We start from the raw sequence: 72,089 nt of genomic DNA on the forward strand, positions 1-72,089 counted from the left end.
TATTTGTTACTATAACAACATATAATATTGTTGTTATTATTATTAGAATCATTTATATGGGTCGAAAGGGGCCATAAGATGACCTATGACCCCTTTTGACACATTCCATGATGACATGTCTCTAGGGGTCCTAGGATCCCTAGAGACATATTAGAATCATTTATATGGGTCGAAAGGGGCAACAGGATGACCTATGACCTCTTTCGACACATTTTATTATAACATATGTCTTTAGGGGTCCCCTAGGGACATATTAGAATCGTTTATATGGGTTGAAAGGGGCCATAGGATGACCTATGACCCCTTTCGACACATTTCATGACAAAATATGTCTCTAGGGGTCCTAGGACACCTAGGGACATATTAGAATCTTTTATATGGGTCGAAAGGGGCCATAGGATGACCTATGACCCCTTTGGACACATTTTATTACAACATATGTCGCTAGGGGTCCTAGAACCGCTAGGGACATATTAGAATTGTTTATATGGGTCGAAAGTAGCCATTAGATGACCTATGACCCCTTTCGACACATTCCATGATGACATATGTTTCTAGGGGTCCTAGGACCCCTAGGGACATATTATAATAATTTATATGGGTCAAAAGGGGCCATAGGATGACCTATGACCCCTTTCAACACATTCCATGATGACATATGTCTCTAGGGGTCCTAGGACCCCTAGGGATATATTAGAATCATTTATATGGGTCGAAAGGGGCCATAGGATGACTTATGACCCCTTTCGACACATTCCATGACGACATATGTCGCTAGGGGTCTTAAGACCCCTAAGGACATATTAGAATCATTTATATAGGTCGAAAGGGGCCCTAGGATGACCTATGACCTCTTTTGACACATTCCATGATGACATATGTTGCTAGGGGTCTTAAGACCCCTAAGGACATATTAGAATCGTTTATATGGGTCAAAAGGGGCCATAGGATGACCTATGACCCCATTCAACACATTCCATGACGAAATATGTCACTAGGGGTCTTAGGACCCCTAAGAACATATTAGAATTGTTTATATGGGTCGAAAAGGGCCATAGGATGACCTATGACCCCTTTCGACACATTTTATTACAACATATGTCCCTAGGGGTCCTACGACCCCTAGGGACATATTAGAATCGTTTATATGGGTCGAAAGGGGCCATAGGATGACCTATGACCCCTTTCGACACATTTTATTACAACATATGTCCCTAGGGGTCCTAGGACCCCTAGGGACATATTACAATCATTTATATGGGTTGAAAGGGGCCATAGAATGAACTATGACCCCTTTCGACACATTTTATTACAACATATGTCCCTAGGGGTCCTAGGACCCCTAGGGACATATTAGAATCGTTTATATGGGTTGAAAGGGGCCATAGGATGACCTATGACCCCTTTTGACACATTCCATGATGACATATGTCACTAGGGGTCCTAGGACCCCTAGGGACATATTATAATTGTTTATATGGGTCGAAAGGGGTCATAGGATGATCTATGACCCCTTTTGACACATTATGATGGTATATTTCTCTAGGGGTCCTAAGACCCTTAGGGACATATTAGAATCATTTATATGGGTCGAAAGGGGCCATAAGATGACCTATGACCCCTTTCGACACATTCCATGACGACATATGTCTCTAGGGGTCCTAGTGTTGCTTTGATATTTTGCATGATAAAATTTTTCTAACTTAGGTACAAAAAATCATATTGAATCCATTAATGGTGACTAGGGTTTCCAGTTTTTAGTCTTCCAGATTTGTTTGCCTTTGAAAAAACTTGTTAAACCTTATGTCTCATTCCTTTTAAAATTTTTGGGTGCGAATACCTTTTTAATTTTTTTGCAAATATTCTGTATTCATTTAAATTCTCTACGCCCCCAAAGTGATCTTTTTCTCTTTTGTTTCTCACCATCCAATTCTGACAAGATCTATGGCCATCGCTACTTCACTATGGTGAGTTGCATGAAAGTTATGTATAGCGAGGTAGCAAATACTGCAAAATTAAAGGAAAAGGCTGTAAAATGGAGGTGTGGTGATCGAAATTTGTGTTGTGGCCAAAATTTTCAGTCACCTGCACTTTGTCAAAGTTGTCAGAGCTGAAAAGGAACCCAGTAAAAAGTGGGCAAAAGAAGTCACCCTAATAAAGGTTTCTCTGATGATTCACTACTTTGCTATCAAAAAAACTAAGCATCTCGCCATTAGCGACATAGCGAGCTAGCTAGGAAATATATGACACAATGGCCTCCAAACTTCCCGGTGACCATAAAGATTTCCAAGTGGCATGGTGAGTAATGAATATTATGTCAGAAGCATTAATGAGGGTGATTGTGACTTGACTTGCCTTTATTCTTCTAGCACCGAGTCTTGAAGAGCCACCGGAGCTCGCTACTTTTCTATCTAAAAAATTGTGCATCTTGTCCTTAGCGACATAGCGAGCTACAATGAAATGAACACATGGTGGGACCTAAGCTATGTGGCAATGTGACTAAGATTAGAATATAGTTTTATATGCCATTTGTGCAGTATTTCTCATGTCATCAATATCTTGGGCCCATGCCCCATGTATAAAGCATATGAAAAATTATAATTATTCAATCAAAGTAGAATCAATGATTATCGCTACCTTGCTATGAAAAGATGTGCGAAGTTTATGTATAGTGAGGTAGTGAATAAGGGACCCACCACATCTTCAGAGATTCATTCAGTTTCCACACCCTTAGATCAACTTCAAATCTACGACTATCACTATCTCGCTATGAAGAGTTGCACACAGTTTATGTATAGTGAGATAGTGAATGAGGGACACACCATATTTCTCTTAAGAATTGTATCAAATGTCTTCCACATGATCAAAGTAGAATCAATGGTTGTCGCTATCTTGCTATAGCAAGATGCTCGAAAGTTATGTATAGCGAGGTAGCAACTTGATGACACGTGTCCCCAGTCATCAGTGGGCCTAGATTGAAATGCTAGCATCGAAGGAAAGGTACAAATGGAAGCATTTCATTGCCTTGATTGTCAATGTGTTAAGAAGAAACATGAGTCAACCCTATTTTTATCCCTAGATTGTAGAGTTTTCCTAAGATAAACGATGCAAATTTAAAATGAAAGATGATGTCACTCTATTTTTTTCTACTCTATGCATTTATGAGGAATGAAAGCTTCATGTGCAAAAGAAAAATAGAGTATAATACATAAGATTTTCTCAGTTCCATCCCACACGAACAAATATTTCAAGCTTTTCCTAAGCAGAAGCCATCTGTGAGAATTTTGTGTTGAGCTTGACAAGAGTGTGAAGAAAAATTCCATTATTCATGAATATACTGCAGAATTATAGACAGGAACAAGTGTAGATACAAGTAATTATATCATAATCTCTGTGTTGTCTTAGTTCTGCAATGTGTAATTCAAAATGCCTCCAAAGAAGGGATTTTCTGGTCAGGAGAATTACTTGGATAGGAATATCCACGATGATTTACTTGAGTTGCTTCCCAATTCCACTACTGAAACTATGCAAGTTAAAATGCTTACTACATTAAACCCTAGGTTGAAAATAGCAGATGGATTGTATGACAAGGGTAATTGGGTTCGGAATGCCAGTACCGCTCGAATTGGTCTAGATTTGTTTAAAAAATGGTTTTCAGAGAGGAACCTTTTTTCCCCACATGCCAATATCTAGAATTTTGATCTAGGGAAACTAGGGGTTCCTAGTGTTTTCATGGACTATGATCTTCTTGATGCTGTGGCAAAGAACTACGACCAAGCCATTAGGGTAGTAAGAAGAACTAATGGCTAGGTCCTAATTATAGTCAACCCATATGAGATTAGGGAAGTTTTTGGTTTAGAGCCTCTCATTGATTACCATGTGCCCATTGATTTGGAAGGATTAGAAAAAGAATACAAATCCAAGAAAGATACCATTAGGCAAGGTGTACTGAAGGCACATATAGGTAAAATTGGGACCCTACCAGCAATAACTACAGCCTCCAAGGTGTAGACACCTAAAAACCTTTAGAAAATAAAGTATTTTTATTTTTTGAAAAAGTCCTGATGACATCATCATTAATTAATTAATTAATTAATTATTTAATTAATTAATTTTTATGCCATTAAATCCCTTTATCTTAATTAAAAATATTTAATTAAGGAATCCCTCCCAAAAATGTTTAAATCTTATTTAAACATTATTTTCTTATTTATTAATTATTTAATTAATAAATTGACCAAAAAACTCAAAATAAATAATTTTTTTTTTTTTTGCCCAAAACTTGGCCAATTTCCTTAAGATCACTAACCTCTTCCAAAATCTTCTAATCCTTCTTTAATTTTGATTAAAGGCTAATCCCATCATTTCCTACCCCTAATCCCAACTCAAAATATTTAATTAAGATTAAATATTAATCCTCATGTTTATTAAAAAAGTTTTAATAAATATCTCCTCAACCCAAACCCTTGAAATAAATAAAACTTTATTTATTTCCTAAAAATCTAATTTATCCTCACCCTAAGAAGTTCTAGACTCTTCTAGAAAGTCTTCATCCTCATCCTAGGAAATTCTAGACTATTCTAGAAAGTCTTTATCCTCATCCAAAGTCTAGACTCTTCTAGAAGATGTCTTTAAAACTAATCTTAATCCCCTCCTAACCTTGTCACATTCCCTAAACATGGGTTAGGAATTACTAACCCAAGCCAAAGTTAACAAATATCTCCTCCTTCACCCACCCTCATTAAATGCCATCCACTTGCCTATCCCTAAGCTAATCCTAAACCATCCTAATCCATCCTCTAATCATTTGCACAAGCCTAAACAAGCTTAAAACCTTCTTAATCAAGTCCAAGTCGAAATTGCTCTCATCACCCTCAAAATATCTCAACCATAAAACTTTATGAAGTCCACTAGGTCATAAATGACTCTTACAAGTCCTTTTATTGCTCTTACAAGTCATTATGAGGGTCTTTATGAAGATTTTATCCCTTGAGCCTCCTTTGTTGACTCATCCTTCCCCTTTCCTCCATCCTCTCACCATGTGACATGTGTCACTCCTTGATTGGCTATAAGGAAGCACAATCCATGTGCTCTCCTCTCATGCAATCTGAGCCCTCCATGAGCTTTTCCCCATCCTTGCATCTTAGCCCTCAATCCCTCAAGCCTCTTGCCTATAAATTGGATCCTTCCCCTTTGCAAAATAACACAATCCATGAAGTAAAGTCATAATGCCATTTTGAGAAGCCATTTTATATCCAAACCATACACTCACATCCAAATTCCAACTCCATTTGAAGCCCTTTTTGAAGCATAAGCTTGAGCATACATCCTATCTATGTAGACAAAGCCACTCAACAAGAGAGCTTCTCATTGAGAGAGTCCATTAATGGCTCATATTCTCAATTGAGAGTTCATCTTAGTCTATCTTGAAGTTTATGAATTTTGTTTAGTTTGTAGAAGCTTTATTTAAATTTGGTTTCTATTAGCATACTAACATTGCTCATATACACAAGGAACCTTTCAAAAGGGCATACTTCAACATCAGGGCTATAGAGATATATAGGACCCTGTGCAGAATTTTTGGGAGAGATGAAGAGGAGTTTATGCCTGTGGATTTCATGTATATGGTTATTCAGATTTCATCTTTTGGTGTGGATATAATTTTTTATTTTACTTCTTATTTAGTTGAGGAAATTCACCATGGATTAATTGGGATTGCTAAGAGCAAGGTTGAAAAAACTTTTGGTCACTATTCTTTGTTAATGCACATGTTTTTGTTTAAGGGAGCTACATATTTTGGTAAAAAAATGAAATTAAATAGAGAAGAAAATAGGGAAGCACTACTAGTCCAATTATGGAGTACATATATGATTTGGGATGCAGAGAATGCTAGCTTTATCACATTTGACAAGTATTTTTCTTCCAAACTGAGATGCCTCTTATTGAGTGACAATCCCAGAATCCCCAAGACACTAATGGGTCTCATTAGGCCTATGGATAACCCCAGTGGTCTGAAAGTTTCACATAATTGGGGGGATATCATCCCATACTTTGTTTCTACTGTATTTAGAATTTATGGTTTTAATTGAAGTCCTCATGTACTACCTTACCAGGTGCCCTTGAAGGTAGGAGTAGCTGAGTTTTTGTGGCAGATGGGAGGAGTAGAGGAAACATTTTTGTTGATAAGATCAACAAGGGTCAATTTTCCCCACTTGCACAGTAGTCCATCATTTTGTAATCACAAAAGGAGGTTGGATTTCTTTGAACAAAATTTTGGATCCATACAAGATGGCTATTTCTCACCCTAATTTTTGTGATTTTGAGGGATTTTATAATTTGGCTCTGAGGCGTAGAATCAAGCTTGGAAAAATTGAGCATGAATTCTATTTTCTGGAATATATAATAAGGAATGAGTACTCCTTGCAAGAGCAAGAGACTAGAAAAGAAAAATGGAGAGTCTTTTCTAAAGTTTTGGATTTCATTCATTGTTTTGATGTAGATTATAGTCCTTTGGACAATGCAGTTACAAATGTAGATAAAATAAATAAGCTTATGAATACTTTTCCTGAAATAATGGAAACAATGAATGAAAAGAAGCAATTCTTCATTAGATTTTACCCAAACAAGGCCAGGGAAGTAATGAGAAGATTGCGTTTTACTCCCAATATAGGGGCAGGTTAGTTAATTGTCCAGAAAAGACCGATGTATACTGTTATTCAAAATAAAAGGACCACTATGGACAAAGGCAAGCAAATAGTTGAGTCCACCAGTAATGTCATGGAAGAGAGGCCTTCTGAGCCCTCCCTAAAAAGGAGAAAAATAATAAGGGAAGAGGATCCTCATGTTGAGGAATGCTCACCTGCATAGACCCCTTTGAGAATTGAAGAGGAATAGCTCACTGAAGAGCAAATTGAACAATTAGGATCACAAGGGGGAATTTTTGTGACATAATCAGAAATAAATGAAGGAGACCCCCAGGAGCCTCTAGTACCAAGTTTTGAATTGACAGTTGCAGACTACAGAGGAAGGGAATTGGACCTTGTGTTGGAACAGGCAAGTCATCAATTTTTGTCTGATGATAGTTTTGTAAAATCAAGGGCTTTCCATCAATTTGCATGGAGGGCAAATATGAGTAATTTTGAGGAAAGATGCAAAAACTTGACAACAAAGTATCCAAAAATGGATGAAGCCTCTATAGAAAACCAAATAAAGGAATAAATGATGCAAGAGTTCTAGAGCATAACCTCTGAAGAGGGGAGGAAAATGGTAAAGACCTCAAATATATTGTTGTTACCCAATTGGGATATTGCAGATGCATTGATTTTTAATTCTATTTCTAATAAATTGGAATTACAAGACCCCAATAAAAAGGAGTTAGTAGGGACTTCATTCAATGAAGATCAAGCTACTCTAGTTATATGGTCACTGAGAAGGGGATCTAGGGCTTTCTCATCACAACCAGATGGATTAGGATTAATAGGAAACATCATTGTGAGGAGAGCGGCTGATACCTCTCATGTGTAGGTTGCACATTGGAATGTGGATTCATCCCAGTATGTTTTGGCCATTGCTAAGAAGGAAGAATAGGCCATGTTTGAACTACAGAGTAAATATGAAACAATTATGGAGGCCTACAAAAAAGAGGTAAAAAAGAGAATTGAGCTTGAGAACAAGTTAATGGGGAGGTCCACAAGGCCAAGAATAACATACCCTCGCCCCCTAGTTGAACCTTTCAAATCCACCCCCCTCATAGAAATACCAGATACACCCCAAAGGCCAAAGTACTACACAATAGAAGATTTTGAAGAAGAAAAAGCAAGCTATGGGCATTAAATGTGGAGTTGAATTTAAAATATGAAGATAAATTAAGAAAGGCTCTCACATATTTGTGGAACAAAATTGAATGGCCACTAGTTTATGATCAGTTGGCTAGGGTAATGAGTATCTGGGAGGAACTAAAAGCAAGTGACAAGGCTTTGAAGCCTATTATGAATAAGTGGGTTAGAAGGAGGAAGGTAATAACATTTTTTTGTTATTCTATCATAAAAATCTCATATGATCAAATTGAAAAAACTTTTGATATTGTTTCTGATCTTTCAAATTTTGACAATAAGAGAATTCATTTGCAAAGAATAATAGTGGGCTACTTAAACAAGTATAAGAGCCAAAGGTTTAGTTTGTTTCCTCGTGCCTTAGATAGAAGAAATAATTTGAAAAATAAAAATGAATGGGCTAAAGAACTTGATGACTTATTTTGTTTAAGGATGAATAAAATTATCAATGAAACATGGCATGCATGGTGGGCTACCACAACTAAAGAAATAGTGCAAGCCCAGATATTCTTTGATTCTTTGAAACAACAATTTTCTAATATTGATAGGGAAGTAGAGTATGTTATCAAGAAACAACAACATATTCTGCATTTTGACTAGCCAGATGATGCACTTTTTGACAAATGGATGGATGATATTGCTTCTGGTGAGCAACTAGAAGAAGTTGAAAGAGACGATGATGAGATGAACAGAGATGAATTACAAATCATCGATCGACCTCCATCAATACCTGTAAAAGAAGAAGGGCAGTCATCTCATGCAAAGGATACAAGGGATTAGTTAGATGACTCAGCATACGCAGAATCAAGAGTAACTGTCACCTTGATAACGAACGATGATATTAGCGAAAATGCCAAAGTGGAGGTGAAGCTGCATGAATCAGAACCTAACACATCATTGGCAAGTTTGGCAGCCACATATGCTGAGGATTCAGAATAGCAACCAATCAGAAAATCAACAATACAAAAGGGTGTAACAGAAAGGGACCCATGAAAGGAATGTTTGATGTACAAATCTTTATGTTAATCAATTTTGTCTTTTTCATAGGTGTATGTAAATATCATTTAAGGACACATGTCCATTCTCTATGCTTGAAGCTTGTTGCATCTCACATTATATAAGTGAGATCCCAGGGCTAGAGAAGGGTCTGATTTCTAATGCATTTTAGTATTACACTTAGGATGTTTTCGGTCTAGTCTTTGAGCAAAACTTTATAATGTATTTTCTTTGCATATTTTCTGAGAATACATCAATATAGAATGATCTTCATGTCTCTTTTTAAGGTCATTCTGAGTTTACTACAATTATATACAAATTTTCAAGGAAAATTAATACAAATTTTGAGCTGTCCCCATATCAGTTCTCATTGAATTTGTCTCCTTTATTGTTACCTGGTTATTTTGAGATTGTGTGAGTAAAGCTTAATCAATTGAATACAATTCATTTAGGTTGTATGTCAATTCATTACAGCTATTAATTCAATGAATTAAATAAATGCTTTCGATAAATTTGATAGGGTTGTCATGGTAATAGAAAGGATGTCTGTAAGAATGAAATTCAGTGAGAATTACTGATAATTCTTGTTGTAAAGCAACATATTAGATCCACAAATTGAAGTAGACTCTGAATCCCAATGGAATAAGCACTGATCAAAATTTACTCAATATGCAGAATAGATACACTATGAAAAAGTATCAATTCTAAAATCATAATCAACTTTAATTTACATTTCTTGAAGATTTTAAATGATGGTCATCACTTGTTTGCATGGAATGTTTTAGCCTTAGTTAGCCACTATTGCTAGGAACACTTGCAAATCTATAGAAGAAATTTGACCAAATTTGTTATATGGGATGTGTTTTTTCAAAATGTCAGAATCATGCATGTATTTGAGGATTTGAGATGAGAATCAAAATGAAACTAAAATAATTCTTATATAGTATCTTCTAGTCTTGAATCATCCCTGGGTATATCCACCTTGGTTTTGTAGAGCCTAAAGAGTAGAAAACCACCCTTGGTTTTGTTGAAGTTGGGTCTGGATGGTTTACACATGTAATTGCTAATAGGAATTGGCTAATCCTTAGGTTATGTGAGTAATATCAATTTGGTATTGAACTTTTGTTGTTCAATAGTTTTAAAACACCAACACCCTAAGACCCCTAGGGACATATTAGAATCATTTATATGGGTCGAAGGGGCCATAGGATAACCTATGACCCCTTTCGACACATTTTATTACAACATATGTCCCTAGGGGTTCTAGGACCCCTAGGGACATATTACAATCATTTATATGGGTCGAAAGGGGCCATAGGATGATTTATGACCTCTTTCGACACATTCCATGATGACATAAGTCTCTAGGGGTCCTAGGACCCCTAGGGACATATTATAATCATTTATATGGGTCAAAAGGGGCCATAGGATGACCTATGATCCCTTTCAACACATTCCATGATGACCTATGTCTCTAGGGGTCCTAGGGACATATTAGAATCATTTATATGGGTTGAAAGGGGCCATAGGATGATCTATGACCCCTTTTGACACATTTCATGACGACGTATGTCTCTAGGGGTCCTAAGACCCCTAGGGACATATTAGAATCATTTATATGGGTCGAAAGTGGCCATAGGATGACCTATGACCCCTTTCAACATATTTTATTACAACATATGTCCCTAGGGGTCCTAGGACCCCTAGGGGCATATTACAATCACTTATATGGGTTGAAAAAGGTCATAGGATGATCTATGACCCCTTTCGACATATTTTATTACAACATATGTCACTAGGGGTCCTAGGACCCCTAGGGGCATATTATAATAATTTATATGGGTCAAAAGGGGCCATAGGATGACCTATGACCCCTTTCAACACATTTTATTACAACATATGTCGCTTGGGGTCTTAGGACCCTTAGGGACATATTAGAATCGTTTATATGGGTCGAAAGGGGCCATAGGATGACTTATGACCCCTTTCGACACATTCCATGACGACATATGTCTCTAGGGGTCCTAGGAACCCCTAGGGACATTAGAATAATTTTTATGGGTCAAAAGGGGCCATAAGATGACCTATGACCCTTTTCGACACATTTTATTAAAACATATGCCGGTAGGGGTCCTAGGACCCCTAGGGACATATTATAATTGTTTATATGGGTTGAAAGGGGCCATAGGATGACCTATGACCCCTTTCGACACATTCCATGATGACATATATCTCTAGGGGTCCTAAGACCCTTAGGGACATATTATAATTGTTTATATGGGTTGAAAGGGGCTACAGGATGACCTATGACCCCTTTCGACACATTCCATGATGACATATGTCTCTAGGGGTCCTAGGACCCCTAGAGACATATTATAATTGTTTATATGGGTTGAAAGGGTCCATAAGATGACATATGACCCCTTTCGACACATTCCATGATGACATATGTCTCTAGGGGTCCTAGGATCCCTAGGGGCATATTATAATCATTTATATGGGTCAAAAGGGGTCATAGGATGACCTATGACCCTTTTCGACACATTCCATGATGACATATGTCTCTAGGGGTCTTAGGACCCCTAAGGACATATTATAATTGTTTATATGGGTCGAAAGGGGGCCATAGGATGACTTTTGACCACTTTCAACACATTCCATGATGACATATGTCTCTAGAGGTCCTAGGACCCCTAGGGACATATTAGAATCATTTATATGGGTTGAAAGGGGCCATAGGATGACCTATGACCCCTTTCGACACATTTTATTACAAAATATGTGTTTAGGGGTCCTAGGACCCCTAAGGACATATTATAATTGTTTATATGGGTTGAAATGGGTCATAGGTCATTCGACACATTCCATGACGACATATGTCTCTAGGGGTCATAGGACTCCTAGGAACATATTATAATCATATATATGGGTCAAAAAGGGCCATAGGATGACCTATGACCCATCTCCATGCATTTCATCACAACCTATGTCCTTAGGGGTCCTATGACCCATAGGGACGCATTTGGTTGGTTCCAATGCATCTCTTGACACATTTCATGACAATTTATGTCCCTAGTACCCCTAGGACCCTTAGGGACCCATTAGGAATGTGTCGAAAGGGGTCATAGGTTAACCTATGGCCCCTTTCGACACATTTTATGACAATATTATATTTAATAATAATATAATATTATATATTTTAATATAATAATAATATATTATTAGATTATATAACAATAATAATCATATATGTTACTAGATTATAGATTTAATAATAATAATAACCATATATATTATTATATATGATAATAGTCATATAATATTACTATATATATTTAATAATAATATTTATCATATATATTATTATATTGTATTTAGTTATAATAATAATTATTATATTCATAACTATATTATATTTAATAATAATAATCATACATATTACTATAATATAATAATAACTATAATCATATATAATAATAATATCAATGTCCACACTTCCCCAAAATAAATTACCCTGTAAAATACTCTAAAGTTTCCCTCTCAAATTTGCCTCCCTCCAAAATTTCAATTGGAATATCTTTCCTCTCAAATTTCCCTTCAAAATTTCAATTGAAAAATCATGAGCCTAATCGGATACTTGATTTTATTTTGGGTATCCGATTAGGCTCAGTATTTATCCAGCCTATTTGGTCAACCCAAAAAATGTGTTTAAGAAGGGTTTCACTGACACTCAGACTTCGGGTAGCCATTTGATAATGTTATTTTTATCAAAATTGAATGAAACGAAAAGGGTTTTTTTATAACACTCTCGAGATTCCATAAGGATAATATCTGTCAAATTCTAAGTTTGATAAGTATTTATTAGTTATTTTTCAATGAAGATAATTGTAAAGTGTTGATTGACATACTGATTGAAAAATAGCTATAACTTTCAAACGGTATAACATTTTTTAAATCCAAAAGTTGCATCACATTTTACGCTTCGCCTAGTATAATAAAAATACAATAAAAATAAAATTTGGTAAATTTTTCTATTAGTTAAGGTGGTCAAACACGAGAATTTTTTTCTGAAAAAGTTTTAGTAGAAAATTCATATTTAATTATTTATTTGGAATAAAAATATGCAAAAATATGTGCCACATCTGGGCACGAGTCTACTTTTTATATCTATAATTATATTAAAAAAATATTATCATTTGATTTTGATTAAGGTGGTTAGAAATACACCTACCTTTTATTTTCGCCTTGAAATTTTTGTAGTACTGCATTAAAATCCAAACTTTTGACCAATCAATTATTTTTTCTCTAGATAAGGCCTAGTAGTTTACAAACTACATTCAATTTACTACAGATTATTTTTTTACAACTTTTTGATATAAAGTCCATAACCACTTTAAAATTATGTGTCAAGTTGACATAATGCTGATTTGCTTGTTTTTCACTGCTACTTAAGGCCATAGTTTGGTTGCCCATGATCCTGCACATACCAATAATTTAGATAATAAGGATACTAACAAATATAACATCTTCATAACTTTTAGATATCTATGTATATGTATGTATGTGTGTGTGTGTGTGTGTGTGAGAATGTCAACATGTATAAACTATGGAGCATTTGCCCCTCATAGCAAACAAAGGGACAGATGGAGAAGAATTTATAGTTATTAATCAAGACTTTGAAAGATTCAAATATGTAATTTTCAAAATAATATTAATAAAGGGTTTCAATTTAAAAATAAAACCAATTAAGACAATAGTACTTTTAATAGATCAGTATCTATGTTACTATTATCACTATTTTCTATCTTGTTTTCGGTATCCTTTTGGTAGATCTCTGATAAAATATAATGAATGTTGTAGAATTTTATCTCTACTGGAAGTATTTCAAAACAAAGTAAGAATGAAAAGCAATGTTATATTTTGCACCTAAAAAGGGATTAAAATAGGATTCTATTAATTCTATTATGCATGCAAAAGTTAAATCCAAACTTATAAATTAAACATCTGATACTCAAAATGTCTTAAAATTTTAAGAATGAAGACTAGTTTTTAATAAATGCAAGGTAGAATATTTTACCATCAAATAGAAACATCAGTCAAGAAGTAGCTAAATTAATTTCAGAGTCAGTAAACAAAAAGGTTAGGAATCAGAATTGTTAGTTTCGGCATCAAGAGGTGTTAATAATATTGGCAAATGATTTCTTGCAAATCAAGGAAGAAAGGAACTTATGTTTCATCCTTCCCCACCTAATTTTGATCAATTCTTGTCATCGCAAACTGATCTGCATCATCTCAAAATGGGCAGAAGCATCTAAAGTAAGGGAGTAAATTCTTAGACCTTCAAACGATAGGAAACATTTAAATTATAATTGAGAATGTTCCCTTAAAAGACATGTTAGATCAATTAACAATTAGAATTATAGATTAATTTTAATCATCAAAAGTATGGATATTTTAGACTTGGTTATTTATATGATCTTATAAGTTGACATCTAACTTATTTGGAAGTGAGTAGTGTTTTTGATGCAATTTCTAGCCAAATATCACAATCTAGAAAGGAAATTCATAGCTGTGGGCTAGATTCACTTATTTCTCATCGTCTCAAGAAAAATATTTTGACTAAAACACTTTTATGTAAAATAAAACAAGGTGATGTAAACTGGTGTATGCCTCTTTTATTTTGTATATTATAGGACTTCGGTCTTGGGAAAGATTGAAGGTTTTCTTACTTTGTTCTTTCCTACCAGTGCCCATTTGAATGAAGAATCCATGTAATTTTTCCATTTATTAAATTATAATACAAGGCTTCAATCGTTTACTGATAAAAAAAAAAATTCTAATGGAGCTATGAACTAGTGAGGTCACAAACGGGGGACCTCATCCCCATTAGATTCGAACCTTGATGGCAAGGATAAAAACACAACAACTTAACCATCACAACATGCCACTATTGGCAAAAATAGAATAAAATAAAATAAAATAAAAAATAAAAAATAAAAAAATTCTAATAATTTAAAATAATAAATTAGAATAATTTTAATGAATTTAATTATTCTTTATATTTTGATAAAAAGATGTGATTGAATTAAAATTTTAAAAGTGTATAATACTAAACATAATTTATTCTATTCAATTTAACATATTTTATTTAAAAATATTAAACATATATTATTTAAAAATATTATACATTATTTTTAGTAATGATAGCCCTTATTTTCACTGTGCCAATTTTTTTTAAAGTTTATTGTGAAAATACTTTGAACTATGTTGCATTGTTAGGGTTTGTCCTTTACTTCTTATGAGTTTCCAGAATGAACCCTAACTTGGTTATGTTTGCCCTGGCCCAATGTTGAAAATCTTGCCCTAGTGGAATAATGTGATATCCTAAGGTTGTGTCTTCACCCTTGCATTGAAAAAATTCATTAAAATCTGCAATCATTTTACCCTTACCCTAGGTTTTATTTCAAGCAGGGGATTGTATGCCATTCAAATCATATGTTACGATCTTACGATCAGGGTTTAGGCATCTAGTCGTAAGCTTAAAATCTCCCTCTTCCAATATTATGATGTAATGGTTAGTAGAGGATTGTAGGGGTAATGTGTTGAGCCTCTCGATCTTAAGATATGTTAAATGGTCATAGCATCACAGGTGTTCAAAATGAGGTCTTTGATCTTACAACTCCCATTGTGTCGTGTCATCTTAAGTGTTTGATAGAAGGGTTTAAAGTCAAGGTGTATGATGTTATGAAAAATAGGTGATTGTGGGATTGTAAAGGCACAAATGGAGGCTCTTGACCATGCAATAAAATGGTGCTTGTAAGATCACAAGGACATAAAAGTACAAAGGGTTGTGGAGAGTTCTGATCTTATGACAAAAGGGAGATTGAGACATTGTAAAGGTTTTCAAGGAGACCTTCGAAGATGCAAAAGGCTTATGATCGTAAGATCATGAGAGAAAAATATGAGGTGTCTGATGGCATGATAGAAAAGTGATTGTAAGATCATAAGGTAAAAATGATAAAGCAAGGTGCAGCCAGGTGCATTTTCATAAGGTTGTGAGACACGTGGCTATTCATATCTTCAAATGCTATGAGAAGTAGTAGATTGTAAGATCTCAAGGGCAATTCAATAGATTTATGAAGCTATGAAGCAATGTTAGATCATGAGATCGTAAAGATGGAAATTGATGCTTTCAAGGCTATGATAAAGAAAGGACAACTATCGTCATGTGGTCGTAGGTCAGTGATAGTAGTTAAAGGAAACCTCTGATGTTACGAAGATAGTTTAGTGACAGTGATCGAGAGGTCATAAGGAATTAAAAATGGAGATATGGTATTACGCCAAAGTCATGCTCATAACATCATAAGGGTGTGAAAGGTAATTGCCAAAGTTATGAAGTGGTCCAGTAAGCTATGATCATAAGATCGTAAGGAAAGTGAAGGAAAGATAAGATGCTATGAAGTGGTTTGTTGATTTCTCAATGTAACTCTGCGGCTCTTAAAGGTGTTAACTATTTTCGGTGTTACAATCTTAAGATACACTATGTCTCATGAGGTTGTAAGAGATTTAAGGGTAAGTTTCAAAGACACAATAAATGGTATATCATAGGATCGTGAAATCTATTTTCAAGGCATATTCTAATGCGATAAAGGTTTGAATTCAAAGGATCATAATATTGTAGAGCCGAATTTCCCCACCTAAGATGATACAAAAGGCTCCTCTTTCATAGTGTATCATAAGATCATAAACCCTAGCTTGACATGAAAAAGTGAACTTTACTTTTATGAGCTAGAATAATGACAAAACACCCATGGCCAATGAAATTTGAGCAAAGTACAAAAGTTCTCGAGTTGGATAGTTATGTGGACATTCCATATGAGGTGATAGACAACACTCAATCTAAAGCTCAAGCATGCATAATATCAATGCACAGAGAAGGTTGATGAAAGTACGCACAACATAAAACATTCCATAATCTAGTAATCTATTACCATTTGTAGAGAGAACAAATTTATAGCAATTGCAGTTGCAGAGTTTTTAGTGTGAGCATTGTTGCCATTTTTTGTCTACTGCCAAAAAATTCAAATTTGTATGCCTAGCCTATCCAACGGCTAGTTCCCAGAGTTATATTATTTTAAATGGCATGGAAATATCAAAAATTAAATGATAAAACCTTATGTTTTATTTCTGTTGGTGTATAGCTTTCCACGCCATTAGATCTTCCATGATCTACGGCTGGCGTTATGTCGCTATGGAAAGTTGCATGATGTTTTACGTTAGCGACATAACACCTTTTTGCCGCGTGTCAGGTGGGTCCTCTTTTCCTTGATTCTTCAGCACCGGGTTTTGTTCCATCCAAGATGGGTTCTATGGCGCTATCAGGAAATCTGTATTCCTTGCCATTAGCAACATAGTGCCCAAACGAAAAGTGATCCTGCGGTGAACTTTGGAAATGCGGTGGGTCCCAAGTATGCCCTGTTAGGGATCATGATGAATTTTGTCAGATAGGTTGACGTGTGGCCAATTTCTATTGGTTTGTATGCTGGTGGTCAGACCCATCTTGCTCGCCGTCAGATTAGTCTAAATCGATGACGGGTGCTATCTCGCTATGGAAAGCTGTGAGAATTTTAACCATAGCGACATAACGCCTTAGCGACGAGTGGTGTAGGTGATGTAATGGGCTCGCCTTTCTCCAAAGTGGTGTTATGACTCATCCTTGTTGGCAGTTGTCAGGTGGGTCATAGTACAATGGTGGCGATATTTCATTAGTCCATTCAGGCAGCTCGATGCATAGTTGTACAATTTTGTGGATCATTGTAGATCTGAGGGAAATCCACAGTAGGTGTTATCTCGCTATGGAAAACTGCGAGAACTTTAACCATAGAAACATAGCGCCCTTTTTCCACGTGGATCAGTGGGGCTGAGTGTTATAAAGCTGCGAGGATGGTACCAGTTTGGGCTAAGTCAGATGGCAGGTTGTGCTAGGTGTGCTGACAATAGTTCGTGGGCCCAAAAGTCTTAAAGGAAAGCGCAGGAAATGACGAGTCTTCATGATCGTCAGATTAAAGAAGATCTACGGCAGGCGCTATCTCGCTATGAGAAAGCGCTCGAAAGATATTCATAGTGACATAGCACCTTGGTGACATGTGTCTTGTAGGCCTGACCAAGGTTGACAGTTAAGGGCTAGCGGTTATGTTGCAAGCCGTCACGGTCAAATTTTAAAAGGTTGGCACTGTTAGTAAAGAAAGATAGTGGTCAGCACGGGAAGACCTTGCGAGGTGGTAGAAAGATAAAAGGTTGTTGGTCCACGTGGCTCATCCTAGTGCCAAGGATAGGTTGACTAGGCTGACCTTGCTGATTCATGAAACAAGAACGGGGAAAATCAAGAGTTTTTATGTGAATCTGATCTTCATGATCGATTCCAACTACTAGAAGTGAATGTTGAATGAAGAGGAACACTCCACCGTCTTAGTCAATCCATCTACCTGATCAAGACAATTAATGGTGCCATTTCTGTCTTCTGAAGGCATTATTTGATACAGAGGATCAGATATCATTTGCATCTGGATCTGTACCCAGATCAAATTTTCTCCATGATTGTTCCTTATAAGACTTAACGACGGTGGTTGCAGGACAATTTCAGAGGGAAAAACTCAGTTATGCCTGCACTATAAAGGCAAATTTTGTAGATTTTGAAAAGGTTGACCTTTCTCTGACTTTTCTCTGCTGTTGCTCTACAATTCCAGTGTAAAAATTCCCCTGTGCCTCTGAATTGTATGATTCTCTACTTTATCTCCTTCAACCATTGTTATGAAAGTGCAAGAACTCTTTTCCTTCGCCATTGTTTTGTGGAAGTCTGTAATCTACATGATTGTATCTCTTCTGGCCTATGAATGATATATAAGTGAATCTTCTCTTTCCTTGTGTCATTCATTCTGGTTTTTTGATCTGCATGTGATTATTAGATTAAAGAAAGTTTGAATGCGTATATCCTTAGTCTCATTCTGGTTCAATAGTGCATATATGGGCAGAGATTGGTCTGAACACTCTATTTTGGTGCATCACCTCTTTAGATTAGATTAGGTAGATTTTCTTTTCATGCTCTCCTTCTCCCTTTTCCTCTCCAAGAGTAGTTAGGTACACCCTGATAGTAAGAGGAAGCCGGCCTTCTCCAAAGACTCAACCTCATAGTTCAAGTCCCACAGCTTGGAGGTTGTTTCCACGTTTCACTAGGTTGTCCTCACACATAGGCTCTGGACAAGGGTGCAAACCTAAGTGACAACAAGCATATTATTATTTTCAGAACTAGTTGCAGAAGATTTCTAGTTTTTTAGTTTATTCTCAATATGTCTGACAAAGAAGTAGAAGAGAAACAAGCTTCAAACATGGAAGTTGCAGAAACTTCAACTTCTAAGCGAGGGGAAACTAGGCAAAAGAAACCTAATAGGTTTGTTGAAGAATGGATCAGGTTGTTCCCAGAATCCTCTAATGCCATTGGTGTAAATGATCATAATTTTAGAGACCCTTATATATTTTGCAGAGATGCTACATGACCTAGAGTCACTGGTTCTGAATTGTTCACATATTTCTATCGTAATCAAGCCAAGAAGATCCTTGTTTGCAATCCCTAGAAGAAGAATCTAGCGAAACTTATCTTTCTAGAGGTTTTGTGGATATTGATTTAGTAAAGGCCCTAATAAAATCATACAACTTGACTACTAAATCTTTCCACAAGAGGGATGGAACCATTTTATTATGCACATTAGACCAAGCTTCTTTCATTGAAGCATTTGGATTGGATGGTGCTATGAGTGAACTAGTAGACCTGGTTGACCTGCAAGATAAATTTGAAACAAACACCAAAGCTTACACAGGGAAGTCTATGCTACATCATATTCCCATGGACCTAAAGAAAGTGGGTTATTACCCTAAAAAGGTGGAAAAGAAGATGCCTTTGGACAAGTTGAAGAACTACTTTGTGAAAATAGTGTATGGTGTCCATAAGGTGGTTGGCATAGATGGAACTGACATGGTTTATGGAGCCCAATTTATCATTGCCAGAGATGTGCAAGACCCCTACCATGGTGGAGAATATGACTATGTTGAGTATATTTTGGAGGTAATGAAGGATAATGTTGGACTGGCACAGAGTGGAGATATGAGAAACTTCAAATTCTATCATTACTCATTGCTAATGCACTTGATCCTATATAAGAATGTGGGGTATATAAGCCCATATTTCATTGATCACATATTTGATGCTAATGGAGAGCTAACATTTCAACTATGGACACAGGTATGGGATAGTTCCTATCACTATTCTGATTCTGTTTCATTTTTCAATAATTTTAGTACAACTATCATGAAAATGTAAGACCTAGGCTATTTTAGGGCCTTGAGATTTTGAAGAGTCTTTTAGGACCAACCCTACTCCCTGAGAATAAAAGATTAGATCATAATTGGGGAAATATCTTCCTATTTCCTATTTTTTCCCTTAGGAGAGTTTATGGTTGTCCACAATCACCCCATATATTGTCAAAATTCATTCCCCCTAGACTGACCATTATTGAATTCATGTGGTAGCTATTCATGGCAAACAAGGAATATCTAGGACCAAAGGTGCATAGGAGCACATTATTATGTAGGTGCTTTAGGGTAGGGGACTTTTCAATTGGAAAAGAATCCCTAGATTAGATTCATTCTTTCCTCCACCACTATAATCTGTCAACTAGCCCATATAGGACGTATGACCTTGATAACTGGATGAGGAACACCCTCAAGGAAATCATAAACCATGTACTATAAAGTACAAAGGAGTTGCACCATGAGGACCTCATTCCAAATATTTTTACTGAGGGGGAGGCAACTAAAAAATTGTCCAAGTTTGACAATGTGTTGAGGGCAGAGAGGGAGCTAAAGAGAATGGATCCCAGCTTCAAAGGCTTTTACCTAGATGTCCCTTACCCACACAGGATAAGGAAGATGGTTACCAACCACGTTGAAATTATGACACAAATGCCAGAGGAATCACATGGAGAAGAAGAGAGGGCGAACCATGATAGCCTTGAACCTAATGTGACTTTAGGAATAGAAGAGGATGAGCTTGTTGAGGCATCATGGGTCACCAAAGGAAATAAGAGGTAGAAGGTTGTGCACATCCCTGAAAAAGTAAAATAGAGATCTTTGCAAATCTTGCTTGGTAAAAGTCAATATTCTGCTGACTTAAGACAAAGTTACGTCCAAGATAAAGTGACTACAACAGAGAATACATTGATTGACTTAAAGCTAGCAGTAACAAGGTTGGATGACAGGATCATCCTAGCCCAACAATTCATGAAAGATGATGAATTCATCAAATCCATTGAATTCAAGAGCTTCTTGTCTAAAATCAAACATAGTGAATTGGTGTTAAAGATGAAACTACGGGAATTAGATGAAAAGAAGTAGGATTTAATTGAGAAACTACATGCTTATGATCCTGAAAGTGAAGTCATGACTCTTGAGGCGGCGAGGGATCTAGTGCAAAGGAGTGGAATGTTATTGGTGCTTGGTTGGGATTTGGAACAAGCATTTATGCTTGACCAAATTAGAAGACAAGAGAGTGCCATATCATATGAGGAATATGGTGATGGTGGACTAAAAAGAGGATTTGGATTTAACATTGACACCAAAGCCCTAGCAGTGTGGAGCATGGCTTTTGCATCAAACAAGCCCAAGTTGATGGATGTGTAAAGCACAAAAAGCGCAACATGATTGTATGGACCCTACAAGGTACCTCTGGGACATAAATCTCCAAGGCCTTAAAACACTTCTCATTTATGAATGAGGCCAAGGTAGAGGAGATAGAGACAAGGTTAGCTAAATCCTTCCATGACTACATTGATGTTAGGAAGCTCTATGAGCATGAGCTCAGGAAGAGCCATGTTTTCAAGGAGACAATTGAAGAGCTTGAGGCTAAGGTTCAAGGATTGGAAACTAAAGTTGCATCTCTCAAAGAGAAACTGTTAAATGTAGAACAAATGACCATTGTAGAATAGATCAAGGAATGGGATATTTAGGAACAACCATCCAAGATTTTAGCAGAGACAATTACATAGACAAATCCACTGGAGGTAGAGGATATAGAGCTTAGAAGAATGAGCATTGATGCTCCACCAACATAACAAGGTATTGAGGTAAGGACAATTGTCCTTAGATGTATGATAGGCCACATTGTTGAAACTCTAAAGAATATATCTCAATAGGCCCATACATTATATGTTTCTTTACAAGATGTTGAGCAGGTTTGCAATGAAGCTCATGCATGGTTGTCACCCACATTCAATCTTTAGGGGCCATATATTCAATTCTTCGAAAGGCTTATTATGTTGATGGCTAAAAAGTTAAATTTGCTTGATAAGATTATTATAGTGAAGGAGGGCCTAAAGATGGTAAAGGAATTAATTGGCTTCTTTACTAGAAAAATGCAAATAATACAAGGAAAATTGAAAGTTTTATCTCAGGGAATTGAGCCCTATATTTGACTCATTTTGGATACAAACGAAAAGTTGAGGGATTGGCAGGAGTGGTCTAATTCCTTCAATACAATATTAACTCAAGAGGCCACAACATCAATTTTTGAAGACAACAGTAATGTCCCATTCAATAATTTGATTGACTCCTTGTTAAGAGCTAAAATAGATTTAAATAAGTTTTCAATGGTGTCAAAAGCTATAATAGATTCCATGTAGATTAAGGCCACAAAGGAATTAGAAGAAGTTATATAAACCGAGACGCCCACCAAAAGGGAGATCTATGTTTGGGAAGTGGTGGTAGAGATTAAGGCTCTGGTGGTGGGAGGAACTTGAATATTTACTTGCTAAAGATAGTAGAAGACAAAGAATTAAAGTTAAAGCTCCAACAATAAATAATCACCTGCTGACTTTACAACTACTTCCTATTTTTGGTTCAAGCACAAAGGAAGGTCTTAATTATAACTTTTTGTACATGTCTCTTCACTTTTCTCTTCCATTAAGGTTTTGACATGTATCCTCCTCCCATCTGAAGCTTGTGCAATCCCTTATAAGGATTTCCAAGATGTGGAATAGAGGTTGGAAGTTTGTAGAAATTTCATTTTTTATGTCATTTATAGCCCATCCAATTTTGTTTATTATATGAATGCATTCAGTCTTGTAAACTTGAAGATACTGTGAATATGAATGATCAAGATGTCAAATTCTAAGTTATATTTTGAGTCTATATCAGCATTATATTCATTTTTCAAAGGAAATTAATACAAACAATTTTTTTTCATATTTGTGTATCTGAGTTTTGTCTCCTTTCTTGTATATTTGTGATCTTGGGATTGAAGTGAACAATGTTCTTTTAGTTTAATGCAATTTAGATGAATTGTATGTCTCTTATTGTTTTCTTTTAGTTTGAATAATTAAGTAATTACTTTTAGTAAGTGATAGGGTTTTGGGTATATGAGAGGGATATGATAAGAATGAGATTCAGAGTTCACTAGTGACAAATTTAATTGCAACTCAATTAAAAATAAGTCTAAAGTTGTTGGTCTTGACTCTATATAACCATGGATAAGGCACTGATCAATTAATTTCAGTTGCAAGTTGATGATTCATATGGTTGCAGAATACATATATCAATCAAAAGTCAATTTTCCATTTATGTAATGAAGAACTAGAGTTGCTAGTCAACCCTTATTTGTAATAACTCTCCTTTTGGTTATAACTAGCTATTGTAATCAAAGAGTTTACTACAAATCTAAGAAGAAATTGTGACCAATATCTGCTATAAGGGATAGGTTTGAAAGAAAAAGTATTAATGAGTAAGCGTCTGAAGAGAAAATCAAAGTAACCCATCACATTCATTTTCTTGAGGCATACCCACCTTGGCCTTGCAATGCCTAAAGTGTAGAGAGTCTAGTGTACTCTATTGAAGTTGGTTCAAAGCTAAGATTAATCTTGCTAAATATGGGACCTAGCTAATCCTTAGGCTTTATTTCATCTTCTGCATCATGATATTGGGTTTAGAGCAACCTGGTCGTCCAAAAAAACACCAATAAGTAATACTATACCTTATTAATATTAATAAACTATATCATAAATAGAATACACAAGTTTTAATATAATGAAAATATTAACCTTTAAAATTGATGTATTGTTCAAGATAAATAACATTTACATAAGAAATAAAATTACATTATATATGTTATATAAACTAGTTTCTTGATTATTTGTTAGTTTTAAATAAAACAAAAGCTATCATTGGTCCAAAAATCATCATAAAAATATTGGTGCTCCTCTCAAATATTTGATTGTTGGATAGTGTTTTAATTGTTGCAAACAATAGTAAGGAAAATGTAAGGAGAGAATTCTATTTCAAAATATTCCTATTTTCCTCAAGAATTGTTAAGTGTAAAAGAAAATTTCAAAATTATACCAAAGCACCCTTTAGTTTTTAAGTCCTTGCTTTAGGTGATATATCATATGATCTACCTAGTTACACATCATAAAAATGTAGGAAGGTGTGGAACCTATAGTATAGAAAGTGGGATACGATAGATAGTAAATTCTAAGGTGGATGTCTTGTGGGGTAAGTGGTTGTAAAAGAAAACTAAAACATATCATCGCAAAACATAGCAACCATAATGTGGGTGCACATTGAAAAGAGAGAAAAGAAATGTGTCGAATGAGGTCTCCCTATCAGAAAAGCACAAGTATTATGCTTACTATAGGTGTGGTGGCATGTAGAAGAGTGAGAGGCATAACTAGTAACATGTAATTTGGACATAACTGCAATGCAAGTGAGTAAAAAGAAAATAACAACATGTCATACTATGTCACTCTTGAAAATAGATAAGCATTGAAACAATGAAAGTGGAATAAGAAATGGTGACAATGAAAAATATTTTAAAAATGATGGACATACACAATGTGTTTATTTGTCTTGCATGGGATTTAAAATAAAGTTTTCCAATTTCAATAAAGGTATGCCTTCAGCATAATTAAATCTTCATTCTACTTTTGTGTGATTTTTTTAATAATTTTTATTTTTAAAAACCATAATAAAGTTGAAAGCAAAGATAAAAAAAGATTAATTTCAATGAGGTTATATATATATATATATATATATATATATATATATATATATATATATTTGCTTTAATGTCTTCTCTTCTTTTAAGTGACAACGAGTTCTATTTTTTCAAGAGTCTAAGCAAGGTTTTAATGCATTCAAATGTTAAGATTGTTTTGTTCTAAAGTATACTAGATAGCGAGAAAAATGTGGGCAAAGTTTGAGGTTATAACATAGTTTGTGTGTCTTTTTCTATCAAATCATAGCTTAAATTTCAAAATGTGCAAGAACGTAAATTTTTTTTGTGAAGATTATATAATTTTTGTTAACAAGAATGTAATAAGTTTGACATTTGAAAATGGTTTGATCTATGAGAAAATAACATTGTAGTCCTATGCATTAACTTAACAGTTGTAGTGGGTAATTACTGAGAGATTTGTGAAGAATATATAATATGTTTAAGATGGTAAGATGATTCAATATCTATTATGGTAGACCAATTTCAAATTTTATTAAAAATTAATTAGAGGGAGAGGGGGAGAAAGAGTAGGTGAAGGAGAGAGTAAAACATGTTGACAAAGAGGTAGAGAGAGAAGGGGGGAGATAGAGAAAGTGTGAGATAATGATAGAGAGGAATAAATAGATAAGGAAAGAGAAAGTAAGAGTGGGGGAGGGTTCCTAAGGGCTCCTTGCACACATTAATGTATATATTATGACCCCTTAGGAAGCCTAAGAATACATCGTATGCATTGTAAAGGGTGTTATGGGGTCTTAAGACACATTAATGTGTCATGTGACCCCTTAAGGCACCTTAGGACTACTTAGGAACCCTAAGAAAACATCTTAGGGGTTGTAGTACATATTAAGGTGTCTTAATGGGGTCCTATGATATGTTACAGGGTCATAGTACACATCTTAGGGGATGTAGGACCTATTACAACCCCTTTAGAAGCATAAGAATCCATCTTAGAGGTTGTAAGGTGGCTTAAGGAATCTTGGGACACATTAATGTGTCATAGGACCCCTTAAGACACATTAATGTGTGTTATGCCACCTATAATATATTCTTAGAATTCTTAAGGGGTCCTAAGGCATCTTAAGGTGTTGTATGATTTATTAATGAGTCTTATGACCCCTAATGACTCATTACAACCCTATAAGAAGCCTAAGACTATAACTAAACGATCAAAAAAGGTCTTAAGGGGTCTTCAGACACATTAATGTGTTCTTAGACCCATCAAGACACCTTAATGTATACCCTAAAATGTTTTAATTAGGGTTCATAAGGGTCCTAAGGTGGCTTAAGGAGTCATAGGACCCATTTGTGCATCTTATGACCCCTTATGACCCCTTCAGAAGCCTAATAACACATCTTAGGGATTATAAGGGGTTTTAAGGAGTTCAAGGGCATTAATGTGTCTTACGGTGTCTTAAGGGGTTTTAATATACATTAATGCATCGTACAACACTCATGAAGCCTAAAAGTACATCTTACATGATGTGAAGGGTTATAATAGATCCTAACACACATTAATGTGTCCTACAACTCGTTAAAGCACCTTAGGATCTCTTGGGAATACTAAGAAAATATCTTAGAGGTTGTAGTTTATATTAAAGTGTCTTAGGAGCCCTTAAGACACCTTAATGTGTATTATGATGCCTAAGATGTTTTCCTAGGGGTTCTAAGGGGTTGTAGGACCATTGATGCATCCTACAACACCTTATGACTCCTTAGGGAGCCCAAGAATACATTTTAGTAATCGTTAGGGCTCCTAGAATACATTAAGTGTTTTAGGACCCCTTAAGATCTACTTTCATGTGTACTACAACCCCTATGATGTTATCTTAGGGTTCTTAAGGGGGTCCTAAGATGTCCCAAGTGATCATACAACCCATTTTTGTGTCATATGACCCCTTATGACAACTTAAGAAGCTTAAGATCATATCTAATGGTATGTAAGGTGTATTAAGACCCCTTAAGACACCTTAATGTGTACTACAACCCCTATGATATCCTTTTAGGGTTTCTAAGGTGTCTTAACGGGTTGTAGGGCCCATTAATATGTCCAAGGACCCCTTAAGACACTTTAACGTGTACTATGACCCCTACTATATTTTCCCCCTTATGACTAATTACAACTCTTAGGAACGCTACGAATACATCTTAGATGTTGTAAGGTCTCTTAAGGGGTCATACAACACATTAATGTGTCTTATGAACCATTAAGACATGATAATATGGACTATGACCCCTAATATGTTTTCCCACGGTTCCTAAGGGGTCCTGAGACGTCTTAAGAGGTAATAAGAAAACTTAATGCAATTTACAACCTTGTATGACACATTGTGACCCCTTATGAGTCCTATTAATATATTTTATGTCACATAAGGGGTCTTAAGGTGTTCTAGGATATATTAATGTGTTTTAGGGCATATGAAGAGGTCCTATAACACATTAATACATCCTACAACCCCTTATGACCCATTACAACCCCTTAGGATGCATAAGAATATATTGTATAGGTTGTAAAAGGTTTAAAGTGGTCTTAAGGTACATTAATGTGTTCTATGACCCCTTAAGACACCTTAAGATCGATTAGAAATCCTAAGAAATCATCTTAAGGGTTTTAGTACACATTAAGGTGTCTAAGTGTGTCCTAGGGCCTCTTAAGACACCTTAATTGCTACTAAAACTTGAAGTTGTTTTCTTAGGGTTCCTAAGGGGTATTAATGCATGTTAAGGAGTTGTAGGATCCTTTAATGCATCTTAAGACCCATTACCACCCCTTTGGAAGCCTAAGGATACATCTTAGGGATTATATGGGGTCTTAAGGGGTCCTGAGAGACATCAAATTCTCCTATGAAACCCATGATCTTTTATCTCTCATCCTACTCTATCTCTCCCCTTCTCTCTTTCTATCTCCCTCTCTCCCCCTATGATATCAACAAAATATTGATAGACTGGAAATTGTAATTTTGAAAATTATGTTAATAAAAAAGATATCTAAGTGAGCTCCTCTATTGATGTTGTCGCAACTTCACACATAGAAGAAACTCAAAATTCATATAAAACATTATGTTTAAGTTGTACTTCTAAAATTTATAAAATAGGTTTAAGCCATTTTCTAAATTAAAAGTATTTAGTATAAATTAAATTATAATATATAATATATATCAAATACTATATTTGATAATATAGATAATATAATATATAATATATTCAATATAAATATATATTATATATTATAAATAATATAACACATATAGGTGAGAGCCTACAATGCAATGGTAAATTGTGAGCCTTTCATCAAAGACAAGAATCTACTCATGATCAACACATAATAATAATTAATCTTAACAATACTAATAAATGAATAATAAATAATCTAGGCTTCAGCCAATTACCAATCAAACATATACACATACACACATATAAAGAATAAAATTATAACTTTATACTAGCATGTCAAGTATCCCATTTTCATTAGATACCCAAAAATATTGTATACTTGATTACTATTGAATGCCCGATAACTTGACACAGTTTGAGATTTTCTTTTGGGTTTGCTTTGGGATTCAAAACCTACATGGTCAGCTCCAAAAATGAGTTTTCCCTAGTTCCTTTGATTTCTACTCTTTGAGCATGTAGTTGATCACTCTTTTTCATCCAAATTTGATGAAATGAAAACGGTTTTTAAAGAAGATTCTCATGTTTCTATAAATATAATTGTTGTCAAACTTTGATCAAACTTTGAGTTCACTTAGCAATTATTATTTATTTTTCTAATTGTGTTACCTCTAAAGTCCTCATTAACGCACTGATTGAAAAAAAACTATGACTTTCAAATGATATAACCTTTCTAAAATTTGAAATATGTGTCACATTCTATGCCATGCCTACTACAAGGAATTTTTTAAATTTTTAAATTTTTTTTAAAGAATTAGTTAAAGTGGTCAGAGACATGAGTTTTTTTTATCTTGAAAAATTTGGAGCAAAAAATCCATAATTGATTATTTACATTAAAAAAGTTACAAAAAAGATATGCATCACATCTGAGCATGAGTCCACTACTTAAATATAGAATCTTATAAAAAATATCATCATTTGATTGTGATTAAGGTGGTTAGAAATACACTTGTACTTCTTATATTTTTCCTAAATTTTTTGTACTGCTACATTGAAATTTGAAAATTTCACCAATTAGATTAAAATTCCTTAAAAAATGGCTAGTAGTTTAGAAACTACATGAACAATATCCGATAAATTCTATTCTTGCAACTTTTTTATTCAACCTTTTACATCAATTATACTAGTTCTTTGATTTTTTGATTTTTCATTTGCCACTCAAGGCCTTAGCTTGACATACTATAATCTTGCACACACCCAATTGTATTAAATAAGATATGAAGAATTTGTTGGAAATGTAATGACAAACAAGTGACTGATAGGAAGGGGGGTGTGAATGAGGAACCACTTAAACTTTCCACACTTAAAATACTTCTGCTTAACTTCTTTAGATTATCTAATATACTGTCATGCATGAACATAAAGTAATAAAGAAATCAATACCATTAACACTTTGACACAATATTCGGTAATCCAGAAACCCTCCAAGGAGAAGGTAAAACTAGGGTGGGGATGACACCCATAATGTTTCACTACTATAGTAGTAAAGTTCACCTATTAGGGCTTACAATCGATCACTTTTGGTGATCTACTCTATTATGAGTATGAAGGACTAATTTTCCTTCCTTATATATCCTTCAAACTATATCTTCATGCCAAGTCGGCTCACACAAGAGACAACTTTACAATAACCAAATTATACCTTCAAGTCAGCCAAATGCTGATGCTCGGGCAACACTGTGCATTTTGGTGTTATGCTTATGCTCGGGCAACACAATGAGCTCGAGTGATACTCTGGCACTCAGGTAACACTAGATGCTTAGGTAACACTTTAGCACTCTGGTGACACTGGAGCATACTGATTTGAAATTATACCTTCAAGTAGGCCAAATGCTGATGCTCAGGCAACACTATGCATTTTGGTGTTACGCTTATGCTCGGGCAACACAATGAGCTCAAGTGATACTCTGGCACTCAAGTAACACTAGATGCTCAGGTAACACTTTAGCGCTCTAGTGACACTAGAGCATACTGACTTGAACCGATAGCTTGGTTCATACTGAGAACTTGGTTCACACTGCGAACTTGGTTTCCACTAATAAAATTGATACCTCAATTTATACTATGAGCTTAGTTAACACAGTATATCCTTGAACTACTCGGGCTACACTGAAACATGTTGTTTGATGGAAAGCTCGGTTGCACTATTAATCAACCTTCTTGGACAACTTAAGTGTTTTGCCACTAATTAACAATATGTCTTGCCATAAGGTCAACATAATTGTGCTTGTTTCAAGACTTTGTGAGTAGACTTATGAAATTTGCCCTTTGTATGGAGTTGATACACTATATTTCATAAATTTAAAGTCTAAATGTTAGAAATAGGAATAGATGCATGACAATATTTGACTATGTACCCTAAATTTAAAGTCTAGATGTTAGAAAGAGGAATATATGCATGACAATATTTGACTATGTATCATAGATAGATTTTGATTTGGGGTTTATTTTGTCCAACAGTTAAAAATAAATCACACAACAGATAAATTATTTGATTGTTTTCTTGAGTTATCTTATGGATGTTCTCAAAGTGACTAATGGAAATGTATTCATGAACTTATCCAATTCTAAACAAATCTTATCTATTTTTGGTGAAAATTCTTTTCTAATATGAACTCAATCTTTATGGATTTTCTATTGGTTTAACAATATTCATTTATGTTATGTTCTTTTTGTGTCACTTCATTCTCTTTGCATTGTTGTGTTACTAAGAGACTTGTTTTCTTCCCCTGCAAACACGTGTCTTGAAGATGTTTTAAGCCTTCTAATCTTAAAAAATTGTTGAAGTCTCCCAAATAAATAGAGTTGTTGATTCTAAAAATGGCTCCAACAGATTTCAAGATTAAAAAAAAGTTTAAAATACAACATTGAGTCATTTTATGTATTTAAACTTTCAATGTTCAATGTTTATACTTGTAACTTTCCATTGTTCTTGTTTTCAAAGCACTATGTTACAAATCCATGGTATTTTATATTAAAAAATTGTCTTCTCGAAGTACCCCATTAGTGCCAGAGACTTCTAAATTTCCCTCTCTCAAGGTAACCTTGTTATATTGCATTTGATTTTCATCAGTAGAGTTAATAGCTTGCATAATTGAGAAAAGAGTAGTGTTTGCATATGCACAAAAGAAAACAATTTGATTCATCAATCAAAATAAAAAACATAAGTTTGTCAATGGGCCTTTGCTCTATAGTGAAGTTGAAAGGTTCTTAAGAAACCCATTAAAAATGGAGTCTTGCAAAATGTAAAGCTCCGATATCAAAAAAAGAGGGGACCATTGGTGAAAGACCTCCATGAATAAATATAAGTTTACACTATCCTTCCACTTTCCTGTATTGTTCCTTACATGCAGGTTTCTTCGTAAAAAAAAAAAAAGGGTTAAAAAGCTTTGACTGAAATTCTGATTTTCATGTAGATCAAAGGGACTTATAGTAAACTGTCTTCATTCACTTGAATTTTGAGAAGAACTTCTGAAGAGTCTCATAGCTTATATATGGCCATTAACCTTGTTATACATAGCTTTCGACAATTGGATTAAAGATGGCAATCAGATGAACTGAATTTTCCGAATGCTTTCCAAGGTCACATCTCTACATGAGATTGGTGCCATGAATATCTAGACTGTCGTAGGATTATAAACACCAAATTTCCACAATGGCATGCCATACATTCATTGATTTGATGAGCAACCTCAAGAATGTCTAGATGAAGATTTATGTCATCTGCCAACGTGAAGGAGGCTGCTGCTACAATCACCTGTACTATATTCCTCTGAAGACAAGGTACCCACAGTTATTTCGGCATTTATGTCTATAGGCTCGATGCAAAGCATAGCCGCTCTCAACCTTGACACAATCTCATTCATGGTGGGTCTCCTGGATCCGTCTCTATCAACACATTGCAATGCAAGATTAACGACACAGTTAATACATTGCATCTCACTTTCACTCAACGACAACCTCCTATCTATGATGTTGGTGAAGCCACAACGAGTGTATTCGTTTGCCTCTGCATGGAGCATTGCCTATCATTATAAAATATTGTAAGTCAATCTATCCAGATACAAAATTCCATAATACAAAACGATCAAGTAAATGGAGATGGTTATTGCAATTAAATCTCACCCATCTCACAAGGTTAATCTCTTCTTCGCAAACTGCATCTTCGATTGGTTTTCTCCCACATATAATCTCTAACATGACCACTCCAAAGCTATAAACATCACTTCTCTCTGTCAACTTGTTGGTACTAAAATACCTTCAATCAATCATGCAATTTACAATAATATGTGTGTAAGCATCGGTTGTATCAATTCAAAGTTTCAAATTGCTGTGTTAATTGCATGTGTAAGTGAAAGAAGAAAATAATTTTTGAGGGAATAAGAATCTCTACTCTGGATCTAGGTATCCCATCGTTCCTTTGATTGTGGTAGTCACATGAGAGATCCCATCATCTTGAAATTTTTTTGAAAGCCCAAAATCTGCTACTTTTGCCCTTGTGTTCAAGTCGAGGAGAATGTTTGAGCTCTTCACGTCTCTATGAATGATTTTCGGTCTGGACCTCGAATGCAGATATTCCAAACCTTCATTTCAAACACATTCAAATGACATCCCCCACTCAACCATAATTCAGCCAGAAAACCGTATTTATTTTAAATAATAGTACCAAACAGAGAAGTGAAGTACCTTCTGCTGCATCTAGTGCTATTTGAATCCTAGCTTTCCAGTTTAGGGTAGTGGTGTTTTCTAGAGACCCTGCCGAGGACATTGTATTGAGATCCAAACAAATTAGTTTGTGTCCTTTTCATTAGTTGAATACTTTATGCTGAAAAATTAACCCACCATGGAGGTGATCTCTGAGCGATCTTCCACCCACATATTCGTAAACAAGCATAAGCTCCTTGGAGGAGATGCAGTAGCCAAGCAACCACACCAAGTTCTTGTGATTGACTCTTGAGAGAAGATCAATCTGCTTGGTGAAAAGTTAGCATAATATTTAAGCATAACATTATTTACACCTTCAATTTTATTCAGAAAACTAAATTGAGGCAGATATGTGGAGTACCTCATTTAAGAACTCTAATTCTCCTTGCTTCGATGAAGTGGACAGTACTTTTACAGCAATTTCTTTTCCATCGGGGAACTTACCATAGAAGACAGTCCCAAAACCTCCTTTTCCTATCTCTTGGCTGAAATTATGTGTCGCTGTCCTCAGCTCTGCGATGCTAAATGAATGAGACTTTATATGGCTTGGTACCTTAACCGATAAATCTGCACTTGGATTTAAGTGTTCAAATCCCATTCAGAAAAATCCAGAGAAGAACACAATATAAGAGGCAGCTTTAGGCAGTATCATTGTAAATTGACATTTGTGGAGCAAGAACGTAAAATTAATCACCTCACCTGGCTTTCGAGAGTATCTTTTATAATACATAAGCATCAATATCAAGATCAATAGAACGCCAAGGATGCCGCCAGTGATTGATCCAATCTTTACCACTTCTTTCATACTATGGTTACTAAATCTGGGTAGAACTGATTCAAATCCAATCAGAATTAGTTTTTAGACTTGCCAGATTATTTAATCAAGACCTAGCAAATTCCTGTATAAATTTCCTTTTTCAAATGCAAATTGTTGAAAAACAATTGACCTCTCAAACAAATCCGGTGTTTGAAATTTTAGTAACTAAGTTTACCTCATGAAAGACACCATCCAACAATTAGATCTGAACTTATTAAGTGGGACAAATCAATAAAATCAAGACATTCATCCTTTTTCATTGCACACAGTTATATTCAAGGTAGGAAGATCATATATTCTTCTTGTTAATGGCATTCAGCAATACAAATTGAACATTAGTTCTAAATAAAAAGTCAAAATGAGATCTGCCGATTCTTAAACATTTTCGATTTCTGCCATGTAGGACATTCTCGCGACACAGTTGTCGAGTCTGGTTAGGCTGGTGTCAATACAGAATGTAATGATGCTACTAATACTTGTTAGGAGGATAAATGTATATATCAGTTCAACAATAGAAAAATAAGGAAAACCCCTTTTTAAGAAAGGCGAAATGCTATTGTTTGCCGTTGTTTTCCAAGGGGCAAGGAATAGAGCTTTTTATGAAAATATATGAATTTAGATTTGAATTGCAGAGCAGCATATATTTGCTTAAAAATATAGCATAAAATAAATTGAGAGTTTAGTCTATGAATTGTGGAACATGGATTTGTACAATGCACACAGTTTCATAAGGCAAAAATACTAATTAGAAGTAAAACAATTTTCAAATTATAAAACACAACCTACTTTGCAAAAATTTGATGCAAAACAATTTTCAACATCTAAAATTCAATCTACTTTGTAAAAAAATAAAGTGCACACTGCAAACTGAATACAAAATTCTAAAAAATCCAAAATAATCAACTACTCTCTACTTTTATGTAGAGAGCTACACTAAAAGTTGGTCGCCTTGATAATGAAGCCCTTGGACTAGAGCCTCTCTTCAATCAGTCAATCTCAATATCATCATAGTCGCACTTTTAAGGAGATCATCAACCTTCATCAATCTGGTTGGAGACATCGCCACTGTGAAATGAGCAGCTGTAGCTGCACATATTTCGCTTAAAGAAAAAGAAAACAGAATTTGCAGAGAAAAAACAGAACAAGAACAGAGGAACAGTGCATTAACCACTGATTGATCGTGAATTTATCTGAATTAACAACTTCAATTTGGGCAAAACGGAAAAGGATCTTAATAGCCTTAGTTTGGGGTAGGAAGAACTGATCAAACTGAAATGTCCCCTTTTCTGATTTGATATGGTATTTCACGCCTCTAATCAGATTTTCAAAATCAAACAACTGATATCACAAAGATCCTCCAAATTTCTCAAGAAACCCCTAATCGGGTATGCTGAAAATAGTGCTAAAAGCTTCACAACTTCACAAATTATTAATAAATCTGAAAATGGAAATTTTTACAGAACTTTCAGCAGCATACCAGCCTACAAATTGACATTTCCAGATCCGTATAGCCTTTACACAACAGCTCGAAAATGTAGGACCAAAACTATGCTCATCAGGCTCTCGAAATAGCACAAAATATGCCCGAAAACACCACAAAAACACTAATAATCTATCTCAGAAGTTTAATCACATCCCAATATATATATTCAGCTCTATTTTAACATTTAAAAGTCTGATATATACAGCAGCAACCCACACTGATATGAAATACTCAACTGTAAACACCAAACTCATACAAAAACATACCCGAAAACTTACAAATCTGCACTGTTCAGCACAAAGGCAAACTCTGTATGAGCATGCACATGGAATGGCTTCAAACTCCCATCCTTAGCCTTCCTGGAAACCTGAAAACTCCCGTTCTTGGGTCTCCCTGGAAACCTGCAAACTCCCGTTCTTGGGTCTCCTTCTCCACAGGTTTGGCAGCCTCTGAAGAATAACAAAGAATGAGCAAAAATCAAGTTCTGGAATGAGCCCAAAATGCCTCCAAACCCCTTAAAAGAAGGCATAACTGTAACTCACGTCCAAGAGAGGTTAATGAAACTTATTTTAATAATAATTTTCATTTATTAGTCCAACGGTTTCCAAAGATTAACCCCCTTTTTTCGAAACTTCACTTTCTTGGGCCTGCCTGCCTTAGCAAAGATTTTCTTTTTTAATTATTTGAAAAGGGGACATGACAAGTCCTCCCCTCCCAATCATTTCTTGTCCTCAAGCAATGGCTGAACAATAAACCAATCAATCCACCTGGATCCCAAATGTAGTCATGAACTATACTACTACCAATTAACACAGGCTCTTGCAATATCCTCTGCAATATGACCAAGAGGAATCCATAATCAAATTGACAATTATAGCTCAACCAAACTCCGAAATCACCACTACCACAATCAAAAACCCATGAGGCACAAACTCTTAGAACATCAGAACCCAAGTAAAGTGGACAAATCAAACTACCAACATAGTAAATACCATCAACGCATCCCACTGGCCTATATGGAATGTACAATCCAACTCTGCAACAATGGTGAACCCTCTCGAATGAAACTGTACCAAGTATGGAGAATCCACACACTGTACAACTCCTGCAGTCAACACAACTCTGCAAATCATCGGCCACTATCTCATAACCATAACTCCCATACACTGCTGATGGTGAAAAGACATTACAAGATAAAGAGTAAGAAATGGAATCCAAACCAAATTTGTCTGCCATCAACTCCTCAGCACAAGGATCAAATGCTAACTGATGTACATACCCTGCAATATAATGTTGATAAAAAAAACCAACCTCAATCAACAGCTCACCATGAAGAAGTGATACAACCCACTGTGACTGATCACCAGCTAAGTCAAGAGATGTCATAGCCAAAGGAGTAGAATCAATAACAACACCTGCTAAAGCATCACTCCAAAACTCCTGCTCTAAGTCATGTATTATCAACCTGTCAATTGCAGGACCTATCACCATGTCATGCCCATCACAACTCTCATCCCGAGGCATCAAACTATCCCATAACTGATGATAAGCACTAGGAACCAAAGTACATCTCTGTATCATCATCTCATCAACATGGTCATCAAAGGTAGATAGATGAGCATACCTCACAGTGTAATGCCGATAGAATGCACCAATCTCAGTCAGTGGCTCAGACTGCAATCCAAATGTAACTAACTGCAATCGATCATTAACCAAGTTGGAACTGACTACTACCTCTGAAGACATTGCGAAGGGAGTAGTATTACTAGTAGGAACCATGCCAACTATCAGCTCACCAACGTCACACATGGTCTTTGATACAACATCTCTAGTCTTCGTGCCATTAGTACTAGAGGTCACCACCATGTCAGGCACACCACAAAAATATGCTACAGCACCCAACTCAATTGAACCTGACTCTAGTGGGAATGAACTTGATATGCCAATGTTAGTATCAAGGATGGATGCATCCCCATCTCCACTGTCTCTAACAATCTCGGCCATGGACATCCTCGGATCACCAAACACCATAGCTTGTGACTGTATAGAATTAGGTAAAGACTGTAGTCGCTCTAACTCCATGGTCACCTTAGCCAAATGAAATTGTGACTCCTTGAGAGCCAACTGTGTACTCTCAAGAATCTCAAAAGTCACCTCAAGCTGCTTAGTAAGCTCACTCACCTCATCTTCCTTGGCCAACAATGCATCATATGCTGTACTGCCCCACTCCATAAGATAATCTCTGTCGGCTACCAACTGCATATAATTTTGTCTCAAAATCCAAATAGCGTTCCCATAAAGAGTGGATCTCTTTCAAGGAAAGATAACTTCCTCCCTGCTCATCACTAGTAGGAGAACCCCATCCATAAACTGCTAACAACTGACGAGCAGCATCGAAATGTTGGCAAGTGATAGCAATGTCTTGGTCACTAACTCTCAACTGATTAGACACATGATGGCACTGGCTTGACTGTCTCCTACAAACCTCCTCTGATGCACTATCTGAAGGAGTGTCCTCAAAGTTACTAGTCTCTAGAGTATTACCATCCATATCCTGTGAATCAAATCTAAAGCTCATATCAACATACAGAGTATCAAAAACATTAGCATTGCTGTCCAACTCCTCTGTACCCAAGGAAACTAAGTCTTCAAAACTGCCCACTGCATCCTCCTGGATGTCATCAATGCCAATATGATCTTGGGACTCATCTATACACACTGCCAAATATGAAATATCATCAACACATTCCAGCAAGTATGGTCGACTGGATATATGAACAAAGCCCAACATTGGTGTATAAAAACTAATACCAACATCAAACAAGATACTGGCACAAGAAAAGACAACACCGTGTAATCTACTAATCAAATCCATGATAGCACCCAAACAAACACTGCTACCAAAAAGTGTTAAAGATCTCCAGTCAACTGAATCCCAAATGCCAATATAACAATTTCGAGTCCATATCCGTAAACTAGAATCAACTGGTAACTCAAGAAAACTCCTCACCTGAGTAATATGACCAATACCAACTAACTCCACATACCTGTCATGATGAGATAATGAAGTCACAATACTATCTTGGTTCACCTTCAGCTGGCTGGACAAATCATGTGAAGTACTACCAGCCTCAACCTCATGTGATGAAGCATCTAACTGTGCCTGGTACTCTTTCTCAGCAAAGTCATGAATGCTCAATGTCTGCTCATCTCTACCAGGTATCTCACCATCCTGCACAACAACATCCTCATAATCATCATCTGAACCCACTACACTGTAGTCACTGCCTGTTGTAACTATACCATCTTGAATACCTGTGGCATCACCCTTTGACGACCTGTAAACAATTGTCTCAATTTGAGTATCAAGTTGACTGTTACTATCAATCTGTGTGATATCCTTTCCCACCACCTCCTGTGGCAGAGTAGAATCTGAGACCTCTACCTGGCTATCAGCTAGTTTCTCAAACTCCTCATGCAAGTTCTTGGGAATTGTGTCATCTGTCCTGTGAGAAAATCTGCCAAATAGAAATCCAGTCAACTTATCCACCTTAGCTGGGTCAGATAACATGTCATTTATACGGTGGTGCTCAACCAACTGTTTAGACATGTCATGGCTTATTTTCATAAGTTTATCTCGAATGTCTAAATAACCATCCTTTCTACTATTTTGACTTTGGCTATCAATTGTCCAAGATCGTTCCCTCTGAGACTCTGTACTATACCTGTCCATTCTGGATAAAGTAGAGTGTAACCCCAATAGGATATAACTTCTTCAAGCACCAAGAACAAACATGAAAATGATTAGAAGTAGCATGCAACCATAAATTTGGACATGCAACTGATTAGAAGCAACATGCAACCACCAAATTATGACATGCAAGATCTGGGTAGTTGTCAAAACTGACATGCAAGATCTGGGTAGTTGTCAAAATTGACATGCAAACTTCTACAACCACCAAATTCACCAAGAACTAACATGAAAATGATTAGAAGTAGAATGTAACCATAAATTTTAACATGCATCTGATTAGAAGAAACATGCAACCATAAATTATGACATGCAAAATCTGGGTAGTTGTCAAAACTGACATGCAAGATCTGGGTAGTTGTCAAAACTGACCTGCAACTTCTACAAACCCTCAGGCTGGCAAGATCATGGCTCTGATACCACTGGAATGTCCCCTTTTCTGATTTGATATGGTATTTCACGCCTCTAATTAGATTTTCAAAATTAAACAACTGATATCACAAAGATCCTCCAAATTTCTCAAGAAACCCCAAATCGAGTATGCTGAAAATAGTGCTAAAAGCTTCACAACTTCACAAATTATTAATAAATCTGAAAATGAAAATTTTTACAGAAATTTCAGCAGCATACCAGCCTAAAAATTGACATTTCCAGATCCGTATAGCCTTTACACAACAGCTCGAAAATGTAGGACCAAAACTATGCTCATCCGGCTCCCGAAATAGCACAAAATATGCCCGAAAACACCCCAAAAACACTAATAATCTATCTCAGAAGTTTAATCACGTCCCAATATATATATTCAGCTCTATTTTAACATTTAAAAGTCTGATATACAGCAGCAACCCACACTGATATGAAATACTCAACTGTAAACACCAAACTCATACAAAAACATACCCGAAAACTCACAAATCTGCACTGTTTAGCACAAAGGCAAACTCTGTATGAGCATGCACATGGAATGGCTTCAAACTCCCGTCCTTAGCCTTCCTGGAAACCTGCAAACTCCCATTCTTGGGTCTCCCTGGAAACCTGCAAACTCCCGTTCTTGGGTCTCCTTCTCCACAGGTTTGGCAGCCTCTGAAGAATAACAAAGAATGAGCAAAAATCAAGTTCTGGAATGAGCCCAAAATGCCTCCAAACCCCTTAAAAGAGGGCATAACTGTAACTCATGTCCAAGAGAGGTTAATGAAACTTATTTTAATAATAATTTTCATTTATTAGTCCAACGGTTTCCAAAGATTAACCCCCTTTTTCCGAAACTTCACTTTCTTGGGCCTGCCTGCCTTAGCAAAGATTTTCTTTTTTAATTTTTTGAAAAGGGGACATGACACAAACAAAATAGAAAGTAGTGATAAAAAATCCACGTGCGGTGAACTGAAAGTTGGAATTAACTACTAACACCCATGTCCAGATAATAACCAGGGTATGTCGGAGTATAAACTGTAAGCTCCTATTGGGAAATAAAACTGATCTACAATTTTGAAAGAGGCATTTTCAGTGTTAATAAGTCTTTAATTTAAAAAAATAGGTGATTTGTTTTTCTGGGAAGAATTTTCATTCAAAGTTGTTTTATGGTTAGATATGAGAACATAAGTCTTAGGTTGAGCCCTTTTTAGCTAAATGTTCATCAGGTGTGAGGGTTATTCATTCTATTAAATTTTTCAGGTATATTCTGGATCTCATCTCTTATGACAAGCGGCACTTTCAACAAGATTCGTTCCTTAAAAATCATTTAACTTCACAAATAGACTAAAAATCTATTTGAGAATTTAATCTAATATTACTTAAAAGCCATTTCATTGAAAGAGAGGTCACAAGTTCAAATCCCACTGGGGGGTAGGGTATGTACACCTCGTTTGTAGCGCCAAGCGCCTCTCGAAAAAGAGTACGAGGTAGTCCCATATCACTGTCACCATATGTAAACCCAAAAACTATGGCATAGTGTTGTGGACTATAAAACCTACTTACTTTTTTTTTTTTTTTTTTGATAAAAAAACAGATTCTCTCAATCCCAGAATGATCAGTTTAAGATCCGTTCGTTTGGTTCTCCAAACTTCAAAACGTCAAAACAAAGTTGCAATCCTTTAAATGTGCCTTTTATATTTTATGACATGTAGAACAAGGCTATGAGGTGTGAATATGGGCCATCGAATGAAATGATGTTCAAGGAAAGCTAAACATTAGAACCTGGAATGCGAGAATTCCAATGTTCACCTCTTACCTCATTATTTCATCGATTGTCCAACATAGTGGGCAAAAAAAAAAGGAAAGGAAAGGTGGTTTTATAGTCCACGACACTATGCCATAGTTTTTGGGTTTACGTATGGTGACAGTGATATGGGACTACCTCGTACTCTTTTTCGAGAGGTGCTTGGCGCTACAAATGAGGCGTACATACCCTACCCCCCAGTGGGATTTGAACTTGTGACCTCTATTTCAAGAGTACAAGTTCTCCACCACTAGGCCAACTCAGGCAGAAAGATATAAGCGAAAGCCTTGGATTTATTGTGTAGTTTAGAGGAAGAACATCATCATTCATTTGTAGGGATGAGAAGGTTGCAGCACTATACACAGGGAAGAGGAGCTACAGATAGATTGGCCATTCTATTGTTGAGTCATATAGGATTGCTTCATTATATAGTTAAACAAGTTTCAGCAATGTATGTGACTAATTTGAACCTTAGCTGCATGTTCTTTGATCTGTGAATGTTTTCAACAAATGACAGAATTTATGCATATCCAAGATTCAGAGCGTAGACATGTATTTGGGTCATGAAAGTGTAATCGACAGTAGGGAGGTAGATGATGACACAGAAATCTTATATTTAAAAGTTTCATAAGACCTAAGCAGAAATAGTTCATAAGAAACCGCATCAGGACATGAGGTTACTCATTGAATAAGCACCATAGTTCATGGATTTAACACTTTTATTAACTTTTCATTTTCTTAAACTCAGATAGAGACCAGAACATGGATTACAAGAAACGGATAAGGAAATCTCATTAAAATAAGAATATTCTATTCCATGCAAGATCCATCATATATGGTGCCGCAAAAGTAAATGTCAGTGTAGAAAAGAAAGTTACCTCCACGACAACCAGTGCCTTGAGCATATCCATCTCCTATATAACTATCATTACAAGAGCACCTCACACCACCTCTGACTTCTCTGGCCTTAACACATCCTTGAAATGTCCCTTTTCTAATTTTTCATGATATTTCACGCCTCTAATCAGATCTTTAAAATCAAACAACTAATATCACAAAGATCCACCAAATTCCTCAAGAAACCCCAAATCGGGTATGCTGAAAATAGTGCTAAAAGCTTCACAACTTCAAAATTTTTTTCAGAACTTTCAGTAGCATAACAGCCTACAAATTGACATTTCCAGATCTGTATAGCCTTTACACAACAGCTCGAAAATGTAGGACCAAAACTATGCTCATCGGGCTCTCGAAATAACACAAAATATGCCCGAAAACACCACAAAAACACTAATAATCTATCTCAGAAGTTTAATCACGTCCCAATATATATATTCAGCTCTATTTTAACATTTAAAAGTCTGGTATACAACAGCAACCCACACTGATATGAAATACTCAACTGTAAACACCAAACTCATACAAAAACACACCCGAAAACTCACAAATCTGCACTGTTCAGCACAAAGGCAAACTCTGTATGAGCATGCACATGGAATGGCTTCAAACTCCCATCCTTAGCCTTCTTGAAAACCTACAAACTCTCGTTCTTGGGTCTCCCTGGAAACCTGCAAACTCCTGTTCTTGGGTCTCCTTCTCCACAGGTTTGGCAGCCTCTGAAGAATAACAAAGAATGAGCAAAAATCAAGTTCTGGAATGAGCCCAAAATGCCTCCAAACCCCTTAAAAGAGGGCATAACTGTAACTCACGTCCAAGAGAGGTTAATGAAACTTATTTTAATAATAATTTTCATTTATTAGTCCAACGGTTTCCAAAGATTAACCTCATTTTTTCGAAACTTCACTTTCTTGGGCCTGCCTGCCTTAGCAAAGATTTTCTTTTTTAATTATTTGAAAAGGGGACATGACAAGTCCTCCCCTCCCAATCATTGCTTGTCCTCAAGCAATGGCTGAACAATAAACCAATCAATCCACCTGGATCCCAAATGTAGTCATGAACTATACTACTACCAATTAACACAGGCTCCTGCAATATCCTCTGCAATATGACCAAGAGGAATCCATAATCAAATTGACAATTATAGCTCAACCAAACTCCGAAATCACCACTACCACAATAAAAAACCCATGAGGCACAAACTCTTAGAACATCAGAACCCAAGTAAAGTGGACAAATCAAACTACCAACACAGTAAATACCATCAACGCATCCCACTGGCCTATATGGAATGTACAATCCAACTCTGCAACAATGGTGAACCCTCTCGAATGAAACTGTACCAAGTATGGAGAATCCACACAATGTACAACTCCTGCAGTCAACACAACTCTGCAAATCATCGGCCACTATCTCATAACCATAACTCCCATACACTGCTGATGGTGAAAAGACATTACAAGATAAAGAGTAAGAAATGGAATCCAAACCAAATTTGTCTGCCATCAACTCCTTAGCACAAGGATCAAATGCTAACTGATGTACATACCCTGCAATATAATGTTGATAAAAAAAACCAACCTCAGTCAACAGCTCACCATGAAGAAGTGATACAACCCACTGTGACTGATCACCAGCTAAGTCAAGAGATGTCATAGCCAAAGGAGTAGAATCAATAACAACACCTGCTAAAGCATCAATCCAAAACTCCTGCTCTAAGTCATGTATTATCAACCTGTCAATTGCAGGACCTATCACCATGTCATGCCCATCACAACTCTCATCCTGAGGCATCAAACTATCCCATAACTGATGAAAAGCACTAGGAACCAAAGTACATCTCTGTATCATCATCTCATCAACATGGTCATCAAAGGTAGATAGATGAGCATACCTCACAGTGTAATGCTGATAGAATGCACCAATCTCAGTCAGTGGCTCAGACTGCAATCCAGATGTAACTAACTGCAATCGATCATTAACCAAGTTGGAACTGACTACTACCTCTGAAGACATTGCGAAGGGAGTAGTATTACTAGTAGGAACCATGCCAACTATCAGCTCACCAACGTCACACATGGTCTTTGATACAACATCTCTAGTCTTCGTGCCATTAGTACTAGAGGTCACCACCATGTCAGGCACACCACAAAAATCTTCTACAGCACCCAACTCAATTGAACCTGACTCTAGTGGGAATGAACCTGATATGCCAATGTTAGTATCAAGGATGGATGCATCCCCATCTCCACTGTCTCTAACAATCTCGGCCATGGACATCCTCGGATCACCAAACACCACAGCTTATGACTGTATAGAATTAGGTAAAGACTGTAGTCGCTCTAACTCCATGGTCACCTTAGCCAAATGAAATTGTGACTCCTTGAGAGCCAACTGTGTACTCTCAAGAATCTCAGAAGTCACCTCAAGCTGCTTAGTAAGCTCACTCACCTCATCTTCCTTGGCCAACAATGCATCATATGCTATACTGCCCCACTCCATAAGATAATCTCTGTCGGCTACCAACTGCATATAATTCTGTCTCAAAATCCGAATAGCCTCCCATAAAGAGTGGATCTCTTTCAAGGAAAGATAACTTCCTCCCTGCTCATCACTAGTAGGAGAACCCCACCCATAAACTGCTAACAACTGACGAGCAACATTGAAATGTTGGCAAGTGATAGCAATGTCTTGGTCACTAACTCTCAACTGATTAGACACATGATGGCACTGGTTTGACTGTCTCCTACAAACCTCCTCTGATGCACTGTCTGAAGGAGTGTCCTCAAAGTTACTAGTCTCTAGAGTATTACCATCCATATCCTGTGAATCAAATCTAAAGCTCATATCAACATACAGAGTATCAAAAACATTAGCATTGCTGTCCAACTCCTCTATACCCAAGGAAACTAAGTCTTCAAAACTGCCCACTGCATCCTTCTGGATGTCATCAATGCCAATATGATCCTGGGACTCATTTATACACACTGCCAAATATGAAATATCATCAACACATTCCAGCAAGTATGGCCGATTGGATATATGAACAAAGCCCAACATTGGTGTATAAAAACTAATACCAACATCAGACAAGATACTGGCACAAGAAAAGACAACACCGTGTAATCTGCTAATCAAATCCATGATAGCACCCAAACAAACACTGCTACCAAAAAGTGTTAAAGATCTCCAGTCAACTGAATCCCAAATGCCAATATAACAATCTCGAGTCCATATCCGTAAACTAGAATCAACTGGTAACTCAAGCAAACTCCTCACCTGAGTAATATGACCAATACCAACTAACTCCACATACCTGTCATGATGAGATAATGAAGTCACACTACTATCTTTGTTCACCTTTAGCTGGCTGGACAAATCATGTGAAGTACTACCAGCCTCAACCTCATGTGATGAAGCATCTAACTGTGTCTGGTACTCTTTCTCAGCAAAGTCATGAATGCTCAATGTCTGCTCATCTCTACCAGGTATCTCACCATCCTGTACAACAACATCCTCATAATCATCATCTGAACCCACTACACTGTAGTCACTGCCTGTTGTAACTATACCATCCTGAATACCTGTGGCATCACCCTTTGACGACCTGTAAACAATTGTCTCAATTTGAGTATCAAGTTGACTGTTACTATCAATCTGTGTAATATCCTTTCCCACCACCTCCTATGGCAGAGTAGAATCTGAGACCTCTACCTGGCTATCAGCTAGTTTCTCAAACTCCTCATGCAAATTCTTGGGAATTGTGTCATCTGTCTTGTGAGAAAATCTGCCAAATAGAAATCCAGTCAACTTATCCACCTTAGCTGGGTCAGATAACATGTCATTTATACGGTGGTGCTCAACCAATTATTTAGACATGTCATGGCTTATTTTCATAAGTTTATCTCGAATGTCTAAATAACCATCCTTTCTACTATTTTGACTCTGGCTATCAATTGTCCAAGATCGTTCCCTCTGAGACTCTGTACTATACCTGTCCATTCTGGATAAAATAGAGTGTAACCCCAATAGGATATAACTTCTTCAAGTACCAAGAACTAACATGCAAATGATTAGAAGTAGCATGCAACCATAGATTTGGACATGCAACTGATTAGAAGCAACATGCAACCACCAAATTATGACATGCAAGATCTGGGTAGTTGTCAAAACTGACATGCAAGATCTGGGTAGTTGTCAAAACTGACATGCAAACTTCTACAACCACCAAATTCACCAAGAACTAACATGCAAATGATTAGAAGTAGCATGAAACCATAGATTTGGACATGCAACTGATTAGAAGCAACATGCAACCACCAAATTATGACATGCAAGATCTGGGTAGTTGTCAAAACTGACATGCAAGATCTGGGTACTTGTCAAAACTGAAATGCAAACTTCTACAACCACCAAATTCACCAAGAACTAACATGAAAATGATTAGAAGTAGAATGTAACCATAAATTTTAACATGCATCTGATTAGAAGAAACATGCAACCATAAATTATGACATGCAAAATCTGGGTAGTTGTCAAAACTGACATGCAAGATCTGGGTAGTTGTCAAAACTGACCTGCAACTTCTACAAACCCTCAGGCTGGCAAGATCATGGCTCTGATACCACTGAAATGTCCCTTTTCTATTTTTTCATGATATTTCACGCCTCTAATCAGATCTTTAAAATCAAACAACTAATATCACAAAGATTCACCAAATTCCTCAAGAAACCCCAAATCGGGTATGCTGAAAATAGTGCTAAAAGCTTCACAACTTCACAAATTATTAATAAATCTGAAAATGGAAATTTTTACAGAACTTTCAGCAGCATAACAGCCTACAAATTGACATTTCCAGATCCGTATAGCCTTTACACAACAGCTCGAAAATGTAAGACCAAAATTATGCTCATCGGGCTCCCGAAATAGCACAAAATATGCCCGGAAACACCACAAAAACACTAATAATCTATCTCAGAAGTTTAATCACGTCCCAATATATATATTCAGCTCTATTTTAACATTTAAAAGTCTGGTATATAGCAACAACCCACACTGATATGAAATACTCAACTGTAAACACCAAACTCATACAAAAACACACCCGAAAACTCACAAATCTGCACTGTTCAGCACAAAGGCAAACTCTGTATGAGCATGCACATGGAATGGCTTCAAACTCCCGTCTTTAGCCTTCCTGGAAACCTGCAAACTCCCGTTCTTGGGTCTCCCTGGAAACCTGCAAACTCCCGTTCTTGAGTCTCCTTCTCCACAGGTTTGGCACCCTCTGAAGAATAACAAAGAATGAGCAAAAATCAAGTTCTGGAATGAGCCCAAAATGCCTCCAAACCCCTTAAAAGAGGGCATAACTGTAACTCACGTCCAAGAGAGGTTAATGAAACTTATTTTAATAATAATTTTCATTTATTAATCCAACGGTTTCCAAAGATTAACCTCATTTTTCCGAAACTTCACTTTCTTGGGCCTGCCTGCCTTAACAAAGATTTTCTTTTTTAATTATTTGCAAAAGGGACATGACAATCCTGCATAGGCATCGCATACGCTTGTGCAGTTTCCTGGAATAGCCCACTCCAGTTTCAGTCCATTATTTGGATGGTAAGTAGGAATGATATTTGTCGTCGTCCAGCTAGTGAAGGCAGTGCACCGCATTTGGGAAAATTGGGCGAAGTCTGAATGTCCAGGTCGCCAACGAGTATCATTATCAAGATAGATACAGCATGTATCATAAAATTGGCATTGGTTCCTTGAAGGAATGTTGCACTCCAAAGGACAATTTAACAGCCTAGTACAATTAGACAACTCGATAATGTTATTGGTGGAAATTGCAAAGCTTCTTATACCATCAATACTGAATTTCTTTAAGTCAATAGCACAAGAAGAGGGATCGGGGTCAATGAGGATAGCATCTGGATCAATGCGGGTGACAGTGTAGCTGACCTTGTTCAATATGATCATCAAAGTAGAATTGTTGTAGCATTCAAGTTCAAATTCGCTAACAGTATTACCGCAGGGCTTAAGATAAAAGGGGTACATAATTGGTGTATTCCCACAATGATTATTGGAAACCAGTTTGCTTTGAGGTACATCAGAGACTGCAATAATTGAGACAACCAGAGACAGGTGTGAACCAGATAAGGCTGAAATAATGAAAAAAATACAAGTAAAGGTGCTTTTCCTAGAATGTTTCACCATGATAATATGAAGGTCTTGTTGAGTTTTTTAAGGTCCGTGGTATTTTCCTCTGCTCAACCCTGCTCTGACACAAAAAGGTTCATTCGCACAAAGAAAACTCAAACGCCGAAATATTCACAGTTCAAGGCTTAATATGGCGGCACATTAAAATAATGAAACAAGAAATCGCCATCTACAAAGAGTATGAGGCCTAGTAGATTAATATTCTCCAAATGGCCAGAAAAGTACTCAATACATGGGGGTTAACAATTCTCCTGCTTAATATCTGCATTAAATTCCACAAACTTTTACCATTTCGGGCAGATTGCAGAGTCGAAAGTTAATTCAAATCTGTTCAGTGCCACATTATAATGATAGGATCTATTTTCCTTGTTTCCCTGTTGAAAGTTCACCTTAATTACAATAAAAGAAATGTGATTTAAGTTCCTTCAACAACAATCTTTTCAGCTTCGCCGCATTAAGGTCAAACAATCAATAAACTAAGATTTTGCTAAAATCTTTAAGAATTTGCATCCTCAGAAAACTTCAGAGAACTTGCATTACATCGCCCTTATTCAATTTAAGTCCAAAGTCATGCAAAAAGTAGATGCGTTCATGTCTGTCCAAATATTAAAAATAAAAATGGATGTTCATTCGGGCACTTCTTTCTCCCATCCGAGCTGTCATTGAAAGTATTTTAAATTAGCTCAGACACGCTATTTCGACGACTTACAAAATGTAGATACATCGCAATTTCCACAAATTTGATTGTTTAATTTCATCAAAAATATAAAATCGATGGCAACATTCATCCCAAACCCCCCAAAACTGAATTTTTTTTCGAGTCAATAAGAAAAAACCAAAAAATGAGTTTCAAGCCCGTTGACTAGTCTCTTTCATCTTTGCCGCTTCAAAGACGTTGAGGAATCTATTATCATTGAATTCGCAGCACGACTTCAATCTTGTCCTTTTCCACGAAGGAACAGCAATTAGTATTAAACTAGCATATAAATATAAAATAAATCGTGAGATATCCTTTGAATATATATAAGCTAGTAGCATTTTCGATGTAATGTGTTTAGCACAATAGATTCATTTGACGTTAAAGCAATTTGTATCTTGTATATAGGATAAATAATTTAGAAATATCGTGCAATGGAAAAATTTAGAAATATCGTGCAATGGAAAAATTTAGAAATATCTTATTTTCTTATAACCTTTTTTAGATCTTCTCTAAACTTTTTAAAAATAAGATATTGAAAAATAATAAATTTTTATTTATTATTTATTTATTTATTTACTACTAAAATCTTCAATTTTAGTTTAAAAAGTAAGAAGTTTCTTTATCTGTTTATCTTTCTTTATTAGTTCTAACAAGTGGCTCTTCAATATTTGTAGTTACACAATTAAATGCAAGCAAAAGTCCTTCTTTATAGCTGTATGGACAGATGGAAGACTATAAACTATTATAATTCTTAAAATATAAATAAGTGTGACCTGTCAACTCATCATTCTACCAGCTCACCATTTTACAAAACATTCAAGTAAATGTCAAATATTATTAAAACAATCAAATGTTTACATTGATGAATGCTTCCAGTGTAGAAAGCCTCTCAGCTTAATAATTGGTTGCATTACCATTGCAGAAGACTCACGTCTGACCTTTTTGTTGCAATGTTGACAACTACCCTATATGGACAAGTCAAATTGGTAGTGGAAAATTTAAGTTAATATTGAAGAGCTAGATTGAATCATGAAAATAAAGATACAATTTCTCCACTTTTATTACTGTTAGTTAGATTTAGCCATGAAGAAATAATATATTTTGAAAAGAGGTCATAAGTTCAAATTTTGCAAATGTCTTCTCCATAAAATACAAGATGGCCTTATATTAAAATAGAAGGTTTACAAGAGCATATGACATCAATTATTTATTTGTAATTGATACATATTGTTGTAAATTAGTCAATGATTATTGTTAGACCAATATAAATATTAAGTATGATGTACATTGTTAAATTAAAATGAACATTATACATTAGTAGATCTTTGTTAGACTAATGGAAATATAACGCTAATTTTATACTATCAATTTAAGATGTTTACTAATAGAACAATTAGCAAATCTAATAAACAACTAGTTGATTTTATAGTAGGCTATGATTAAAACATTCAAAATTAAATTTGGTGAAAGTTTATACAACTCCTTTAGTAGACACGTAAAATTGTCTATTCACAATCTAATATTAATTTAATTAATATTTTCCTTAATTTTATAGTTGACTTTATTAATTGATTATATATTGTTATATTGTTCTATTTATTAAATTAAATCAAATTTAATTAAATAAGTCCATTACTCTTTTTCTATTTTTAAATACTATAATCTAAATATGGGTAAGTGCACCAAGATTGTGGATATAAAAGTGAACACATAAAAATAAAAAAGCTTAGATTTTCAATAACCTAACTGGGTTACAAATGAATTCAAAACAGGGCGAACCTTGGTTGGCTTGGTAACCAAGCCTAGCCCAAAATAATAGAAATACAAAACTTGATTGGGTTCCAAAGAACTAAAAGCTCTTCAAAATCTGTTTGGGTTTTGAAGAACTTATATATTTTTTGAATGACTATAGTTTTGGCCATTTCGAATGCCCAAAATCACATACCAATAGAAAAGGGAAGTGAAAAACATTGAAAACCCGATCGTGTTTCCAAAGAATAAGATTTTTTTCATAATTTTCAACCTATTAGAACAATAGCACCTTGTAAAAAAGGAAAGTTTTTAATATCTTTTTTGTTTGCATTTTTTATATTAAAGCATGATTTTTAATTAACCTATGAATTTTTAAATTTTTTAAAGATTAGATCTTTCAAAGAATCCTAGAAAATGAAAATGAGATGAAAGACCACCTCCCCCATAAACAACATAATTAAACTGTAATTTTTGTTTGCATGAACACACGCAAAACCCTCAAGTTGTTGTGAGACAACCACAAAACTCTCAAGCCAGTGATGCACAATCACAAAATTCCTAAAAAATTTCCCCTCAACAACCACTATCACCCAAAAACCCTTTGTATATCTCATTAAACCATGTTAAGTCTATAGAAGAGGAACTCATCAACCACCTTAAACAAAATAGTTTACAAATTTCACAATTGGTTAATATGTTAAAATCCTCTAGTCTTGATCACCACCTAACCCTTGCCAATACACTAGAGAAAATCACTAATAGTGCAATTGAGGTGTCTAGAGAGAGGTTACAAAATTAGGTTCATGGAGAGATAGGTGTTGCACATTTTATGTGAATGGGTGTTCTTATGATCAAGTGAAAGAAAAGGACATAATTAAAAGTGATATAAGTCCTCTCTTTACTAATCTTGCTACTAGAAACTCTCTAAAAGAAACTAAAAAAACCTTTCCTATACATTGGCGTATTCATAATAGGATAAAATTAAATTTTTGGGATAGGTGGTATATGGCAACCTACCATCATGCAATAATTATGAGGTTCCTTTATACATCTTGAGAAAGCTATTCTCTGAGTTCATCCTTGATGAGAAACCAAATTACTTTAACATCCACTATTTCCATGATAGAGAGAGGATTCTGCATAAGATAGACACATAGTAAGGTACAACCACAACATAGAAGGATTACATCAAGAAAAAACATGGCTCATGTTGTTGTCCTAATAATCATAGAAGAGTCTATAGATTTATAGGCTCTTCATGAAACTGTATCATTGACAAATGTGATTATTCGTCATAACACATAGTTAGTCAGATTAGAGGATGGATCCTTAGTTGTAACACCTCCTTCATCATCATATGTACCATTAGGTTCAACATAGCCCATTCCATCTATATCATCATCACATGCACCACTAGGGTTATCCCTTACCGTACCACCTCCACCATCATCACATGAACCATTAGACTCATCCCAATCCCACTGAACATATTTATCCCAATTTTCAAGGCATATGTGATGGGGTAGATTCGAAGGTGAATGAGGATGGATTGAAATTTGATGCAGGAGCATCTAGTGGTGTAAGGGCAATCCTGCATCACCCAAAAATATGTTTAGAGATAGTTTTTGTTTAATGTGTTTTCATTTCTAGATACCCATTTGGGTCAAATAAAGATTCCAACTCTCACAATTCCACTATTAGTTTTTTGGGTTAGAGTTTTTAAGCACCTTGGGATACGTGTAAATGTAGAAAATGAGTTATTTTGTAACTAAACCAAAATTATTATGATTTAGAGGGTGCAATTTGGAGGTATGATTATAATTGTAATTTAAAATGATCCTAAAAAAGAATCAGGTCAAAAGGGTTTACGGTTAGAAAGTTATCGCAATAATAAATTTCTTAGAGACCTCTTAAGAGCACTTCAAAGTTAGATTTGAGACACTAAATGGCCTTGTATGGGGCCAAAAAATGGAGGACGAGTAGAGCATTACAGAGCACTTTGAGAGCTTTCCAGAAATGTAAGCAGTTCATCAATTAGAGTCTCGGTTCAAAAGTTATGTCTCCTAGAAGTTGGACTACCGTTTCTAGATTCTTCTAATTTTACACCGACTTCTAACGTGACTTTTGGAACCTTCTATTTTGGTGGTGGATTCCAACTAGCATATTCTAGAATGTATTCCTAACCCTAAACCATTTGGGGCTTATTTAAGAACTCTTTTGGCATTGTAAAGGCAGTTCTCAGTGGAGTTAGAGAGAAGGTACTATGCAGAGGATTTCTTTCTCCAGAATTATACTATTGTAAGCCCACAGGGAATTTTTCATTGATAATAATATTTCCCATTTCCTGTGGGTTCATTCTAGTCTTTGGTTGTGTCTCCATCAAGTGGTATCAGAGTAAGTTTTCTTGAGTGTGTAGACAGAGCGCCGACTATGAGGTAGTTTGCACCAGGACTGTGTGGATGCTGGTTTTAGAAAAGATGATGCCTCCATGAAGAGAACGTGGTGGAAGGGCTAGATTTTTTACTCCTAAGGTTAGAGCCCTCTAGAGGCAAGTTCAAGCATTGTAGGAGATCCATAGAGGAATAATTGTTGCTGCAGGTGACAAAAGTGAGGAAGAAAATGAAGAAGAAGAAAATATTGGACAAGAAGGGGAAGACGATAGGAAAGTCCTAAATCAGGTAGAGGAGAGGCTTTTTAGGGACATTTCTAAGCTTGGAAAAAGACCTAAAATTGATGTGGATATGTTTTCAAGAAATCTAAACTCGAATGAGTTGATCGACTATATCAATGAACTAGAGGAGTATTTTGAGTACAAGGATATTAGGGACCTAGATAGGGTTAAGTTTGCAAAGGCCAAAATGGAAGGCCATGCAAAAATTTGGTGGCAAGAGATTCAGATGGAAACAAATAGAAAGGGAAAGGACAAAATTACAAGATGAGATTGCATGGTGGACAAACTAAAGAAGCAGTTCATTCCTGTTGATTATGAGCTTGATTTGTTCAAGAAAATGCAAGGATTAAAGCAAGTAGGAAAATTTGTCCAGGAATATATGAAGGAATTTTATCGACTTCTTATTAGGGCAGGGCATGCAAAAGAAAATAAGAAGGTTGCTTGTTACCTCAATGGGTTACGACCTAGCATTCAGGAGGAGTTAAGTCTAGTTAGAATGACTAGCATTGAAGAGGCATACCAGTTTGCCTTGCGAGTTGAAGAGAAGTTAAATATAAGGTTTGAAGGAAGGAAAAGAGGGTGTGGTCAAGGAGGAAGGGGTGGAAGTAGGTCATTTGGAGGCCGAAATGAGACCCAAAAGAAAAATGAAGATGTGGGTACTACCAGAAACTAGAGAAACAAGGGTTTCAACTGTTCTTGTGATCAAAACTTTTGAAATCAGAGAGGAAGAGGTGGAGGACATGGAAAAGGATCAGGAAGAGGAGGCTTATGTGGTACCTATTTTCATTGCAACGAAGAAGGTCATCGTGCCTTTGAATGCCCTCAATGACAAGGAAGGACACATAGGAGAGGTGATGGTCAAGCAAGGGTTGCTCATGTGGATGAGGATGCACATTCATCGCATTTAGAGGATGTAGAAAGAGGAGAGGTTCTAGTAAATGAAAAGGTCTTATTATGTGGTGAGACTAAACCTAGACAAAGGAGGAGTTTGTTTCGTACCAGGTGCAAGTGCGACGATAAGTGTTGTGACGTGATTGTTGATGGTGGAGGCACTAACAAGTTGATGTCTGAGGAGATGGTCTCTAAGCTAAAGCTCAAGAGGGAGAATCACCCCCAACCTTATCGGATTACTTGGGTGAAGGATGACCATAATGTTTTGGTCAGTGAACAATGTTTGGTGAAGTTCAAGATTGGGAGTTACCATGATGAAGTTCTCTATGACATTATTCCAATGGATGTCTACAATTTATTGTTGGGAAGACCTTGGAAATTTGATAGGCATGCTGTACATGATGGTCATGTAAATACATACTCTCTAAAAAAGGATGGAGTTTGCTACAAATTGAAGCCCTTGATAAAGGAAGGCGAAAAGGTATGTAGTAGTGCTAAGATATGTCTTGTTGATGGAAGAATTTTTTTGGCTAGTATGAAACATCAACGTATGTGTTATGCTTTGATTTGTAGAAAAGATAAGGAAGGTAGTAGTGAAATTCCACCTGAAGTTTTTGGCCTATTAAGTGAGTATGGAGATGCCATCTCTGATAATGTTCCAGAAGGGTTGCCACCAGTAAGGCGAATCAGTCATCAGATAGATTTAATCCCTAGAGCTAGTTTTCCTAACAAGGTTGCTCATAGGATGACTCCTACTGAAACTGAGGAGCTAAATAGACAAGTTCAAGAGCTATTGAGGAAGGGGTTGATTTGAGAGAGCCCGAGTCCATGTGCAATACCTACAGTACTAGCATCAAAGAAGGATGGAGAGTGGAGAATGTGCATTGACTCTCAAGCTATAAATAGAATAACCATCAAGTATCGGTTCCCTTTGCTAGGAATGGATGATCTTATGGACTGCTTGAGTGGAGCTCAGTAGTTCACAAAGATAGATCTCAAGAGTGGCTATCACCAGATACAGATAGAAGAGGGAGATGAGTGGAAGACTGCATTCAAGACCAAGGAGGGTCTATATGAGTGGTTAGTCATGCCCTTTGGATTGACCAACAAGCCAAGCACCTTCATGTGGCTTATGAATGAGGTGCTAAAGAAATTCTTGGGAAAATTTGTTATTGTCTATTTGGATGATATTTTAATTTTCAGCAAGAATTTGGATGAACATTTATTACACATTCATAGAGTCCTTGAAAGGTTGAGGGAAGAGAAAATGTTGATTAATTTGAAGAAGTGTAGCTTTGTACAAAAAGAGTTAATCTTATTGGAATTTGTTGTATCATTTGAGGGTCTCAAAATGGATCAAAAGAAGGTAAAAGCCATCTTGGAATGGCCTACCCCAAGGTCTACTAGTAAGGTGAGATCATTTCATGGTTTGATTAGTTTTTACAGGAAGTTCATTAAGAATTTTAGTGGCATATGTGCACCCTTGAATGAAATAATAAGGGGGGATAGGAAAGAGTTCAAGTGAACTACAATAGCTGCATGAAGTTTTGAATTGTTGAATAAGAGGGTGATAGAACAACCTATGTTGGCACTTCCTAATTTTAATAAAGTGTTCCAAGTAGATTGTGATGCTAGTGGTAGTGCTATTGGGGTTGTATTGAGCCAAGAAGGTAAGCCTATTGCATATTTTAGTGAAAAATTCTATGATGCAAAGAAGAAGTATTCTATTTATGATCAGGAGATTTATGCAATCGTTTAGGCCTTAAGGAAATGGAGGCATTATTTATTGCCAAATTTTTTTGTCTTGTATACTGATCACCAGGCATTACAGTACATAAATAACCAAGGTAAATTGAACCAGAGACATTTGAAGTGGGTAGAGTTCATGCAGAGCTATACATTTTTGTTGGAACATAGAAGTGGGAGGTCTAATAGGGTTGCAGATGCATTGAGTAGGAGATAGTTATTGTTGGCAGTAATGCAGGTTTAAGTGGTTGGGTTTGATGAACTCAAGAATCTGTACCTTGAGGATCCTAATTTTGCTGAAGCATGGAAGGCTTGTAAAGAACCTATTACTATAGATAGAACCAAGTGGCTAGATTATTTGATTTGGGATGGTATGTTGTTCAATGACAGTTAATTGTGCATCCCAAGGATTTCCATGAGGGAAAACTTGATCAAAGAGAAGCACAATGGGGGAATTCCAAGACACTTTGGTCGAGATAAGACTATTGCGATTCTTAGAGAACATTATTTTTGGCTGCAAATGTCACAAGATGTGAAGAAGTTTGTGCAGAATTGTCAAATATGTCAAGCAACCAAAGGATTTAGTCACAATACCAGACTCTACCATCCATTGCTTGTTCCATTGAAGCCATGGGAGGACATAAGTATGTATTTTGTTCTTGGATTTCCGAGGACACAAAGGGGTAATGAATTGGTATTTCTGGTGGTTGATAGGTTCTTCAAGATGACACATTTCATTCCATGCCACAAGACACATGATGTTGTACATATTGCAGATTTGTTTTTAAGAGAGGTGGTGAGACTACATGGTCTCCCAAAGAGTATTATTTTCGACAGAGATACTAAATTTGTGGGGTATTTCTGGAGGACTTTGTGGAAGAATTTGAGGACACAATTGAAGTTCAATTCTACACATCATTTGTAGACTGATGGATGGACATAAGTGGTAAATTGAAGTCTAGATAATTTGCTGAGGTGTTTAGTGGGAGACAAGCCCAAGGGATGGGATTTGATTCTACCACAAGAAGAATTTGCTTACAATAATTCTATAAATAGGAGTACTGGTAGATCACCATTCCAAATTGTGTATGGCAGTAGCCCAAGGACTGCACCAGAATTAAGGAAGATGGAAAAGGGGAGAGGACAAGTGCCAAGGTAGAAGAATTTACTGAACATAAGAAGAGCCTACATGAGGAGGTCCATGCACACATTACCAAGATGAATCAATAGTATAAAGCTAGGGCATATCAAAGGAGGAGACATAAGGAATTCCAAGTAGGGGATCTGGTTATGGGACACTTACAAAAGGAACGGTTTCTAATGTGTACTTAAAACAAGCTGAAGATGAAGAAATTTGGCTCCTGCAAAATTTTGAAGAAACATGACTCGAGAAATGCATATGAGGTGGAGTTGCCAAATGAGATTCACATTTCTCCTATCTTCAACATTGCAGACTTAACAGAATATCATGATGATGGTGCAGATGAGGGGTTGATGCTAGAACCGTTTCCAATTCCTACTTTTAAGAAGGAGGAGATAGAAGAGATTCTACATAGTCACGTGGGCAAGAGTACCAAAAATAGGCAGTATGAGGAGTACCTAGTGAAGTGGAAAGGATGACCAATAGAAGAATCAACTTGGATATCAGTAGTGGAGGTTTCCCATTTGGATTTTCCTTTACCAGCCATAAAGTGATAGGGTCACTTTTCAATCTACCCTGTGTAACGCCTCGCTCGGGAACCCAAGAGAAATAAACCTAACATGTTACAATGTTTAATGAACTATTTTTTTTTAATAAGTTTAAACAACATCAAGATAACATTAATGCGGAAGCAATATGAACATACATATCAAATACACATTTGCAATTACAAATTAGTTTTCAATTCCTCCAGGGTTCCTTTACGTTGAGTCACATTTAATAATTTTAAATTAAATTAGTTTAAGTTACAAGTACAATGTCTCATGATCATAAAGAAATAACAAATTCGTAATCGCATAAGTATAAACAATATAATGAAAGTACATCCAATTAATAACATCCACTGCACATGTCGCAGGGTATGTGAGAATAGATACAATACATCATAATACATGATAACATATATACATCATCTGAAAAGAAGTCTCTGAGATAAGAAATAAGAATGATAAAGGTACATTTTCTGCAACGAACATCCAACAGTTGTCAATGTGAGGGGGACCCAATTGGTAAGAAGACACTACCTCCCGACCGTGTGGTTACCTAGTCAGGCTTCCACTCCCACCGTGCAGGGAAGATAATGAACAATCCTCAAATGGAAAATCAAACATAAAATATTCCTAGGCAAGGTACCCCTAATAGCCAAAACTATCTCAAAGGTAACACATGCTACTCAAGAAGATAAAATAATCTAAAAGTAAGAACTCTCAATCCAATACCAACTCCACATAACCAACATCATACATGAACCAAGTATAAACCAAATACCAAGATCATAAGATAAAGCCAATGAAAAATATCCTCCTCAAGGCAATAACCACATGTCAAAAGTACATCATCCATGAATCACCAATCATACTCAATGAAAGTAATAACCATAAGAAACACATCCAATAATAAGTACACCACCAGAGGTACACAAAATCTACAGAGGAGACTCAGGCTACATACTAGGGAGTGTCATCACATGGCTGCTTGATCTACCCTGGACTGATCTCTTAATAGACCCCAGACCCTCAAGTGTTGAGTTACCCTGGATTGGTTACTCTGAACCCCGGACCCTCAACATCACACATGTGGAAATTAGAAAGCCCTCTCAAGAAGATGAGGCACTCATCCCATTCCCATCCTTAGTCTATATAAGCACTCAAGGCATGGGTGGATCAAATATCCCTAACTTATCTTTTTAGTGTGTTTCCCCCCATAAATTTTAATTACTAGATTATCACTTATTACATAACTTGCATTAGGTTACCCTGGCACTGACCACTTTGGGTCCCGGACCCCTATTGCAAGCCACTCCCAAGTCACGTACTTAGACAACCTCTCCTAAGCACATAAAAACACAGTTGTGTCCCATACCACAACAACCATAAAGATCAAATTCGGTTCCTTAATAGGCAACTTGAAAATAAGATGGTTCTCCCATCTAAGTATACGTAAATGCTCCACCAAGTAAACCTCATAAACACAATTTTCAATTTGAATCACAAGACATATCATGAAATCCAACCACATAAATGGTATAAAAGAAATTCCATTAAAACCTTTGGTGTACGTCCTAGACTGGTCAACACCTAATCGACTCCAAAATCCAAAAGCATAGATATTACAAACAAACAATACAGTTCATAGTTGGGTTTGATTTGAAAAGACACAATAGAGTCAAAAATAAAGTTTTCAATTTGCATTTCAATGGATGTTTAAGTGTATAAGATTCTCAGTTTATGCCACCCAATAACCCATTCGACTATACGACTCAAATATATATAAAGTTATTCTCATGATAAAAGTCAATTTTCCTAAAAGAAGAATTTGAATATAACCATTTATTTCCTTAAGTTATAAAAGTAACACTTCACTAGTTTTAATCAATTCATTACAATTTTATCAATATTAATGAATAAGTGTACAACTTTGTTAGAGAACCCTCATTATTAATAATCCTTAATTGAATCAATTTAATTAATAATTTTATTTATCTATATCTTAATTATTAAAATTATTAATAAATAACAATATAAAATTATTAATAATTAATGATACAAATTTAATTTAATTTAAATCTTATTAAATAAATACATTTAAAAAAACAATTTTTAAACTCATTGCAATTTACATACAAAATAGCGCATTGCTTAAAAGCAAGCGCAAGCCTTTATAAAGGCTGACTGCCGTACGCGGGAGGCCTGCGGTAGCCCTGCTGATGTAGTCCCTGCGCCAGCAGTGACTGCCAACGGCTTTTAAACGCCAAGTGGGGGTGGGGGAGGTCGTGGCCCCCACTTTCCAATTGATTTTTATTATATATATATATATATATATTTTAATTTAATTTCATTTAAAAACTTAATATGATTGATATATATATATATATATATATATATATATATATATATATATATATATATATATATATATATATATATATATATATATAAGTTTAAAAATTATTATATATGACATTTAAAAGTTGTTTCTATGATATTTATTTCAATCAACTCCATATATATTTTTATAATGTTTACATTATTATTCTGATAGGCAAACTAATTTTAACCATTCAAATTTCTAATTCAAAGTTTTCTTTTTATACCAAACTTTTCCCCAAATTAATTTCTGTTCAAAAAGTCTATTGAAAATGGACAATGTTTATCTTTTAAATCTCAAGCCCGATTTTAATATCCAATAAATTTTTGTATATGTTTAATTTCTTATTCAGTCTTATTCATATTAAAATACAATCCTCTAAAAAAATTCAACGAAGTATCCCTCTAGGCCGTGTACAGATATTTCTCAATCAAGAACAATTATATGCATACCAGAAAAACAACACATGCAATAGACACGAAGCAAACAGAAGTTTGAAGAGCAAAAACTACTATACAATTAAACCACGAGATCCTACCTAGATCTGATGCTAAACTTTGGCAACTAGATAAAGATTCCTATTGCAAGTGAAATCCTTCAAGCTACGAAAAACTTCCCTTCTTTTCCAAACCCTCTGATTTTCTCTTCAAAACCTGTGTGTGCAATAATGACCCGAAATCCTCTAATAAAGAATCTAATTACCTTTTAGGGTTTCTGTCACCACCACTTCTAAAATTATAATTATTTTATTTAATTAATTCTTTCATGCACAATTAATTTTCTTTTTAATTAAGATATTCTTTTATTATTCCTTTCATGCACGTTAAGTGAATCATTAAATTACTTTATTTAACTTTCCACTTGACTTTACTTTAATAAATTTATAACTTTAATCTCATGTGCACTTTATTAAAATATCTTAATCAAGTGCACATATTTTATCTTTTAATTAATTTCTTATATTTAAAACTCATTCATGCGAACTTAAAACATATTCATAATTTAACATCTTTTTATTTCTTAATTTATTTTTGAATGTTTAATTTGATAAATATTTATTAACTTAAATAAAAATAATATTTAGCATTTATTTAACAATGAACTCTAAATATATTATTATTAAATTAAATAAATATTATCACGTTCTAAATTTATTCTTAAAACTCTTATCTTCAAATTCAATTGTTTTATTTAATTAATTTCTCAATTAATTAAATATAATTAAATATTAAAATGTTATAATAATTCTCCATTAAATTAAATCATTAATTTAATCTTTAAATTAGACTTAATTAATAGAAAATTCATCAAAGATTCACAAAACAACATATGCACAAAATACTCACGAGTTTTAAAAAGGGTAGACAGTCTGTTACGAGTCCTCCTTGCAGGACAAGTATTTTAGGCTATTGGCTAGGATTGGACCTGATTATTATCTTCCCATTCTCACCATTTGAGTATTTGTAATAGGGCACACTCATCTTGGCAATTCAGGGAAGTCGATGTCCGGTACCTGCATCCTGCATAAAAGACAAGCATGTACACATATATAATTATATCTAAACTAAACAGGCAATGACAGGGAGTGGTTCATCGTGTAGATCCCGACTAGCAAGTGACTACGTCCCCCTCCCTTAACCACATCAAACACGTCAGACAAAAAGATAAAATAACCACGCACACCATACACGTGCAAGTATGGGGTAAGTATCGTAAAAATCACAAGTCTAACATCAAATGCGTACATATAATAATGCATCTCTATCAATACAACATAATCATCATTAAAGACATCATGTTAACATTTTTATGAAAGAAACCACATTTATTAACTAGGATCATCAAAATATCATTAACAACACATGAATGAAATCAACTAAGCAATAATAACTGATACATTTGTAATCAAGGTCATGAAATAATATCATAATATTACAAATCTAGTATCTCTAAAACTAATCAATGCATAAAATTAGCTTAAAAGAATTCGACAATGATAACAGAAATGCGATCTAGGGAAAGGCACTACACCCTGGGTGTCTAATGCAGGAGCATCCAGTGGTGTAAGGGCAATCATGTATCACCCAAAAATATGCTTAGAGATAGTTTCTATCTAACGTGTTTTCATTTTTGGATACCCATTTGGGTCAAATAAAGGTTCCAACTCTTGTAGTTTCACTATTGGTTTTCTAGGTTAGAGGTTTTAAGCACCTTGGGATATGTGTAAATGTAAAAAATGAGTTATTTTATAATTGAGCCAAAATTATGATGAGTTAGAGGGTGGAAGTTGGAGGGATGATTATACTTGTAATTTAAAACACTCTAAAAAAAGAATCAGGTCAAAAGATTTTATGGTTAGAAAGTTATTGCAGTATTAAATTTCTTGGAGACCTCCTAAGAGCACTTCAAAGATATATTTGAGGCACTAAATAGTCTCATAAAGGGCTGAAAAATGGGGGATGAGAAAGGCTTTCCATAGGGATATAGAGCGTGTTGAGAACTTTTTGAAAATGTAAAAAGTTCGTCAATCAGAGTCCCGGTTCAAAAGTTATGCCTCCCGAAAGTTGGACTACCGTTTTTGGATTCTTCTAATTTTACACCAACTTCTAACGTGACTTATGGAACCTTCTATTTTTGTGGTGGATACCAACTAGCATATTTTAGAATGTATTCCTAACCCTAAACCATTTGGGGCTTATTTAAGAACTCTTCTAGCATTGTAAAGGTAGTTCTCAGTGGAATTAGAGAGAATGTACAGTGTAGAGGATTTATCTCTCTAGAATCATACTATTGAAAGCCCATAGGAAATTTTTCATTGATAATAATATTTCCCTTTTCCTATGTGTTCATTTTGGTCTTTTCTTGTGTCTCCATCAAGTGGTATTAGAGCAAGTTTTTCTAAGTGTGTAGACAGAGCGCCGACTGTGAGGCAGTTTGCACCAAGACTATATGGTTGTGGGTTTGAGACAAGATGATGCCTCTATAAAGAGAATGCAGTGGAAGGGCTAGACTTGATACTCTTGAGGTTAGAGCTCTCTAAATAAAAGTTCAATCATTGCAAGAGGAGATTCGTAGATGAATGAATGTTGTTGTAGGCGACGAAAGTGAGGAAGAAAATGAAGAAGAAGAAAATATTGGATAGGAAGGGGAAGGCGATGGGGAAGTCCTAAATTAGGCAGAGGAGAGGCTTTTTAGGGCCATTTATAACCTTGAAAAAAGACCTAAAATTGACATAGATATGTTTTCAGGAAATCTAAACCTGAATGAGTTGATCGACTGGATTAATGTATTAGAGGAGTATTTTGAATACGAGGATATTAGGGACCTAGATAGGGTTAAGTTTGCGAAGGCCAAAATGAAAGGCCATGCAAAAATTTTGTGGTAAGAGATTCAGCTGGAAAGAAATAGAGGAGGAAAGGAGAAAATCACAAGATGGGATTGCATGGTGGACAAACTAAAGAAGTAGTTCATTCCTGTTGATTACGAGCTTGATTTGTTCAAGAAAATGCAAGGATTAAAGCAAGCAGGAAAATTTGTCTAGGAATATACGGATGAATTTTATCAACTTCTTATAAGGGTAGGGCATGCAGAAGAAAATAAGGAGAAGGTTTCCCGTTACCTCAATGGGTTATGACCTAGCATTCAGGAGGAGTTAAGTCTGGTTAGAATGACTAGCATTGAAGAGGCATACCAGTTTGCCCTGAGAGTTGAAGAGAAGCTAAATAAAAGGTTTGAAGGAAGGAAAAGAGGGTGTGGTCAAGGAGGAAGGGGTGGCAGTAGGTCATTTGGAGGCTGAAATGAGACCAAAAAGAAAAATGAAGATGTGGGTACTAGCAAAAACTAGAGAAATGAGGGTTTCAACTGCCCTCGTGATCAAAACCTTAGAGATCAAAGAGGAAGAGGTAGAGGATGTAGACAAGGATCAGGAAGAGGAGGTGTTCGTGGTACCTATTTTCATTGTAATGAAGAAGGTCATCGTGGCTTTGAATGCCCTCAATGACAAGGAAGGACACATAGGAGAGGTGATGGTCAAGCAAGGGTTGCTCATGTGGATGTGGATGCACAATCATCACATTCAAAAGATGCATAAATAGGAGAGGTTCTAGTAAATGAAAAGGTCTTATTATGTGGTGAGACTGAACTTGGACAAAGGAGGAGTTTGTTATGTACCAAGTGCAAGTGTGAGGATAAGTGTTATGACGTGATTGTTGATGGTGGAAGCACTCACAACTTGGTGTTTGAGGAGATGGTCTCTAAGCTAAAGCTCAAGAGGAAGAAACACCCCCAAACCTATCAGATTGCTTGGGTGAAGGATGATTATAAGGTCGTAGTTAGTGAACAATGTTTGGTGAAGTTCAAGATTGAGAGTTACCATGATTAAGTTCTCTGTGACATTATTCTAATGGATGTCTGCCATTTATTGTTGAGAAGATTGTGGCAATTTGATAGGCATGCTGTACATGATGGTCATGCAAATACATACTCTCTAACAAAGGATGAAGTTTGACACAAACTGAAGCCCTTTATAAGGGAAGGTGAAAAGGTATGTAGTAGTGCTAGGATATGTCTTGTTGATGGAAGAATTGTTTGGATGTTATGAAACATCAACGTATGTGTTATGCTTTGATTTGTAGAAAAGATAAGGAAGGTAGTAGTGAAATTCCACCTGAAGTTTTTGGCCTATTAAGTGAGTATGGAGATGTCATCTCTGATAATGTTCCAGAAGGGTTGCCACCAGTAAGGCAAATTAGTCATTAGATAGATTTAATCCCTAGAGCTAGTTTGCCTAACAAGGCTGCTCATAGGATGAATCCTACTAAAACTGAGGAGCTAACAAAAAAGTTCAAGAGCTAGTGAGGAAGGGATTGATTTGAGAGAGCTTGAGTCCATGTGTAGTACCTACAGTACTAGCACCAAAGAAGGATGGAGAGTGGAGAATGTGCATTGAATCTCGAGCTATAAATAGAATAACCATCAAGTATCGGTTCCCTTTGCCAGGAATGGATGATCTTATGGACTACTTGAGTGGAGTTCAGTAGTTCACAAAGATAGATCTCGAGAGTGGCTATCACTAGATACAAATATGAGAGGGAGATGAGTGGAAGACTGCATTTAAGACCAAGGAGGGTCTATATGAGTGGTTAGTCGTGCCCTTTGGACTGACCAAGGCGCCAAGCATCTTCATGCAGCTTATGAATTAGGTAATAAAGAAAATTTTGGGAAAATTTGTTATTGTCTATTTGGATGATATTTTAATTTTCAAAAAGACTTTGGATGAACATTTATTACATATTCATAGAGTCCTTGAAAGGTTGAGGGAAGAGAAAATGATGATTAATTTGAAGAAGTGTAGCTTTGTAAAAAAAGAGTTAGTCTACTTGGAGTTTGTTGTATCATCTAAGGGTCTCAAAATGGATCCAGAGAAGGTAAAAGCCATCTTGAAATGGCCTATTCCAAGGTCTGCTACTGAGGTGACATCATTTCATGGTCTAGTTAGTTTTTATAGGAAGTTCATTAGAAATTTTAGTGGCATATGTGCACCCCTAACTGAAACAATAAGTGGGGATAGGAAAGAGTTCAAGTGGACTATAATAGCCACAAGGAGTTTTGAATAATTGAAGAAGAAGGGGATAGAACAACATATGTTGGCACTTCTAGATTTTAGTAAAGTGTTGCAGGTACATTGTGATGCTAGTGGCAATGCTATTGGGGCTGTATTGAGCCAAGAAGGTAAGCCTAGAACATATTTTAGTGAAAAATTGAATGATGCAAAGAAGAAGTATTCTGTTTATGATTAGGAGTTCTATGCAATCATTCAAGCCTTAAAGAAATGGAGGCATTATTTATTGCCAAAAGAATTTGTCTTGTATACTAATCACTAGGCATTGTAGTACCTAAATAGCCAAGGTAAATTGAACCAAAGACATTTGAAGTAGGTAGAGTTCATGCAGAGCTATACATTTGTGTTGAAACATAGAAGTGGAAGGTCTAATAGGGTTGTAGATGCATTGAGTAGGATACAATTGTTGTCGGCAGTAATGCAAGTTTAAGTGGTTGGGTTTGATGAACTCAAGAATTTGTACCTTGAGGTTCCTGATTTTTCTAAAGTGTGGAAGCTTGTAAAGAACTTGTTCCTATAGACAGAACTAGGTGGCTAGATTATTTGATTTAGGATGGTATGTTGTTCAAGGGTGGTCAATTGTGCATTAAAATAAGTTCCATGAGGGAAAACTTGATCAAAGAGAAGCACAGTGGGGAAATGGCAAGACACTTTGGTTGAGATAAGATCATTGCCATTCTTAGAGAACATTATTTTTTCCCACAAATGTCACAAGATGTGAAGAAGTTTGTGTAGAGTTGTCAAATATGTCAAGTAGCCAAAGGATTAAGTCACAATACTAGACTCTATCAACCATTGCTTGTGTTGGTGTAAATATGTATTTACTATTTACACTTACTGAAGTTTACTTAGGTTAATGCATTATTTTTATTATTTATTTATTAGCCACCTAGAACTATGCGTACTCTTGTGAGTTGTCATATTGACAACACAGGAGTTCACACCTCTTTTATGGACATGTTTTTTACCAAAAAGGAGTTAGCACACTAATTAAGAACATGGTTTCTACAACCTTCTTAATCTTATCCACTCATCTAGAATGTTGATAAGGTGTGTGCTTAGTTGTCAATGCTTATCTTATCTCCTAGTTGTTTCTAGAGACATTCTAGGTGCTTCCTGAAAGGCCTTTATATACAAACACTCCTAATGTGTTTGCACATACATCATATACTAAACAGAGCAATGTATTAGGACATACTCTGATTAATTGATCATATCCATTTTTGGTCTATAGTTGTGCTTGTGTTTGAGTTCTTAGTTCTTGGGTAAATTTTTCCCTAAGACAGATTCTTACATGGTATTAGAGCTATACCAAATTCTTACATGGTATCAGAGCTTGGAGATTTTCTTATCACATATCCACTTGAGACCATTGTTACTTTAGCACCTCAGCCTAAATCTAGAGTATCGCAGTTATTGGGAGCATCTAGAGCTAGATCTGACATCGTTATTGCGTCTAAAACACTGATTTAGTGAAAATTGGCTATAAAGTTGCCTACCCTAGGCCAAAGTCAATTGTGAGGCAATTGCTTTTGCAAATCGGCACCTGAAGGACCAATTTGCAGCATTGGTATGATCATTTCAGATCTGTACATATAATTTTCAGATCTACATTTTTTTCATCTGCATCTTTGCTATTTTTTTCAGATCTACATTATTTTTTGAATTTTTTTGGCCATTGGGCCATAATAGAGATTTTTTGTAGGTGAAGATTGAAGCTTGCTGGTGCACATTTGATATTTGCATCACATTCAGAAGGTCCAAAAACCCTTAGATCGGTTTTGTTTTATCCAAATCAGACATTTGAGGCAAAATCTAGAGCCATTTTATTTTTTGAGGCGTGACGATGATTTTGAAAAATAACAATAGTAGCGATTTTCAAACAATGATATCTCCCTCATACAAAATCCTTTTTGCGAGCAATTTTTTTTGTTTTGGGTAGAATTTTGAGATTTACACATTGGTGTAGGTGTTTTGAGATCTCTATTTCTAAATTTTTCTACAACTTGAAAATCTCCTTTTTTGCCACTTAAAATGCTTAGTACGGGCTCATCTGGACTCCAAATCAGGTTCCATTTTTTTTGAAAGTGCATTTTTTTTTCTACTTTCTAGATCTGCAATCATATTATAAGTTCTATAGATGGAAATAGTACTTTTAGAAATAGGCCCTAAATTGGCAAGTGGCTACCAAGTGCCTAAATCATACATTAGGGGGGGTTCTTTGATTTCTTTGATTCTTTGGGGGTTCATTGATTGATCTCATGGAGTGTTGTCAAATTTTTCAGTCTGGTATTAGACCACAGTTGACAAAAAGGAACTATCACAAATGGAGTGCTTTGATACTTGATCATCTAAGAGAACATCCAGAATTGCTTCCTTATCTCTATACATTGCCACCACATTTTAATTGGACATATGTTGCCAACCTTCATCACTTTTTGTCTAAAAGTATGAGTAAGGAATCTTTTACTCCTCTTAGATTGGCATATTTTCCTTATGATATTTAGCTATCTATTTGGGAAACATATGGAGATCCATGTGTTCCTCCATCTCCAGAGGACATTCTACATCTAGTCTCTTTGGCTATGGTTTCTTCAACTTTAGATGAGATCACACCTCCAACTCTTGTTGCTCCCACTAATCCTATTCCACCCACAGATGCTTTGGATTCAGTGCAACAGGACCCTTTATCATCTCCAGTGCCTATTGCTCCTACTAATTCTGTTCTAGCCACAGATGCTTTGGATTCAGTGCAGCAGGACCATTTATGTCTTCCTACTCTACCTTCATGCGACGACTTCCTTTCTACCCTTACATGCTTGTTCATGGAGTCTCATATTGAAGATGTGGGAGACATTCTTGATAATATTTGTCTTCCTTTTGAGGTGAATTATATTACCGCAGTGACAAATTCATGTACTTCAGCACTGCAGGGTACACATGGTCTTCTAGGTGATGACTTGTTACCAAACATTTTAGTTCTATTCACGAAGTCACACACAATAGATTTGCAAGACTTCTTTGAGGATCTACAACTTCTCTTTGCTAAGGATGATCCTTCTATAGTTGTTGCGAGGGCTTACTTTGACCCTCATGTCCATTCTCTACATGATCAATCTTCATAGGTTGGCGTGATTGTGGATACTCATGTACACCAATTGTAGGAGGTCTCTTTCACATTTGAGAAGATTATTGGTTTCCTGAAGTAGGTTCTACATCATTCCTTGTTTGATCTGCACTTCTTCTTAGCAATTTTGGAGGAAGCTATCATTAGTATTGACACAAGGACACTTAAACAAGTTTTAGAGACACCATTCATCTTAGAGATTCCTTCTCCATATAGGGGATGCATCTCCTTTGTAACCTTGCATTTGTTTCTTCCAAAAGGGAGGAACATCATTCAATGATCATGGATCAACTTCTGCATAAGAGCATTTCTCACTAATAGGCACACTACCTTTAGGGTGGGGGACCACCTTGTCTCCTTCTTCTCCTTTTTGAGGGGGAAATTTTCCTCTTAGGGGGTTTTTGTCCTTCTCCATTTCTCTTTTGTATATACTAGATGTATGTTGTAATGGGTGGGTCTTGATTACTCCATCCATCCATGCATCCCTATTTATCTCTCTTTTTGGGGGAACATTTTTCCCATGAGGTTTTCCCTCTTTCCTCACTTTATGAGAGATTTGTATTTTCATTTTGTACATGGGTACCTAACATGGCCTAGTAGCTGGGACCCATCATGCATTTCATCCTAGTATTCATAAGCTTAAGGGCATTCCACTAAGTTGTACTTAAGGGGGGGTGTTGGTGTAAATATGTATTTACTATTTACACTTACTTAAGTTTACTTAGGTTTATGCATTATTTTTATTATTTATTTATTAGCCACCTAGGAGTATGTGTACTCTTGTGAGTTGTCATGTTGACAACACAGGAGTCTGCACCTCTTTTATGCACATGTTGTCTACAACATAGGAGTTAGCACACTAATTAAGCACATGGTGTCTACAACCTTCTTAATCTTATCCACTCATCTAGAATGTTGGATAAGGTGTGTGCTTAGTTTTCAATGCTTATCTTATCTCCTAGTTGTTTCTAGAGACATTCTAGGTGCTTCCTAAGAGGCCTTTATATACAGACACTCCTAGTCTATTTGCACATACACCATATACTAAACAGAGCAATGTATTAGGACATACTCTGACTAATTGATCATATCCATTTTTGGTCTACACTTGTGCTTGTGTTTGAGTTCTTAGTTCTTGGGTAAATTCTGCCCCAAGGCAAATTCTTATCCCCTATTCCATTGAAGCCATGGGAGGACATAAGTATGGATTTTGTTCTTGGATTTTTGAGGACACAAAGGGGTAATGACTCAGTATTTGTGGTGGTTGATAGGTTCTCCAAGATGACACATTTCACTCCATGCCACAAGATAGATGATGCTATACATATTGCAAATTTGTTTTTCAGAGAGGTGGTGAAACTACATGTTCTCCCAAAGAGTATTGTTTCCAATAGAGATACTAAATTTGGGGGGTATTTCTAGAGGACTTTGTGGAAGAAGTCGAGGATAGAATTGAATTTCATTTATACACATTATTCACAAATTAATGGACAGACATAAGTGGTAAATAGAAGTTAGGGCAATTTGCTGAGGTGTTTAGTAGAAGATAAGCCCTAGGTATGGGATTTGATTCTACCACAAGTAGAATTTGCTTACAATAATTCACTAAATAGGAGTATTAGTAGATCACCATTTCAAATTGTATATGGTTTTAGCCCAAGGATTGCACCATAATTAAGGAAGATGGAGCAAGGGGAGAGGACAACTGTCGAGACAGAAGAATTTGCTGAACATATGAAGAGCCTACATGAGGAGGTCCATGCACACATTACCAAGATGAATCAATAGTATAAAGCTAGGGCATATCAAAGGAAGAGACATAAGAAATTCCAAGTAGGGGATCTAGTTTTGGTACATTTACAAAAGGAATGGTTTCCAGTGGGTACTTATAACAAGCTAAAGATGAAGAAATTTGGCCCCTGCAAAATTTTGACGAAACATGACTCGAGAAATGCATATGAGGTGGAGTTGCTAGATGGGATTCACATTTCTCCTATCTTCAACATTACAAACTTAACAGAATATCATGATGATGGTACAGATGAGGGGTTGATTATAGAGCCATGTCTAATTCCCACTTTTAAGGAGGAGATAGAAGAGATTCTGGATAGTCACGTGGGAAAGAGTACCAAAAATAGGAAGTATGAGGAGTACTTGGTGAAGTGAAAATGATGACCAATAGAAGACTCAACTTGGATATCAGCAGTGGAGGTTTCCCATTTGGGTTTTCCTCTACTAGGCATAAAGTGACAGGGTCACTTTTCAATCTACCTTGGGTGTTTGATGCAGGAGCATTTAGTGGTGTAAGGGCAATCCTGTATCATCAAAAATATACTTAGAGATAGTTTTTGTTTAATGTGTTTTGATTTTTGGATACCCATTTGGGTCAAATAAAGGTTCCAACTCTCACAGTTCCACTATTAGTTTTCTAGGTTAGAGTTTTTAAGCACCTTGGGATACCTGTAAATGTAGAAAATGAGTTATTGTGTAATTGAGCCAGAATTATGATGAGTTAGAGATGATTATACTTGTAAATTAAAATGCTCTAGAAAAAGAATCAGGTCAAAAGGCATTACGGTTAGAAAGTTATCATAGTATTAAATTTCTTGGAGACCTCCTAAGAGCACTTCAAAGTTAGATTTGAGGCACTAAATGGGCTTTTACAGGGCCAAAAAATGGGGGATGAGAAGAGATTTCTCTATAGAGTGATTTGAGAGCTTTCTAGAAATATAAACAGTTCGTCAATTAGAATCTCGGTTCAAAAGTTATGCCTCCCGAAAGTTGGACTACCATTTCTGGATTCTTGTAATTTTACACCGATTTCTAACGTGACTTTTGGAACCTTCTATTTTGGTGATGGATGCCAACTGGAATATTCTAGAATGTATTCCTAACCCTAAACCATTTGGGGCTTATTCAAGAACTCTTCTTGCATTATAAAGGAAAGTTCTCAGTGGAGTTAGAGAGAAGGTACTATGCAGAGGATTTCTTTCTCTAGAATCATACTATTGTAAGCCCATAGGATATTTTTCATTGATAATGATATTTACCTTTTCCTATGTGTTCATTCTAGTCTTTGGTTGTGTCTCCATCAAGTGGTATTAGAGTAGGTTTTCCTAAGTGTGTAGATAGAGCGCTGACTGTGAGGTAGTTTGCACCAAGACTATGTGGTTGTGGGTTTGAGACAAGATGATGCCTCCATGAAGAGAACATGGTGGAAGGGCTAGAGTTGTTACTCTTGAGGTTAGAGCTCTCCAGAGACAAGTTCAAGGATTGCAGGAGGAGATCCGTAGAGGAATGAATGTTTCCATAGGCAATGAAAGTGAGGAAGAAAATGAAGA

The 72,089-nt window shown here is 35.9% G+C and overlaps 1 protein-coding gene across 1 annotated transcript; it reads right to left on the bottom strand.

The window, feature by feature from the left end:
• Nucleotides 1–8,608: 8,608 nt before the first annotated feature.
• LOC149545994 (proline-rich receptor-like protein kinase PERK3) lies at nucleotides 8,609–48,169 on the bottom strand. The gene is made up of 10 exons (XM_089793874.1): nucleotides 47,519–48,169; nucleotides 34,650–34,713; nucleotides 33,496–33,627; nucleotides 33,158–33,363; nucleotides 32,935–33,061; nucleotides 32,779–32,847; nucleotides 32,486–32,675; nucleotides 32,218–32,350; nucleotides 31,850–32,117; nucleotides 8,609–8,754 (listed from the first exon to the last, which is right to left on the bottom strand). The coding sequence occupies exons 1-10, from the start codon at nucleotides 48,167–48,169 to the stop codon at nucleotides 8,609–8,611; spliced, it is 1,986 nt and encodes a 661-aa protein (XP_089650000.1).
• Between the last annotated feature and the right edge of the window lie 23,920 nt (nucleotides 48,170–72,089).

This window comes from Cupressus sempervirens, chromosome 7, assembly GCF_028749045.1.
Source record: "Cupressus sempervirens isolate cs-2001-9-10 chromosome 7, ASM2874904v1, whole genome shotgun sequence".
In the NCBI taxonomy this organism is placed as follows: Eukaryota; Viridiplantae; Streptophyta; class Pinopsida; order Cupressales; family Cupressaceae; genus Cupressus; species Cupressus sempervirens.

What these genes read in the sequence shown, in the direction of transcription:
- LOC149545994 (XM_089793874.1), bottom strand. Translation starts at nt 48,169, where the DNA reads ATGGTGAAACATTCTAGGAAAAGCACCTTTACTTGTATTTTTTTCATT. An exon ending in AAGATACTCTCGAAAGCCAG is followed by an intron (nt 33,364 to 33,495) that starts GTGAGGTGATTA and finishes ATCCAAGTGCAG; the next exon opens with ATTTATCGGTTAAGGTACCA. An exon ending in AGCACTAGATGCAGCAGAAG is followed by an intron (nt 32,676 to 32,778) that starts GTACTTCACTTC and finishes TTTGAAATGAAG; the next exon opens with GTTTGGAATATCTGCATTCG.